Raw genomic sequence first — 69,749 nt, forward strand, 5'->3', positions numbered from 1 at the left:
CTAAAACAGAAGGGTCTAAAGGTCGTGGGGAGAAATGTTGTTGATGAAGTTGCAAACAAATTTGCTGTTACTAATGTTCTGAAGAAAGCTCGGGCTGATATGGCCTCTTCCTGTTTAAATTTAGCTCCAAAAGGGGTGCTGATCGGGTTATCCGCGAAGGTCCACGGCCGATATAGCTGTGCCTACATCCTTTGCCTTCGAAAATGGGAAGCAAATCAAAAGTCGAGTGACACTGGGGCAAGGAAGGCTAGCTACTGGATTCAAGTAAATGGATTAACCCGAATGTTAATCGCAACACTGACTCTGCCAGCCGAGATACTTATTCTCTTAACCAAACTACTTAAACCAAAGCCCAGTTATACCATTAGCCTAAACGATCGTACTCACCCACATCTTTACTCCGTTAAGCAGAACACTCTTATAGTTCATGTGTCTAACCCACACACTCGTACCCCAGCCAAGATTAAACATGAGCCTGAATTTACTCAAACTTTCGCCCTGGATGATACACCAACGGGGACTGTGATCGCCATAAGTTGGAACTGTCGAGGAGTGGAGTCGCCCTTGATAGGTCGTGTGTTAATGGAACTCAAAAAGGAGTTTTGTGCTTGTCTTTTCTTTGAGCAAAAAGACACCAGAAGTGACACAACTTGTGTACGGCGATCACTTTGGTGCCATAACTTTTTTTCGGATCACTTTGGTGCCAACTTTTTTGAAAAACGATTATTTTAGTGCCAATGCTGACGTGGCTCGCCGGAAATCCGATGTGGCGTTGACACGGCTCACCAGAAAGGTCCATGGCTCGCCGGAGAGATCAATCGGCATTAAAAACCAAAAACGATGTCATTTAGCCCGCTGACGTGTACTTTTTTAAAAAAAAATTATATTATATTAAAAAAAAAAAAAAGGTTGCAGCAACGGCGAGGGTCGCCGACCCCTAGTCGGGGCCCGGCGACCCTCGCCTCGCCCAGCGAGGGCCGGATCCGGCGAGGCGAGACCTCGCCGTCGCCTGGGTCGCGACGGCGAGGTCGGCCTCACCTTCGCTGGGCGAGGCGGACCTTGCCGTCGCCTAGGTCGCGACGGCGAGGTTGGCCTCGCCTTCGCTGGGCAAGGCGAGACCTCGCCGTCGCGACCCAGGCGACGGCGAGGTCTCGCCTTGTCCAGCAAAGGCGAGGCCAGACCTCGCCGTCGCCTGGGTTGCGATGGCAAGGTCTCGCCTCGCCGGATCCGGCCCTCGCTGGGCGAGGCGAGGGTCGCCGGGCCCCGGCCAGGGGCCAGCGACCCTCACCGACCACTGTGCCCACCACCGCCAGCCCTTCCCGGCGGTGGTGGGTTGGCAGCAGCAACGGCGGCGAGGCCTCCCTCGCCGCTGCTGCAACCTTTTTTTTTCCAATTATTATTATTTTTCTAAAAATTAAAAAATTCGAAAAAAAGCCACATAATTTCCACGTGTACAAGTCAGATCATTTTTTTTAATATAAATGCCAGGTCAGCTTTTTGGCCGGAGTCACTAAAGTGATCTATTTTCCTCCGACTTGGCACCAACGTGATCCGAAAAAAAGTTATTGCACCAAAGTGATCGCCGTACACAAGTTGTGGCACTTCTGGTGTCCTTTTGCCTTTGTTATAGAAACTGAAAACCAAAAATAGATATGGTGGAACGTGCTAGAAGGAGACTGAGATTCCCTAATAAGTGTCAAATTGAGCTGAGAGGTCTCAGCGGAGGTCTTGCGTCGTGGTGAACTTGGTTGTGCTGTCACCGTGCTAGCAATGTCTGTGGATATTATTGATACTGAAGTCACATGTGCTGAATTTGGTTGTGCTGTAAGAATGACGTAGATTTATGGAAGTAATGACTGTAATGAGAGGATGGAGAATTGGCAGCGACTGAAATCAATTGCTAGGAACAATCAGATGCCATGGATGGTAGTGGGCGACTTTAAAGGTAGAGGAAGGAATGTAGAATAATCTGGAGGCAGACAAAAAGAAGGAACCTCGCAGCCTTTCAAAATGTGTTGTTTGATACTGAATTGCAGGACCTAGGATTCACTGGGCAAAAATATGCTTGTTGTATAACAGAGAGGTAGGATGAGTAAAGGAAAGGCTTGATAGAGGGTTGATCAATAGCAGATGGAGGGAGTTATGCCCTGGAACTCGCATCATCCATGGACCAGCTGCTGGGTCAGATCATTGCCCACTTGTGATCCATACAAAACAAGAAGACATTAAAGGAAAAATGAATTTCCCATTCCAGAATATGTGGACTACTGAGGAGCATTGTGAGAGACTCATTATGGAGGCTTGGGGCACTACAGAACAGGAAGCAGACTTGATTTATGTTGAAAAATAAAATCCGAATGAGTGCAAAGAAGCCCTTATTAGTTCGAGTAAGAAACAATTTCCTAATTATAGGAGAGTGGTGGATGATTTGAGGCGGAATCTGGTTAAACTGCTAGGAGCGGAGGCAGATGATTCTGACCCTGCTCAGGAAAGAGAGCTTAAAAGACTAATAAATGAAGCACGGGGAGGAACTTTACTGAAACTAGAGAACTAGAACTGGCTGGATCGACTTTGGCGATAAGAACACTGCCTTATCTCATCCCACATCTATACAGAGAAGAGAGAGAAAAAGGTGTCTAGAGCTAAAGATAATATTGGGCAGTGGATAGAGGATGAAAGGCAGATTAAGGGGATTTTGGTAAGCTACTTTTAGTCATTCAGAAGAGATTCACCACTAAAGGGCTAAGGGAGCGGGAGGATGTTTTTCAGAAAGATCGAACCAACAATCACATCAGATATGAATCTGTCCTAACTCAACCAGTTCATGATGAGGAGGTGAGAGCAGCAAACTTTTCAACTAGTGGTCTCTCAAGGCCCCTGGACCTGATGGGTTTGCCGGCATTTTCGATCAAAAGCATTGGGATGCAGTTGGCCGTCTGGTGACAAATGTAGTCATAAACATTTCTTCGAGTCTGGTCAGCTCCCTCTGTCCTTAAACTCTACTAAAAACATCTTGATTCCAAAGGTTTTTTTCCCTGAAGATGTTTTCCGATTTCATCGTATGAGCCTGTGTAATTCTATCGACATGATCATTTCTAAAAATCCTTGTCAATAGGTTAAAGGTCCTTCTGCCCAATTTGATCTCTCCTCTCACCAAGGTGCTTTTGTGGTTGGCAGGTTGATTCAGGATAACATCACAGTATCTCATGAAATGTTTCATCATCTTAGGCACCGTTCGTTTGGCGGAAAATATTCTCCCGGAAAATATTTTCCAGGTTTTCCGGTGTTCAGGGGGCGGAAAACGTTTTATGTGGGAAAATATTTTCCTTCCCCCCCTCACAAAATAGCCTAAGTCTACGGAAAATGACTTCCGCTTTTTCAAAAGCGGAAATCATTTTCCAGAGCTTCTTCTTCTTCTTCTTCTTCACTAAGGTCGCCGGCCGCCCGCCGCGCCGCCGCCGCCGCCGGTCGCCGGCCGCGCCGCCACCGCCCGGCCGCCCGCCGCCGGTCGCCCGCCGCCACCGCCGGCCGCCGCCGATCGCGGGCCGCCGCCGCCGCCGGTTGCCGGCTGCCGCCGAACGCCGGACATTGGCCGTCGGTCGCCGGGCGCCGCCGCCCGGACGCCGGACGTTGGCCGTCGGTCGTCGCCGCCGCCGCCGCCGCCGGTCGCCGGACACCGCCGCCGGACGCCGCCGCCCGGTAGCCGGCGAAAAATATTTTCCGAAACTTTTTCATATTGGTCGCCGAACACCGGAAATTTATGTTCCGAGAAAATATTTTCCAGGAAAATGACTTCCGGGAAAATATTTTCCTCCAAACGAACGGAGCCTTAAACATAGAAAAAGACGGAAAACTAAGGAGTCTGCTCTTAAGATAGACATGAGTAAAGCATAAGATAGATTAGAACGGGATTTTCTTGGGAAACTTTCGATTTCTACTTCGAACCGTAATGTAATGTTACCTCAAATGGCGAAATTGAGGGGAATGTTAAAGCCTTTGAGGGGTATTAAGGCAGGAGGACACTGTCTCCAGTTTTGTTCCTTTTAGTGGCTGCTGTATTGCCTAACGTGCTGATCAGGAAAGCTGCTGCAGGATCTTTTACTGGGGTCCTGTTCGCTCGTTTTACGATGAGGAATATCCTTCACCGAAACTTCGATTTTCGGTTTTTATTAAGGTAAGTTCTGTGGATTGATTACTAGGAGAGTTGTGGTGAAAAATAAAGTGTAACAAAGGATTGTATGGAATGGATAGAAACCGAATGGACTGGAAATGGATCTGAGATCAACAAAGTTTTCGAGCTACGTTACAATACTCCTATGAAAGCTGTAAAGGACTTGAAAGTTAACTAAAGTTACAGGAAGCTGTAAATACAGGAAGTAAAGGTGTATAGGAAACTAAATTGCAAATAAGCTTGAGTGTTTTTGCATTGTTGTTGGTCGTGTCTCTTCCTCTTTGCTTCCTCTGAGTATTTGTATCTCCTCCTATCCTGCAACTGCTCGTCGGTTACCTCCATGTTTTCAAACTTTGAATATTTTGGCTCTTCCAATAATTGCCTTTTCTAACCACGTTTTTCCAGTTTTATTATCCGCCAAAACTTGATCTCAACCGCTAAGATGATTTCAAATCTGGACAAGTAACTTCCCATAATATGCTCGTGCTCACTATCCCCATTTCTGCTCGTAACTTCTTGCTGTCATGATTTACATGGCTGGGCTGTGATTCTTCAGTGTATTCCCGAAATGTGAACCTCCCGAATTTCGGGAAAGGGTCGCTGTCCTGAGGCATAAATATTCCAACGTCCCGAACTATAACTCTCCATATTTCGGTAAATATACATATTTTCATCAATTACCGAATTCAGGACACGATACCATTCACACTTGCTTCTAAGCATGTTTCCGAATTTGGTCCAGACGTGTTTCGGAAGATGGCTGATTTCCATTATACGCCAGATTCGGCATTAAAGCCGATTCGGCACTTATGCCGATTCTTATTTTGGTGTCAACATATGCAAAAAGATGTTCGCTTGTTTTACGACGAGGAATATCCTTCACCGAAACTTCGATTTTCGATTTTTATTAAGGTAGGTTATGTGGCTTGATTACTAGGAGAGTTGTGGTGAAAAATAAAGTGTAACAAAGAATTGTATGAAATGGATAGAAACCGAATGGACTGGAAATGGATCTGAGGTCAACAAAATTTCGAGCTACGTTACAATACTCTTATGAAAGCTGTAAAGAACTTGAAAGTTAACTAAAGCTACAGGAAGCTGTAAATACAGGAAGTAAAGGTGCATAGGAAACTAAAGTGCAGATAAGCTTGAGTGTTTTTGCATTGTTGTTGGTCGTGTCTCTTCCTCTTTGCTTCCTCTGAGTATTTGTATCTCCTCATATCCTGCAACTGCTCGTCAGTTACCTCCATGTTTTCAAACTTTGAATATTTTGGCGCTTCCAATAACTGCCTTTTCTAATCACGTTTTTCCAGTTTTATTGTCCGCCAAAACTTGATCTCAACCGCTAAGATGATTTCAAATCTGGACAAGTAACTTCCCATAATATGCTCGTGCTCACTATCCCCATTTCTGCTCGTAACTTCTTGCTGTCGTGATTTACATGGCTGGGCTGTGATTCTTCAGTGTATTCCCGAAATGTGAACCTCCCGAATTTCGGGAAAGGGTTGCTGTCCTGAGGCATAAATATTCCAACGTCCCGAACTATAACTCTCCATATTTCGGTAAATATACATATTTTCATCAATTACCGAATTCGGGACACGATACCATTCACACTTGCTTCTAAGCATGTTTCCGAATTTGGTCCAGACGTGTTTCGGAAGATGGCTGATTTCCATTATACGCCGGATTCGGCATTAAAGCCGATTCGACACTTATGCCGATTCTTATTTTGGTGTCAACGGGTCCAAAATCAGAAGGCTTTGTCCCATGCTCACCCACCTTCTGTTGGCAGGTGATGCCTTTGTTCTTCATGAAGGCAACAAGCAACAACTGTCAAATCCTATAAAGATTCACGAGAAAGCTATTGCAAAGGCATCGGGGCAGCTTTGTCAACCTTCAGAGAAGCTGTCGATACATCTTGATAACGGAATTGGTGGACAACCAACCACCAGTAAATGGCTTAATAACTTTTAAATTTTCTCTTCTCACGAAAAGTTTTTGGAGTTTCGAAAGTCCTGCACTCAAATTTTCATCGTCTCATTTTCCTCTCATATCCAAACGGAAAGTAAAGGCAGTGCATGGATGAGTAATGATCCAAGTAGTTACACTACAAGCAAAGTTGATAACTTTTCATACGATTTTGATACGATTCAACATGTTCATAAAAACGTATATTTGCAAATCTGAAAGTGAAGTAAACTGATAAAAATTTGAAAAATATGATTGTTTAGCATGTTTAAACGAGACTTTAATGCTTTGCATTGACAGGACCTGAGACGAATTGATAATTCAAAGTTAGCCCGTGAACGCAAATTGCCAATCTCAATCATTAGTGGAATTAAACAAATGTGCACTAATTTTTGGATAAGGACCTCTAAATAAATCTGAAATAGCAGTGTGTTAACGAATCGATGAGAAAATATTCAATAATTCATAAGAGTTTTAGAAACATAAAAAGAAGAGAGAGAGAGCAAGTATAGAAGGTAGAAGCCCTTGAAAATTAAAAGGAGGAGGCAGAATTTTAAGTGGGAGTTTAAGGGCCCGTTTGGTAACGTGCCAAATAGTGAAAATTTCTGTTCTTTTGTTCCCAGAAATAGTTTGGGAACAGAAATGCGTTTGGTAAATTTTTTGTTCCTTGGCACATTTTTGCAAAAATTTGTGCCGAGAAACAGTTTTGGAAGAGAAACAAGAAGTAAAAAAAAGTTGCTTCTTGTTTCTTGGCACAATTTTGAGAATCAGTTTTTTTTTCTTTTTCTTTTTTTTCTTTTCTTATTTTTGTGTTGTTCTTCCCTCGGCTGGGCCGACCGCTGGCGACCGGCGATCGGCCACAGCCCAGGGCCGGCGAGGGCGTCACGGCCCTCGCCGGCGAGGGCGAGGGCTGGACCCTCGCCGCCTGGACGAGGCGGCCTCGCCCGGATCGAGCGAGGCCGAGCCTCGCCGTCTGTCGCGACGGCGAGGTCGCCTCGCCCGAGACGGCGAGGCTCGGCCTTGCCCGGATCCGGCGAGGCCGAGCCTCGCCGTCGCGACCCACGGCAAAGCCGACCTCGCCGTGGGTCGCAGCGGCGAGGCTCGGCCTCGCCAGATCGGGCGAGGCCGAGCCTCGTCGTCTCCGGGCGAGGCCGCCGCCTCGCCCGGGGCGAGGGTCCGCCCTCGCCTCCGCCCGGCGGCCGGCGAGGTCCGTGATGCCCTCGCCGGCCCTGGGCTGTGGCCGGTCGCCGGCGACAGGCCATGGCCAAAGAAGAAAGTAGAAAGAAAAAAAAATTAAACAATTCAAAATATTATTAAAATATTATTTGGGAACAGAAATTTTGTGTAGTTACCAAACGCATTTCTATTCTTTTCTACTCTAGGAATAGAAATTTTGGACGTTTATCAAACGCCTTCAAATACTCGAAATTGTTTCGGGCACGAGAATAAAAAAATCATTTCTGTTCAGAAATAGCGCCCGGGCACAGAATGGTATTCATGCGCACCCTAAATGTTAGCATTTAGGCTCCGTTCGTTTAGCGGAAAATATTCTCTTTTTGGAAAATATTTTCCCGGAAGTCATTTTCCTGGAAAATTTTTTCCCGGAACATAATTTTCCGGTGTTTGGCGACCAATATGAAAAAGTTTCGGAAAATATTTTTCGCCGGCGGCGATCGGCTCGCGTCGACCGTCGGCCGGCGGCGCGGCGGCCGCGCGACCGGCGGCGGCGACCGGCGGCGGCGGGCGGCCGCTGCGACCGGGCGGCGGGCGACCCGGCGGCGGCGGCGGCCGGCCCTGGGACCGGCGGGCGGCGACCGCGGCGGCGGCGGGCGGCCGCGCTGACGCGGCGGCGGCGACGGCGGCGGCGGCGGCGATCGGCGGCGGGCGATCGGCGGCGGCAGCCGGGCGGGGGCGGCGGGCGATCGGCGGCGGCAGCGGAGAATATTTTCCGCCAAACGAACGGAGCCCGTATGCATTTCGGATTTTAATTTTATATCTTCCAACCATATCTATGTCAGCGAACACGTATCACCCTCTGAGTGGAACTGACTAAGCTCACGTACCCCATGTGGGCTAGTGACGTGCATGTTACGAACCACCGAATATTTTTCCCGAGTTGAGAGAAGGTCTCCTACATCTACCGAAGCTCCTCAAGCGCCATCACCGTGGGAAGAGCGTTCGCTTATCACCGAAGGTGGCGACCGGTTGGGCCGGTCCTCATATATTCAACTAGGCCAATAGAATTGCGGGATTGGGTAGCTAAAGCCCAAAAAGGAAAAAACCCACTTCCTCAAATCTGGCTTGCCCATTCCCTACAAGCCTTTTGGGATGTACTTTGTTCTGAAATCTTTTTTACGGGTTCTAAAGTTCGAACATACACGAACAAAAGCACATGGACAGGCACGGTATCGTCGTCGGCAGGACTCGGTCGCGCTCGAATCAAAGCGGCCATCCTCAGAGATCCGGCGTGCCCCGTGAGCTGCCAAGAAAAGATGAGCCGCACGCTTCCCTCCTTTTCACTCGATCGGGATTGGCTGAGTCAGTTCACGGGTCAGTAAAATTCGGCCATTCATTCATCATCATATGTCCAGACAACATGCGCGAATGCCGGAGACTGACTGTGTACTTTAAAAAAAGCTTTTTGATTAGGTTGATGGGCAAGTTCAAGAGCCAGATTCAACGAAACGAACCCTGTGGTTTTATCTCTTTTTTCAATGTGAATTCATTGAACTTGATCTCCCCGTGCATCGCGGTGTGGTTCCCGAGCGTGATGGATCTCGACTGACCCATGTGGGGGGTTTCATTAATAATAGTTTCACTTTCTTACCAACAACAGCAATAATAATAATAATAATACTAATACTGATGATGATGATGATAGTTTGATGGATACAGGTGCCCAGTTGAAGATTCCGTGGATATTCCTTCGTGGGATTTCTGGGAAAAAACCGATGAAGCATATATTGGTAATCTACATTCTAGACAGACATGGCGGATGAAGTTTTGGGCTAGGTTCAAAGTTTAGTGGTTTGCGACATATGAAAAATGACGGTCCATGAGTTATTAGATGAACTGAACAATTGAATCGGTGCGTAACGTAACAAATACCGTGCAACATCTCACTCCATAAAATAATTTTGGATGACAAAAACGAATTTTTTCGTCTTTGAGAATTAGAAATTGATACACAAAAAGTTCCTACTTTTTCGCAAGAAAGCACCCTTGTTTTTCCCCGTACTTTCACTCTTCATGTTTCGTTGAATGTCCATGCGACTCCCCCGGTAGTAGGTTTGTAGCTCCATCCATTCCATGCCCTTTTTATCTCGTCTAGACGAGGAAAAAAGTTCAAATCCAAAAAGGCTACCACGTTCATCAAACTATTTGACACTCTACATCCATCTGACTATGTAAATTTTCCTCTCCATTAAAGGAAATGAAGCTCGCATGCTTACTCTACAGTCCTACAGACTCGATTGATCCATTCTACTCGCGATGCTTCGTGCTTAAGATAACTTGGTGAACATAGTAATCGAGGAGATTTGGTGTAACGACCCTCCATCGATCTTACTTAGACGACAGATGAACCGAGAAAACTTCAGCAAGATTTTGAAAGAAGCAAAAGCACGATAGTATGTGGGCGAAAAACCACAGACGTGGCAGAGCGCGACCAGCACGCCACAGGTTACGTACACGAACGAAATGAAGACGTTTTGACAAATCGTACACCCAAGCAGCCATCAGGCCAGCCAAGAATCAACCTTGACGTGCAACACCCATGCACGCAAATAGGGAGCGGTGGAGTCGCCTGTGTATCTGTAGATGGGTCAGTTTCAGACGACAAATTTCTTCTACGGTTGATGATAAGGAAACCCTGAAAATATCCCTCCATTGTCGTTAGACTATGAAGCTCATGTTCTCAACTGAACAGCTCGCCCGTTCGTTCATCACGCATCTGGATCTAATTAAGTATAGTCGAAGTTTTCAATCCATCTTCGGTTATCACGGTGCAAAGACGAGCAGGATCAATGGTTTACAGAACTACTACCCATTAATTTTACATAGACAAAACGAATTACATAAGAACGACCATCGCTCAGCAGACAAAAAGGTTCTGCTGAACAAGGCACCACTTCTTGGTTACATGATGATGATATTAGCTAAACTAATCACAGTGAAATAAACCCCCTAAAAATCACATGGTTTTGACTCTGGGAAGACTATCCATAATCTAACAAAGGGCAAACAGCAAGAGCAGTCTCTACTGCAACTCCCAAAAATTCCATCGCAGCGACCGCTCCAGCCTTCCTGAATTTGGTCTACCAAAGACACAAGCTAACAATTGACTACACAGGAACGGAAAAACAGGGAAAAGAAAGCAATTTTTAGACATCAGATCGCGTCCCAGTCGATCTCCGACGGATATTTCTGCAAGGTCGACGTCTCCGGAAACGAAACGCACTCCCACGTGGTCTCCACGAAATCCTCGAACGTCAGATCCGACAGCGGCGACGACCCCGCCGACCCTTCGCTCTCCGGCTCGGATCCCTTTGCCTCCGTCGCCTCCGAGGCCTCCGAAGCCGAAGAAACCTCCCGAGCGGCGGCAGCTGCGGCTGCGGCTGCGGCCGCGGCGGCCGCTCGGGATCGGCCTGAGGCCGTGGGCTTCTTGGCGCCGTCGGCTTGCTTCTCGGCGAGGGTCCGGCAGATGGCCTCCAGCTTCGCGTCGACCGACGAGTGCAGCGGCTTGAACCCGCCGTCGCCGATGTCGGCCGCGGCGCAGTGCTTGAGGTGGGGGAAGTTGAGCCGGGCAAAGTCGCCCCTCAGCTTGTAGGCGGCCCTGTCGTAGGCGAGGGCGGCTTCCTCCGCCGTGTCGAAGGTGCCGAGCCAGAGCCGGGTCCTGTTCTTGGGCAACCGGATCTCGGCGACCCACTTGCCCCAGTGCCTCTGCCTCACGCCCCGGTACAGCTTCACGGCCGATTTCGCCGCCGAGCCCGAAACCTTCATGGACACGGGCTTCGGGCCCAGAAGCATGCTCGGGTGGCAGCCGTAGCCGTGGCAGGGGGGCAAGCTCGGGCTCGGGAACCGGATCTGGGCTTGGATCTGGTTGATCTGGGATGGGGTGAGGTGGTTGAGCCCGATCGGACCGGGCAGCTCGAGGCCGAGAGGGTCCGGCCGGATCGTGCAGCCATCGGTGTACGACGACGCGGGCTCAAAGGACAAGACAGAAGAAGAAGAAGAGGAGCAGTAGGAGGGGGAGGGAAGAGAAGAAGGGGTAGATGTGGAAGCATCGTAGCCGCCGATGAAAGGGCAGAGAGCTTCCATCAGCTCATCACCACCGTTGGAAGAAAACGGGTACGATGGGAGAGCCGATCTGCTGCTGCTGTAGAACTCCATGGTAGCTGCCATAACAACACACCCAGAAAATCTGCAAAAAGCTTCTTTACAACAAGAAGAAGAACAAACACGAGAGAACCAAAAGAAAAACAAGAATCTTTCCAAAAAGGGGGGGTTTGAGAGGTTTTAACAAATACACAACCTCCGTCGCTCCAAGAAACGCCTACGGGATCAACCTGGGAGGGAACAAAAAGACACCCTCTTGGCCGGATCGAAATTCTACACAAAAAAAAAAATCAAACCAAGCAAAGAAAAACCCAACAAAGGAAAAAGAAACAGGGAGCTCCTGGATCTCGATTCTGAAAACACCTGGCTTTCGTTGTAAAAAATTTCCAACTTTTTTTTTTTCTCCTCTTCCGAGTTTGCTTCTCTGAAAAAATTCCTAGAGGACAAACCGTTTTGAGAAAAAGAAAAGAAATCGCAAACTTCTGTAGAAAGACAGATGATTAACAGAAAGGGACTCGGAGAAGCGGGATGTTACAGAGGGGGGGAAGGAAAGCGTCGAAGAAGAAGACGAAGAAGACGAAGACGACGCGAGCGCACTCTTTTTTCTGCTGTTCTGTTCTGTGAATCTCTCTCAGACCTCGCACTTCGTTGATCATGGCCGCCTCGTCCCTTCCGTTATATAGACCCCTTTCGAGCATTGTTTACGATTTTTCTTCCCTCAGCCCCCTCGATGCTCTCCCCGCCTGCGAATTGACCGTTATGCCCCCCGCGGCCATCTACCGGTAATGATGATGCCCTCGCCTTTTCCACCGCTTGACCTGGCCCCCAATCGCGGGGCGACGCGTGTCCCGGTGGGGGGGCCCGTGCCGCCGGCACGTGTCCGTCGCGGGGACCGGCAGGTGTCGGTCACGAGAACTGCGGGCCGCGATCCTTCTTCGTAAGTTCCGTCTCGAGTGCGGGGAGGGTCGCGCGTTCAGATTGCGGAGTGGTTATGCTTTTGCCATCAAGGATCGCGCCCCGATATTTTCTTTTCCCAATTTTCCCACCCCCCCTTTTTGACAAATCTGCACACCACGGCCTCGCCTTTCGCCCATGTGAAATGAACAAAAACACTTTCGAGCCTCCTTTTTCTCTTTCTCTGTAGTGAAATGAATCTTTAAAATGGCGCGCGCGCGCGCGGCTCGTGACTTTGACAATTATGCATTGAATTATCATCGGATCTAATTCTACGGATCACTCTGTTTGAATTGTAGCAATGATCAAATAGCTCCTAAAACCAAACCGCACGAAAACGACGAACCCGTCAGCCATCGCCCTTTTCACCTGTGGGGGCCCGATCTCGACTCTCTTTCTTCGAAATCACACACTTGAAAAAAGGAAAAATTGGAATAAACACGGGAAACCCTAGAATCCGTGGTAAGAAGGAACATTCGGAATTGCAAAGGAAAAAACACGGGGGGGTCCAATTGCAAAATGCCTGTTATGTGTGGGGACTGAAATGAAGGTTAGAGAGGAAGTGGAGGGGGCCAACAGCAAAATTGCCCCCCTCACACCAAGCTTTGACCAGGGAGCGTTGCGCGTTGCGGGTCACAATCAACCATGCCCGTGCCAGCAGGGATGGGGGCCCCACTTCCCCCCCCACTTGCTAGCTCGAATCCAGTCAAGTACGCGTGAGGATGAAGCAAACGTAAATTTTTTCTTTAAATTTCTTTTTTTTCATTTCCATTTTTTTTTGGTGCCGCAATCGATTGTCCTATCGTCGAGAGCCGGGGTGGGAGGATTAATAATTAATCATTGGACCTAATCATGATTAGCCCTATCCTCCTCAATTGACCCTTTTTTTATCCGGCTTTTACCGCCACAAGGGGCCACGATCGAGTTGTATAGATCAGGGAGCCCAAGGACAAAATTCGGCACATTTAATTCGATTTCCCCACGATAAAAATTGGAATTTGGTTTTTATCACGCGTAGCCGAAAGGGACCACCCAAGTGGAAGAAGTGTCTAGAGAAAGAGGGAGAGAGAGAGAGAAGGGGGAGCTTAAAGGGGCCAAACCGGTGGATAGTGCACGACGTCGGAGTCATGTCATCCACTCGTTTTATTCGGCTAAATCGCCAACCCCACCCTCAACACCCACCTAATCCGGAACCTTAAAATTAACATGGGGCCATACAAAAAGAACCAAAAGCCAAAAAAAAAGGTGGGTCGTTCAAATTAAATCCGGAGGGCGTCATTAGATTAGGGGGAGGTCATGTCGATTAAAAAGGAGATAAAGGGCTAATCGCGCTTATCTGCGGCTTTTCACTTTTATCTTAATCCTCGGCCCGCGCGAAGCAGCACGGGAGGGGGGAAATTATTTGCGCGGATTCGGAGTACGTGAGCCCGTTTTATCTTAATTGTCGAATCGATTGGAACGGAACGGGCTCACGTGCGCTCGCTCGGGCCCCCAGGGGGGGTGGTTATCCGGCTGCCGAAACGTTGCTTTCGCCCCTTGTGGCTTGACGTGCGAAGCCCGGCGAGATTAACCGCGGTCGAGTTACTTTTGACCGTGGTTGGGTTTGGCTCTGTCCGGTTCCGTCGACAGCCAAGAAGTGACGTGGAGGACGGGCTTTGGATGGCGACTGCGGCGCCAGCCAGCCAAGCTGGCTCGAGCGGTTCGGCTATAAGCCGCTTTCTTTCGGAGGAGCCGTAAAGCGTCGGAACGGGATGTGTCCCCGCGCGTGTCTCCCGCCCCGCGCACGTGTGCATCGGAGTGAGCGCGGCACGATCTAACTCGTATTTTACGTTAATATAAATATATATAAGTATTTATTTATTTATTTATACATAAAATTTTCTTCGTGGCCATGTAATTTCGCTTTGGGATAACTATTATTGCTTTGGTTTCTTTTTTAGATATGTTTCGCGTCGTCACTTTCTTGTCGCCTTCCATCCGTCTTACTTTTCACTGTACCGCTTCAGATCTCGAGATAAAAAAGCGCTCGTAAATGAAAAGACTAAATTGCCCTCCCTTGGAAAAAAAAAAAACACGCTGAAAAAACAAAAATACCTTAGCCTCCGAACACGAAGCACGTTACATGCCGACCTAGATGCCCGGTTGGTCAAAGTCTACGTTTACCGCATCGGAGCCCAACCGACGGTCCAGAATGGGAAGTCAATTCGCGGGTCACGTTCAAAAACGGAGCCCAACTGGGGCCAATGCAGGATCAAACAGCTGCCTGATTCGCCGGTTCGGCAGTTGAATCGCTGCTTAAATCGGTCTGGTTCGGGTTTTGAAATATCCGAATCTGACCTAATAATCGGATCGGATCGAGGTCCGGTTTCCAATTTAAGAACATTGAGGTGAGGTGCAATTTGGCAGCAAAGGTAAAAAACTCATGATGCTCGGGAAAAGTTCAAAATGAGGGCTTCATTTTCAAACCCTCACTTATTTCAAATAAGGGTTTAAAGTGAATCTTGTATCAAATAAAGGCTTGAAGTGTCAGCACTAGTCTCAAAATGAGGGCTTGAAATGGTTATGACATTTTCAAATAAGGACCCGACCTCGCTAGTCGCCGGTCGGCTAAATTTTGATGGTCGGTCAAGGGCATTTTTCGTTTAAAGATAATTTTAAATTATTTTTTCTTTTTTCTTTTTCTCATTTCTTTTTTTTTTAAATAAGGACCAGGCCCTCGCCTATCGCCGGCCACGGGCGACGCAACCCTTGCCAAGGCGAGGGCGGTCTCAAGGGTCGGCCTTACCTATGGTCGATGAGGTTAGATCTAGGTGAGGTCAGCCCTCTCCAAGCATCGCCGATGGTCGACGGCAAACAAATAAGAAAAAAAAAACCATAAAAAGGAAAAAAAAATCAAAGAAAAGGTAAAGAACGAAAATATTATTGACCATCTGGAAAGTTAGATAATTTTTTGAAATTGACGTAACCACTTCAAAAGCTTATTTGAAACAAGATTTACTTCGTATCCTTATTTGAGAAAATAAGAATAATTCATATTTTCATTTGAGAAAATAAGAAAATTTTAGGTCCTTATCTAAAATTTTTCCCATGATGCCCATTAGTATTTTGAGATATAGAGGATGACAAGTGGTAAAGAGAGCAAAAGGTGAGGGACTCTATTTGGTATTTTTTTTCATTTAAAAAGAAAGGGGAAAACAACTTGGATGTACGAAACCCACATGCTGTCATGACTTTGGGGAGTGGGATGCATGTGGGACGAAGTACGGCTACGATTCCAAGAAACCTTTACTTTAACAATGCATTGTATTTTTTTTTTGTATATTTATAGCAGGGAAAATATCCGGGGGTCTCTAGGTTCGTGCTCTGCTACATGCATCGGGAAATGCTTGGCTCGTCTTCAATCACACTTTAGAAGCAACCCTCCTTTTCCCCTTTCCTTTAAAATTGTCCTTTTTCCGCTTATAAAGCAAATGTCTATTCGGGAATTTTCAATTTCTTTCTGCTCCCTCTTGAGAAATTAGGGTTCTTGAGTATTGTGTGCAAAGTGATTGTGTGTGATTGCGTACGCGAATGTATGATAAAAATAACATAGAACAAATGACCCCTAACGAGCAGTAGCTAAAATCTTGCCCTCACTGCACATGCTGGGACTTTAACCTTGCCGTACATCATCTGCACCCCAAGCACTCCTCTTCCCAAACTTTGGCTTGATAGTCAGTGCATAGAAATCCCATTATAGTTGCCCTTCGTTAGCTCTTCCATAGAAATTAAGTTGTCATTTTAAATTTGTTATGATGCTTACAATTTGTCTTGCATTTTGGAACTATTTACCACCGCTAGCATTGACCGTTAGAAGATGGAAAAAGCGAACATGAAATGTCACCTTTAAGTCAAGGGTTTTACTTTGACAGGAAGATACATGCGGTCTTTCTCCAATATGGCGTTGCATAATCCTGCATAAAGCTTAAGATAATATTAGATGGGGCCATTGCCAAATTTAACTTTGTCACGACATTAATAGCTTGTGATAGGCTCTTTGCCGTCTTCCTTGCTTCCACATGAAGCATGAAGATGAACAAGCACTGTACATGACATTATCCTAAAGTAAAGGGAACCTTCCTGGAAATTTCTCTGAGCCTTGATAGGTTACGTCATCTTTATTTAATACGTTGACTGCGACGATGCTCCTTGTAGGAATCGCAATTGGGCGCATTAGTGAGATTCCACTCGGACCTACTTGGTGGGATATATCATAGAAAAATTATAGACGAAACATATGAATTGCTTGTGTTGATTACAATCATAATAGAAGGTTGAAACGTTTCTTTGTTTGGCTATAAGAGAAAGTGGGCGCCCGGGGAAGAGGTATCTGTAACTTGCTCAACATCTTCGTCTTCCTCGAAATATTTATGAATTAGCACAACAGTATACATGTGCAAAATGAAACAAACGAATGAATAATGTTTCCCTTTTGTCTTTGCTAAATAATTCATAATAGAAATTTGAACGGAAAAAAGAAAAGAAAAGAGCAAGCATCGCTTTTCATAACCTAATATTGGCGGGATATAATAAACAAACATCTCATCATATTCCTTTGGTGGAGCCGAAAAATCTCTCTCGGGGCTTGCTGTTATCGGTCGAGAGAAAAACTTAGAAAGACATGTTACCTGTATGATAAGAAATAAATTCCTTTAAGTATATGATTACTTCCCGCGACATCATATCGTGATAAGCAGATTATTAAAAATAGCAGTACGATTATTTTATATGAATTTTTATACGGGATATATTTTATCGATTCATTTATCACACAATCTAGATCTATCGCCATTTATATTTATAGCTATGGTTTGAAAAAGTAATCAACTATCCGAATCAACAATCACGAAAGTGGATTTTATAAGAGAAAGGGTTCCACGATCTAGAGAGAAGGGGATGTTGGTGTTGTTTATGGAATGGGAGGGTATGAGAGAAAGGAAGGAGGTGTAATTTAGGAAGTCTTCAACAATGAAACAAAAGAGTGTTTCGACTTATAACATTAACAAAGGGGAGGACAAAGGAACGATGCTTGCCAAGCCCAAGCCCAAGACCGATAGGCCTTGGGCTCAAATCTGCTAAAAGTGGACCTCTCCAAAATGGGCCAAACATTTGGCCCAGTAGTTTTCTTGTTCTACCATTCCGGGCCCATGAATGTTGTTGAATGATGATGATGATATTAGCAATTTAGCACCGAGGGGAAGTTAGAGTAGGCGTTCCATTTCATTCAATTCCATCTCGATTTCATTCCAACGGCTCGGATTTGCGTAACAGCAGAAGGCTTTGTTTTGTGAAGCAAAATATTTATCGGGATGATCGTTTGAATCGAGTAAGAAAGTTCTAGCCGGGAAGCTGCGATGTAATTGGGCTTTTTAGCAAGAAAATGAAGATCACTAGCGATTGTCAAAATAGGACTTAGTTTTAGATTACGATACGATTGTTCCCTGTTTTCGATTACCTTTCAATCATTCACCGTCTCACTCAAACTGGAAACTCGTAGGATTGAAGAGTTTTGAGCCTTTTTTTTTCCTCTCAAAGAGGAAACTTGTGAAGGAGGGGAGGGGAGGAAGCCCACCGCGTCGACGATTGCATTGTTGTTAGATTAATCATCTGTCGAGGCAGAGATTCAGCAAGATACTGCATGATGCAGTTCTAACCTAGTACTACTAGGAGCATCATGAAAGACATCGAACGGATTACATTTGCTAGGGTATGGCGAAACAAAACAATCACCTATTCTGAATAAAATGTCTATTAAAATGTATATCTATACGAATAAGTATTGACAACAGTCGAATCTGATATGTGAAATGCTCTTGGCACAGAAACCCTACTTTTAATTTTATGTTCGAGCCATTCTCCCTCTCTATCTCCCTCGGGGTTTCCTCTCTTTCAAAAGTCGCCGTCAACCCTTTTTTATGAAGCTAACATCCCTAAGGGAGAGAGACTCCCTCCCTCTCCCTCTCCCTCTCCCTCTCCCTCTCTTCATTTTCAAGACTTTTTCGTTGATTTCGTGGACGACGTGGTCGACATTCTCCACGAAAATGGAGAGATTTGTCATGTGAGCTCTGAAGATCGAAGCGCGAGCGCCTCAAAATATCTGTTCTCTCCGGATCTGCTCGCTCGCTTCGGCTCCAGGTGCTTATTCTAGATAGTCGATAGTCAAGCGCTCCGCAAGTCTCCGAGGCTCCTCTGATGTTGCATTTGGCAGGAGGCTTATCTTGATTTTGTGATCAACTGGTATTTTTTTTTTGCAGCTTTTCTCTCTCCATTTAGAGCTAGATTTAGATTTGGGTGCTATTTTATCATATAGATTTGAGTTAAAACGTTTGCACTTTCAACCTATTGGTGTTGTTGTCTCTATATGATGATAGTGCTGGGGACGCCAAACCTAAGCGCGCACCGCTTTTAGCAAAGTCGTAGCTACTGGGGAGAGAAATCTCCACATATGCTTATCACTGATGATGATGTAAATTCAGTCACCAGTCGCTAGGGCTGCGCATGGCAACTTGCCAAATAGTGTTTGATTCTGTTTTTTTGTTCCCAGAATCAGTTTGGGAATAGAAATCCGTTTGTTTAATTTTTTGATTTCTGGGCACAAATTCTTGCAAATCTGTGCCCAGAATCAGTTTTGGAGCAGAATCAAGAATAAAAAAAAAGTAGCTTCTTGATTCTGGGAACAAAAATGAGAATCAGTTTTTTTTTTCTTCTTATTTTTCTTGGTTTTTAATATAGCTTCTAATGTCCGGCGCGAGGGCCACCCTCGCCGTATTTGGCGAGATTAAAATATTTTAATAAAAAAATATTATTAATAAAAAATATTTACCAGCCATAGCCAACGATCAGGCCATGGCGAAAAAAATAAAAAAAATATTATTAATAAAAAAAAAATTTACCGGTCATGGCCAGCAACCAGGCCATGGCGAAAAAAATAAAAAAAATATTATTTATAAAAAAATTTGACCGGCCATGACCAGCGACCAGGCCATGGCAAAAAAAAATAAAAAAAATATTTTCAATAAAAATATTTTTTTTATTAAAATATTATTAATAAAAAAATATTTATAAAAAAAATATTTTACCGGCCATGGCCACCGACCAGGCCATGGCGAAAAAAAAAGAAATTTAGTAAAATATTTTTTAAAAAAATTATTAATAAAAAAATTAATTATAAGAAAATTTTTTATCGGCCATGGCCAAAAAAAATAAAAAAATTATTTTTAATAAAAGTATTATTAATTAAAAAATATTTTACCGGCCATGGCCAAGAAGGAGGAGACGAAAAAAAGAAAAGGAAGAAATATTAAAATATTTAAAATGTTATTAAAATATTATTAATAAAAATAAATTTTATTGCGTTACCAAACGCATTTATGTTTTTTTACTATTTTAGGAATAGAAATTTTGGGCCGTTACCAAACGCCTTCAAATGCTCAGAATTAGTTCCCTGGCACAGAATAAAAAAGAATCATTTCTGACCAGAATCTGTTCCCGGGCACATAATGGTTGCCATGCGCAGCTTAGTTGTGCTTTGATGTTATGACAGATCCGTTCTCGTGAAATGAACAAGTTTCCACAGGCAGTACCAAGTTAATTCATTTTTCAGATTTACTTGCCTTGTGGGATTTGCATTTTTGTCTTGCGTTATATAACTCTCTTTTACGTGAAATAAAAATTTCCCTTCTGAACCAAAAAAAAATTTATGTTCAAGCCTAGCCGTCCTTTGGTCGGAGAAACAAATGTGCATGATGGATAGGATAAAGTATACAGAATATACCCGATCAATAGCATGGTTGTGAAAAGGGTTGGGCTATGTGAGGTACCCGAATCCCAATCAGCCTTAATATGATTTAAGCACGCTCGTAACCAAAAAGAGTTTTGACTATTCTCCATAATAAAAGGGCCCTCCCTAAATGGGCCAAGACTAATCAACATCGTATTTTCCAAGTAACATGATCAGATTCTAAATTAGCCGTGTGGGACTTACCAATGGCTGAAACTCTAATTCTTTACATCGATTGTTGCTTTTCCAGCATTAGAAATTGCATAACTCGAAGAGTGACACGAATCACGTTGAGCTGGTGGGGGCGTGCCAGACAAGGTGTTAAGATCACGGTGATTAGAGTGAAGTTCACTGGATTCCAAACCTTCAAAAGTGATTGAGATGATTAGAGTGAAGTTCACAGGATTCGAAACCTTGAGAAGTGATTGAGAAACTTTAACTTTAGGCCTATATTCCAATCTTCTCAATTAAAATATATAATACTCATGCTAGTACGAATTTCTGAACCTAATTTTGTCGCTTTACTTTCCCCTTGGGTAAATGCAAAGAATTGCTTGACAATTATGCAACCAAAAGTGGTGTTGCGAGTACTGTGTCGCGGGTGTTTCGAAAAGCGTACTGCCTTTTCGTTCCTGTAATGTTATGCATGATAAATAAGTGCTGCTTGATTTGATTCCTATATCAAGTTATTGGTTACAAATTGTGGCCGTTCTGAGGATGTTGCTGAGGTAAATTCAAGGCTAATGCTGTTTGGCCTTGCTTTGTCCTCTCCATTTATAATCCTAAGTTTGATCACTCTTTGAGACGGTGCCCAATCGTTGTGCCCTTCGGTGCCCACATCGAGTTCAACCATGGAATTTTCATTGGTCCCCTAAAATTCTAATCAACGTCGTATTTTCCAAGTCTAAGATCAGATTCTAAATTAGCCATGCGGACTTACTGACGGCTTGGAACTCTAATTCTTTACATCGATTGTTGCTTTTCCAGCATCAGATATTGCATGACTCGAAGAGTGACGTCGTAAAATTTACGAATTATTTTTTACAAGATTCGTCTACTTAATTATAATTACATGCCGCAAGATATATATATCAAGTGCATCGAAGAAGTGGGAAAGTATAGATATAGTAACATTCAATGGCACCTTTGAGGCATGATTTCCCTTTCCTATAATAAAATTTGTGAAGATTTTATGCTAAAAACGAAAACAAAAGGTCAAGAATGGAGTTCTTCTACCCCACTTGCTCTCACTGAAACTGTCCCCTTCAAAAGCCACACACTCTCCGCCGTCTCCAAGAACCCGCCATAATGAGGAACCACCGCCGGGTCCAGAGCCTCTCTCTACTCATCGCCTTCGTCTCCGTCGCCGCCCTCCTCTCCCCTCCCGCAGCCTCCGCCCAGCCGCCGCCGTTCTCGTGCGACCCATCGAGCCCCTCCGCCAAGTCCTTCCCCTTCTGCGAGGCCTCGCTCCCCATCAGCCAGCGCGCCCAGGACCTGGTCTCCAGGCTCACATTGGACGAGAAGATCTCGCAGCTGGTCAGCTCCGCCCCGGCTATCCCCCGGCTCGGCATCCCCGCCTACGAGTGGTGGTCCGAGTCACTCCACGGTGTATCCAACTCGGGCCGCGGCGTCCGCTTCAACGGCACCACCCAGTCCGCCACCAGCTTCCCCCAGGTCATCCTCACCGCCGCCTCCTTCGACGTCGACCTCTGGTACCGCATCGGCCAGGCAAGCTCGCGACCCCAAAAGACCAACAACGAAAGGTAGCGTGACCTGACCCAAACCGAATCGGTGGCAATGCAGGCGATAGGGACTGAGGCGAGGGCAGTGTATAACTCGGGGCAGGCGACGGGGATGACGTTCTGGGCGCCGAACATCAACATATTCAGAGACCCGAGGTGGGGGAGAGGGCAAGAGACGCCCGGCGAGGACCCGGTGGCCACCGGCAATTACGCGGTCGCGTATGTGCGAGGCGTCCAAGGCGATGACTTCCAAGGCGGAGGGAAGCTCCGTGAGAACCTCCAGGCATCCGCTTGCTGCAAGCACCTCACAGCCTACGATCTGGATAACTGGAAGGGCGTGAACCGGTTCGTCTTCGATGCTCGGGTCAGTCACTACTAGCACTCTGTACTCTCCCACATCTGTTTCTTCTATTCAATATCGTTTCTTCCAACGTTTGGCGGATTCCCCAAGTGTCTTGTCTTGTAGGGTTAAATACTTGATGTTTAGGATGTTATGGAAGTTTGTGTCTTGGTTTTGGATAGGTTTTGGGACAGGGTTCAAAGATTTCTCCCCCACCCGCTATAAGTTTATGGGTAAAAACCAACAAAAAAAATTTTAAACCATGCTCGCTATGATGTATTTATTTTGAACATTAAAAATCCTAAACTTGTACTTTGTGACATATTTACTACTGTCGAAGTTCTATCAATGTTTACATGGATACTCGAAAGCAAAAAGTATTAACATGATGCCCCCATGACCCACGTGGTTTAAGTGAAATAAAAACGATGTTATTTTGGTTGAAAAATCAGAACATTAAATGTACAAGTATTTTGATTTCACTAATGACTATTATTCTGGATACGTCTTGATACAAGATTATCTGGACGACAAAGTCAAACCAAATTATCGATGAAGATTTGATAGGTAATAGTCAACAAATCGGAATCATTTATCAATAGATTTTTTTTCTTCCATTTGAACTCATTTCCATAATTCGTTTGGTTGCTTTGATAGGTGCAATTGTTGTTGCTTGTCAATGATAACTCTTTATTAATACCAATCAAAAATCCAACTTTGTTTTCTATTATAAAATCATCAATTCTATTTGAAAACTGTTCATGTATAAAATATAAATTCTTTATTATGATCCATAAACAAATATCAATCTATTTCTTTGTTTTGTACTTGTTATATTATAGTCAATTGTTTCATTTTGAAATGAATCAAAATTAATAAGGAGCCAGTCAATGATACTCAAACATTTAATTGTGTTACGTAGGTATAAGTTTACGATTTTTAAAGTCACAAGAAAAAAATTAGGGTAAATGTGTCAAGTAGGCATAGTTTAAGTTTTTGATGTTAAAAAAAAACTTAAAGGTAAATGTATCATAATACGCATAATTTAGGGTTTTTTGTGGCCTTTTTCCTAAGTCTAATGCCTGTCAGAGCATGTGATTAGAGCAAAAGCAGATCCTGTGTGTCCATTAATTGGGGCTTGACTGATTGGTGGCCTTTTTATAAAGTAAAGCGCTGCACATCTGCCCTTTTATTCTAGGAAAAACAATGGTCGCTGGTAAAAAACAAGAAAAAACAATAAGTTAATTCGGCCCATACATTAGAGAATTTTATAAGATGTGCTGTGGGTCATGATTGTTATCTGAAATTAATTTTTGTAACTAGTGGGTCAAGACTCAAGATATGAAAGACGTATGAGTTCTACTATTTAGGGTGTATTTATTTCGCAGTAAATAAATGATTTGGGAAATATTTTACTAGCACCCCTTTCGCTTGATTTCACCTTGAGTTTGAGCGGATATTAAAGATAATTAGTGATTTCTATATGAAAATTTCCTATGTTAGAAATAATTATGATATTTCTGTTGATTATCCGTTTTTCTTAAGATTGGACGCATGTTGCACGTATATCTCCCTTTGATTGTGCATATTATGATCGAGATATTATCTTAGAATAGATATCTAATAAAATCTATAAATAGGCTAATGTATTCTTCATTAATAAATATTGTGAAATATACAAAAATTCCTCAAATATTTTTTCCGCATTGTTCTTAACTCTTGGTCTTAATTAACTTGCGATATTTGTGTCGGGTCGATTCAGGTGATGGCACAAGACATGGCAGATACGTTCCAACCGCCGTTTCAGAGGTGCATTCAGGACGGGAAGGCCAGTGGGATCATGTGCTCTTATAACCATGTCAACGGCATCCCCAACTGCCCAGATTACAACCTCCTCTCCAACACTGCCCGTCGACAATGGTCTTTCCACGGGTAAGTAAGTGAAGTGGCGTGTCTGGCTTTTGTCGAGAAGATGATGATGGTTTGTTGACTAATAGGAGCCGAGCTATGGTAGGTACATAACATCAGATTGCGACGCCGTTGCCATCATATACGAGAGTCAAGGATATGCCAAGACGCCAGAGGATGCCGTGGCCGATGTCCTCAAAGCCGGTATGTTAATGCATTCCTTAGCATTTTCATGAACAACCTCATGGCTAGCCTAAAATTTTCACAAGTGGTGTCTATCTGTAAAATTTTGCGCCGCCGTATAGCCTGATGGTATGTCAAATGCATCAAGTTAGGTGATGCTGTGATAATCACCTAATAATTCTACTGTCAGGAGAAAGTATCTAAAGAAACACACTCGTGAGAATGTCGATTGCCGGAGAGTAACCTAAAGAGAGATCACTTCATTAGGAAAATTACTTTTGTTATGACCCTTTCAAATCACGAGTAAGATTCTAAAATGATCTTTTCAATGGAGCATTTGTATGCCATACAAGATTTCAGGCAATGATAGTGACGGAAACATTACATTAGAAACAAGATTAATCGTTAATCAACTAAAAAAATGGTTAATCCTTTAATCTTGGTCGATGAAAATAAGAGTTGAGGATATGAATGGGACCAACACAAGCTGATGTTATTCAGATTGGTCCATCATTTCTTATACTCTAGAGGGAATGCCTTGGCCCTTTATGTTGCCATTTCTTCACCACGTTCTGTGAATCTGTCCCAAGTAGTCGAATGTACTCTTTTGATTCTTTTTTTTCTTGGTATCTTGTTCGCCGATTTTCTTATGTTTTTGGCAAATGAGATCTTTTTTAGGATTCGAGATTTGATTTTCGACGAATGGTCAAGCATTAGAATATCTCTCTTTGATTCCCGGCGAGTCGAGCCAAGGCATGGCGTTTTCTTGCAAATGCATACGATGTCTTTCAGTTTTCGTTTTCACGCATGAATTAATGACACTGAAGAATGAAGGTTCATATCACTGGACAGAAATGAAAATAGGGGCAAAAATCCTAAAGAAGAAACACAAAACAGGAGGAGACTGATCACTGATGGCCTAGGCCCTAGCAAATTCAATTATTGTATGCGCCCCACAAGCGAGATGGCCTTTTTTTTGTTTTTATGTCTTTATTGCTTTTAGAGGAAAAAAAATTAGGGAACATGTGAAAATATGTGATAGAATTCTATAACCCCTATCATTTCGACGGCGTCGACCTTCACTCATGGCCAAAACATTTAGCCAAGATCACCACTTTGCAAATTCACAATTTGCAAACAAAAGCACTGGAACAATTGATGATTGCCTTAGAAATGGCAGGATACTACACCAGTGATCACCGAATCCCCAAACACCTCACAATTTCTCGATTAGTGGTAATATGAAGAAGATCACCGAGTATGCTTTCGGTTTTGGACTAAAGAATCATGATGCATGCGAAATTTGTGAAGTTAACATCATCGAAAGGTACCGAAACCTGCAGGCATGGATGTCAACTGTGGAACCTACCTGCAGAATCATACCAAATCCGCTGTCGAGCAAACGAAAGTGACAGTATCCGAGATAGACAGAGCGCTTCACAACCTCTTCTCGGTAAGAATGAGGCTAGGACTGTTCAATGGCGACCCCAAGAAACAACCTTTCGGCAACATAGGCCCGGATCAGGTCTGCTCCCAAAAGCATCAAGATTTGGCTCTCGAGGCTGCTCGAAGCGGCATTGTGCTTCTGAAGAACAAAGAAAAGCGTCTGCCTCTCCGGAGATCGAAGTCCACGTCGGTTGCTGTAATAGGCCCCAATGCCAACAATGCCTGGAAGCTGCTCGGGAACTACGCGGGACCGCCATGCAAGTCTGTGACGCTGCTGCAGGCTCTGCAGAGTTACGTGAAGGACACGAGGTATCAGCCGGGTTGTGACGATGTAGTGTGTTCGTCACCATCGATTGCCCAGGCCGTGGAAGTAGCGAAAGCAGCAGATCACGTGGTGCTGATCATGGGGTTAGATCAAACTCAAGAGAGGGAGGACTTCGATCGTGTGGATTTGGTCCTCCCCGGCAGGCAACAAGAGTTTATCACCACCGTCGCCCAAGCTGCGAAGAAGCCGGTCATTTTGGTGCTTCTTTGTGGAGGTCCTGTTGACATAAGATTCGCCAGAGATGATCAGAACATCGGAAGTATCTTGTGGGTCGGTTATCCTGGTGAGGCTGGTGGGATGGCGTTGTCAGAAATCATCTTCGGTGAACATAATCCTGGTAAAATCCTATGATCCCTCTTTTTTTTTGGTTCTTCTACCTGAGTTTCTTGAAAAAATGAGGAGGTGGTGATTCAATTCTTTTACTTATGAAACAGGAGGGAGATTGCCAGTGACTTGGTATCCACAGGAATTCACCAGAGTGCCTATGACTGACATGAGGATGAGGCCTGAACCATCCACTGGCTATCCCGGGCGTACATACCGGTTCTACAAAGGCCAATCAGTTTACGAGTATGGATACGGGCTTAGCTACACGGAACATTCTTACAAGTTCACGTCTGTTACCAAGGAACTTTTCTACCTAAACCTATCCCCTAAATCTCAACCTGATGAAGCCTCGGATGCCTCCCCTCGGTACAGACCGGTTTCAGATTTGGGAGCAGAGTTTTGCAAGAAGAGCAAGTTTGAGGTCAGAGTCGAAGTCAAGAACCATGGCGACATGGCGAGCAAGCACCCGGTGTTGCTCTTTGTGAGGCATGCGAAGCCGAGCAGCGGGAGTCCAATGAAGCAGCTGGTGGCCTTCCAGAGTGTGGAACTGAAGGGGGGCAAAACCACGGAGGTCCAATTGGCACTGAACCCTTGTGACCACCTGAGCCGAGCCGATGCAAATGGTGTGATGATAATAGAAGAAGGGTGGCGCTTCTTGGAGGTGGGAGATCAAGAATACCCGATCACCGTGATGGCATGATATGTGAATTTGGCCAGTCGTTAATCTTGCAATTTTAAGGATTTTATTGCTTCCTACATACTTTGATTAGCGTTTCATTTGGCAAGTGTAACAAGAAAAGATTTGAATGGCAAGTTCTGCTCAATTGTACACGAATTGGATCAAAAAGGAATGAGCATAATGAATTTTCAAGTAGTTTTCCATTTATTCCTTCGCCTTGAGAACTAGTCGTGCTCCAAACTATGTTGGCAAGCCCATTTTCCCTATTTTTTTTAATCTCGAGATTCACGTATGTTGCACGTATATCTCCATTTGACTTTGATTGTGCATATTTTGATTAAAATATTATCTTAAAATAGTTATCTAATATAGTATATTCTTCATTAATATATGCATTGAAATATACAAAAATTCCACAAATCGATTTTCTGCAGGAACCCTAGTGCACGGTGCATTAGAGTTTGGTGGCGGTGTCGGCTTTTCGAAACAAGAAGTAAAAAGTCGAGAATCGAAGGTCAAAAGCGTGCGTCCTTCGTGGTCGACTTTGCTATTGGAGTCCAACAACATTCGTTCTTTGCTGTTAAAACAGTCGACTTAGAGACGCATCGCCGGCATTGTAACACGACCAGCATGGTGCTTGGCCAAACGCAAATGGGATTGCCTCTGGAAAGGAGACTCGAAACTCTATGATAATTTCCTAGGTTTGAGATTATTATTATATTTATGTTGATTATCCGTATCTCTCAAGATTCCAAGTATATCTCCCTTTGATGGTGCATATCTTGATTGAGATATTATCTTCCAAAAGATATCTAATAAAGCATATAAATAGGCTATGTATCTTTCATTAATATATATTGTGAAATATACATAAATTCCTCAAATCTATCTTCCGCATTATTCTCAACTCTTGACCTTAATTAACTTGCAATATTTGTGTCAAGTCGATTCAGGTGATAGCAGAAGACATGGCGGATACATTCCAGGTGAGAAGGCCAGTAGGATCATGTGCGCTTATAACCGGGTCAATGGCATCCCCAATTGTGCAAGCTACAACCTCATCTCCAACACTGCCAGTCGACAATGGTCTTTCCACGAGTAAATAAGTGAAATGGCATGTCCTCATTTTACTTAGATGGTTTGTTGACTAATAGGAGGTGAGCTATGGCACGTACATAACATCGGTTTGCAACGCCATCTCCATCATATACGACACTCAAGGGTATGCCAAGGGATGCCATGGCCGATGTCCTCAAAGCCGGTATGTAATGCATTGCTTAGCATTTTCATGAACAACCTCATGGCTAGACTCAAATTTACATGAGTCCTGTCTATCAGTAAAATTTTTCGCCGCCCTAAAACATAACGGTATGTCAAATGCATCAAGTTACGTAATGCTGTGTGATAATCACCTAATATTTCTCTTGTCAAGAGAAAGTATCTAAAGAAACACACTCATGAGATCTCGATTATCGGAGAGTAAATTAAAGAGAGAATTTTTTTGGTCGAATCATAAAGAGAGAGATCACTTCATTAGGAAAATTACTTTTGTTATGGCCTTTTCAAATCACGAGTAAGATTCTAAAATGATCTTTTTTACTCAACATTTGTATGCCTTACAAGATTTCGGGTAGTAATAATGATGGAAACATTACATTAGAAACAAGATTAAAGCTTTGATCAACTATAAAGAAATGGTTAATCTTTTAATCTTGGTCGATGAAATAAGAGTTGATAAGTGTTAGCTTGGGCTACCTCATTATTCAGATTGGTCCATCATCTCTTATCCTGAAGGCTCTAGGCTAGAGAAAAAATAGGCTCTTAGTGAAGTTGTGAAATGAATTGCTAGCTAAAGTTTTCTTAGTTTAGTCCTCGATAAAGAAAGTAGCTAGGCTTGTTAGACCTACCTCTCTCACTGCAATAAGAGTTCATATTGGATAATCTGATTCTAACTGCCTTATCGGAGGCCATACTTCTAGTCTATGGCCTTAGTCAGTTCCAAGACCCAGGTCGAGCCCTAAATACAATTTTTTAGATCTTGCCTTTCAATGAATACAACTCCTTCAATCCCTCTTGCTCTTTCTTCTCGGGCAGTCTTCTCTTTTTTCTTCCTAGCTTCACAGAGGTTTGTATTTTTCAGCTAGAAAGCATATGAGGATGCTGAAACCTCTTTGCGCAACTCCGTATTTTCAAATAATAATATCCTCTTTTAGGAAAGCTAGCCTCGGTTCGTTCCTTACTTTAGCACTCCAATGTAATGGGTTAGCTTTCTCACGTACTTTGCTTCTAACTATCTTAAGTGTGAAAACTTTCAATACGACTCCTCTTAGCTCTTACCCTAGCTACCAAGAGTACTTCAAGAGATTAGGATTCAATTAGCAAAGGCTTATGATTGGCTTAAGTCAAGCTAGTCTAAAGTAGATTCATGATTAGGGCAAAGGGTGGGAGTAGATGGTTCTTCCTTCCAACCATTGAATTGACGAACACATCTATTCTAACAATGTAGCTATCTTAGAAATTAGTGGATCTATCTAGAAATTTATGAAAGAAGAAGTGTATAATGGATTGCCATTGTCTCGGTCAATAATCTCGTACGCCGTATATTACGTATTCAGTTCAATTAAGAAGCCCGAAAAAGATGACCCTTATCAACCAATGCTGCCCGAGTGCTCAAAATCTTTGCTTTCCTCCCGGGTCGAGGCTGCTTGCTAATTTTATTGAGTGATCACTAGGCCAGAGGCAACCCTTTTCCTAAGGAGTCTTGTTCTATTAGGTTTACTGCTCGATCAAACTGCCATTCTCTTCGAAGGCCTTTCTGATACAGTAAGTGGGCATTCAAATAAGCCTTTCTTTGTTGAAGTGCTACAACTCGCTCATTCGGAGTAATTAAACTACCCCTTACCCCCTAATTTTGCGGTACCTTTCCTTTATCGTCGAGGGTAGCAACACTCCTCTGAATGGTCAGGTACAATCATAGCTTCATTCATTCGTTGAACCTTGGGGATAACTGTTAACATTGAGGTCAATCACCAATCATACATACGATATTACATGACGTGAGAGTGCATGGTCAATACTCACCTAAAGCTCCTACCTTCAGCTTGCAACCAATATACAACAACAACCTAACTTGCACGAGATTCAACAACCGAAGCTACCAGTAATTCCGAGGGAATGACATCCTCCTATATTAGTTAGCAGTACTGAACAAGCGAGTCATTAGTTCAGAGAAAGAGAAAGAGAAAGAAAAGAAAGCAGCTGAATGGATTCGCATTCCATTGAAGTAACATGACAAGATAACGCCGATCGATGAGACTAGGCAATTATTTGAAACCAAATTGGTTACTTCAAATCCTTATTTGGAATAATGCCCGCTTCAGACTCATTTCGGAGAAAATACACTCACTTCACACTCTTATTTAAAATTTTTCCAAACCAAACCAGTGACCACTAACATGATTCGACAAGCACGATCGTAAGTCGAAAAGCTTTTGACTTTTCTCCGTTAGAAAAGGGCCCCACTCCGAGGCATTCTTTCCCTCCTTCAATAAATTTTTTAAAGAGTTTTCTTCCCAGAAAAAGAAATGAAAAAGGACAAGAATGGAGTTCTCTTCCTTAACACCCACTGCTCAGCTCCGCTCTCACTGTCTCTCTCACTTCAGAAGCCACTCTTCACACTCCCACACTCTCTCCATTCTCCAAGAACCCAACCAAGATGAGGAACCGCCACCTTGTCCAAATCCTCTCCCTACTCATCGCCCTCGCCTCCGCCTCCGCCTCCGCCCAGCCGCCGCCGTTCTCGTGCGGCCCGTCGAGCCCCTCCGCCAAGTCCTTCCCCTTCTGCAGGGCCTCGCTGCCCATCGTCAAGCGCGCCCAGGACCTCGTCTCCAGGCTCACATTGGACGAGAAGATCTCGCAGCTGGTCAGCTCCGCCCCGGCCATCCCCCGGCTCGGCGTCCCCGCCTACGAGTGGTGGTCCGAGTCCCTCCACGGCGTCTCCAACGCCGGCCGCGGCATCCGCTTCAATGGGACCATCCAGTCCGCCACCAGCTTCCCCCAGGTCATCCTCACCGCCGCCTCCTTCGACGTCGACCTCTGGTACCGCATTGGCCAGGTAAGCTCGCGACTCCCAAAAGACCAATCGCCATTTCAAGAAACGGTGCCCCCCAAAAACAAGAAACGTGACCCGACCCGAACCGAACCGAATCGGTGGCATTGCAGGTGATAGGGACTGAGGCGAGGGCAGTGTACAACGCGGGGCAGGCGACGGGGATGACGTTCTGGGCGCCCAACATCAACGTGTTCAGAGACCCGAGGTGGGGGAGAGGGCAGGAGACGCCCGGCGAGGACCCGCTGGTCACCGGCAAGTACGCCGTCTCGTACGTGCGAGGCGTCCAGGGGGACGCCTTCCAGGGCGGAGGTAAGCTCCGTGGGAAGCTTCAGGCGTCCGCTTGCTGCAAGCACTTCACCGCCTACGATCTGGATAACTGGAAGGGCGTGAACCGGTTCGTCTTCGATGCACGGGTCAGTCACTACTGGCGCTCCGTACTCTCTCTCCCGCATCTGTTTCTCCATTCTTTATCGCTTTTTCTCCAACGTTTGGCGGAATTCCCGAGTGTCTTTGTCATGTGGGTTTAACTTAATGTTTGGTATGCTTTGGAAGTTTGTGTCTGGCTTTGGAGCGGTTCTAGGACACGGTTCAAAGATTCCTGTCCCTGCCCCATAAGTTAAAATGCCAAATTAGAGCATGTGATTAGAGCAGATGCCCATTAATTGGGGCTTGACTGATTATTGGCTTTTATAAATAGTAAAGCGCTGCACACCTGCTGTTTTATTCTAGGATAAGAGGAAATAAGATAACAATAGTCGCTGGTACAGAAAAAGAAAAAAAAAACTAAAGTGAATTCGGCCCATACATGAGTGAATTTTATAAAGTACGTTGTGGGTCATGATCGTTATCTGAATTTAATTTATGGAACTAGTGGTAGTGGGTCAAGATCTGAAAAAGGCCCGACTTCTGCTATTTACACTTCCTTAGAAAGATGTGGTCGAGGGTTTTCTTGTTCTTATTTTTTTTTTATATAATAAAGCTAGGAAGATAGGTTAACGCAATGTCTTCATGTGTTAGGTGAGTTTGCTCATTGTGAGGAAAAAAAAGGGTATATTATCATGAATAGTTTTCCATGCCATTGTTAATCTAAACGAAAATACAATGAAAACAAACAACAGTGGGATGATGTGTAGTGTATGCCTTTTCAAAGCACGAGACAGCAGCTCGCCGAAAGTAAACCTCCATTTTGTCTAAAGCTACAATGGAGTGAACTTGATTCTCCTTCCGACGCCTAAGGCATGGACCATGGAAGTCGCTTTTTAAGTTACCATTTTGACCTGATTAGGAACAGTCGTGGTTTGGGTTGATAGTTGGACTGCTGGGCCTTAATTAACTTGCGATGTTTGTGTCGGGTCGAGTAAGGTGACGGCACAAGACATGGCGGATACGTTCCAGCCGCCGTTTCAGAGGTGCATTCAGGACGGGAAGGCCAGTGGGATCATGTGCGCTTATAACCGGGTCAACGGCGTCCCCAGCTGTGCCGACTACAATCTCCTCTCCAACACTGCCCGTCGGCAATGGTCTTTCCACGGGTAAATAAGTGAAAGTGGCATGTCCTTTTTTTTTTTCACTCCATGACTTTTGTAGAGAAGATGATGATGGCTTGTTGACTAATAGGAGCTGAGATATGGCAGGTACATAACATCGGACTGCGATGCCGTCTCCATCATATATGACAATCAAGGATATGCCAAGACGCCAGAGGATGCTGTAGCCGATGTCCTCAAAGCCGGTATGTTAATCCATTCCTTAGCATTTTCATGACACAAGCTCATGGCTAGTCTCAAATTTACACGAGTCATGTATATTAGTAATATTTAGCGATGCCCTATAGCTTAACGGTATGCTAAATGCGTTGAGTTAGGTAATAATCACCTAATATTTCTCCTATCAGGAGATGGTATTTAATAAACACACTCACGAGATGTTGATTACCGGAGAGTAAACTAAAGAGAGAGATCACTTTATTAAAAAAATTACTTTTGTTATACTCTTCAAATCATGAGATTCTAAATGATCTTTTATAAGTAGCAGTTGTACGGCTTACAAGATTTTGGGTGTATAATACGAAATAGGTCATATTGTGATTGATTTTCTTCACAAACCGCGTGGTATTGTACATAATATAGCTACCCTTCATAGTGTTCTCTTTTTCTTTTTCTTGTTTTGCTGAAACTCCACATATCTGGGTAGTAATAGTGACGGAAACATTACTTTAAAAGCAAGATTAAATCATTAATCAACTTTAAAAAAATGGCGAATCCTTTGATCTTGGTAGATTAAAACAAGGATTGAGGATATGAATGGGACCACCACAAGCTGATCTTATGTTATTGTTCAGATTGGTCCATCGTCTCTTATCCTCGAGAGTCAAATGCCTTGGCCCTTTATGTTGCCTTTTCTTCAACAGGTTCTGTGAATCTGTCCCAAGTAGTCGCATGCATTCTTTTGATTTTTTTTTTCTTGGTATCTTTTTGGCATATTTTCTTTATGTTTTTCTTTTTAGCATTTGAGATTTCATTTTCGACGAATGGTCCAGCGTTAGAATATCTCTCTTTGATTTGCGAATAGTCGAGCCTTGGCATGGCATGTCCTTGGAACTTCATGCCTGCAAACAATGTTCGGCTTTGGACCATTTCAGCTGTCGGTTTCACGCATGAATTGAATGATACTGAAGAATGAAGGTTCAGATCACTCAAGACAGATGAAAAAGAGGGACGAAAAGAAACACAAAACAGGAGATCCGATCACGTTATGGCCTAGGCCCTAGCAAATTCAATTATTGTGTGCGCCCCACAAGCAAGATGGCCTTTTTCTTTACATAGGAACGGGAAAAAAGGAGAATCCCTTAAAAGTGTCTTTCCAAGTTGCGATTTTATTTTTTTTAAATGTGTCCTTTTGTCGCTTTTAGAGGAAAAAATGTGGAAATATGAAAACAATTTGTGATAGAATTTTCTGTAACTTCTATTGTTTCGACAGCATCGACCTTCACTCATGACCAAAACATTTAGCAAAGATCACAATTTGTGAATCCGCAGTTTGCAAACAACAGCACTGGATCAGTTGTTGATTGCCTTAGAATTGGCAGGATACTACACCATTGATCACCAAAATCACCAGTCACCTCACTTTTTCTCAATCAGTGGAAATAGGAAAAAATCACCAAGTATGCTTTCGGTTTTGGACGAAAGAATCGCGATGGAAGCGAAATTTGTGAAGTTAACATCATCGGATGGTTCTGAAAACCGCAGGAATGGATGTCAACTGTGGAACCTACCTGCGGAATCATACTAAATCCGCTGTCAAGCAAAAGAAAGTGTCAGTATCCGAGATAGACAGAGCGCTTCACAACCTCTTCTCGGTAAGAATGAGGCTAGGACTGTTCAATGGCGACCCCAAGAAACAACCTTTCGGCAACATAGGCCCGGATCAGGTCTGCTCCCAAAAGCATCAAGATTTGGCTCTCGAGGCTGCTCGAAGCGGCATTGTGCTTCTGAAGAACAAAGAAAAGCGTCTGCCTCTCCAGAGATCGAAGTCCACGTCGCTTTCTGTATTAGGCCCCAATGCCAACAATGCATGGAAGCTGCTCGGGAACTATGCAGGACCGCCATGCAAGTCTGTGACGCTGCTGCAGGCTCTGCAGAGTTACGTGAAGGACACGAGGTATCAGCCGGGTTGTGACGATGTAGCGTGTTCTTCGCCATCGATTGCCCAGGCCGTGGAAGTAGCGAAAGCAGCAGATCACGTGGTGCTGATCATGGGGTTAGATCAAACTCAAGAGAGGGAGGACTTCGATCGTGTGGATTTGGTCCTCCCTGGCAAGCAACAAGAGTTCATCACCACTGTCGCCCAAGCTGCGAAGAAGCCGGTCATTTTGGTGCTTCTTTGTGGAGGTCCTGTTGACATAAGATTCGCCAGGGATGATCAGAACATTGGAAGCATATTGTGGGCCGGTTATCCTGGTGAGGCTGGTGGGATGGCGTTGTCGGAAATCATCTTTGGTGAACATAATCCTGGTAAAATCCTATGATCCTTCATTTCTTGGTTCTTGTACCTGAGTTTCTTGAAATAATCAGGAGGTCGTGATTAAATTCTTCTACTTATGAAACAGGTGGGAGATTGCCAGTGACTTGGTACCCACAAGAATTCATCAGAGTGCCAATGACTGACATGAGGATGAGGCCTGAACCATCCACTGGCTATCCCGGGCGTACATACCGGTTCTACGAAGGCCAATCGGTTTACGAGTATGGATACGGGCTTAGCTACACGGAACATTCTTACAAGTTCATATCTGTTACCAAGGAACTTTTCTACCTAAACCTATCCCCTAAATCTCAACCTGATGAAGCCTCGGATGCCTCCCCTCGGTACAGACCGGTTTCAGATTTGGGAGCAGAGTTTTGCAAGAAGAGCAAGTTTGAGGTCACAGTCGAAGTCAAGAACCATGGCGACATGGCGAGCAAGCACCCGGTGTTGCTCTTTGTGAGGCATGCGAAGCCGAGCAGCGGGAGTCCGATGAAGCAGCTGGTGGCCTTCCAGAGTGTGGAACTGAAGGGGGGCGAAACCATGGAGGTCACATTGGCATTGAACCCTTGTGACCACCTGAGCCGAGCCGATGAAAATGGTGTGATGATAATAGAAGAAGGGTGGCGCTTCTTGGAGGTGGGAGATCAAGAGTACCCAATCACCGTTATGGCCTGATATGTGAATTTGGCCAGTCGTTAATCTTGCAATTTAAGGATTTTATTGCTTCCTACATAGTTCGATTAGCGTTTCAATTGGCAAGTGTAACAAGAAAAGATTCGAACGGCGACTTCTCCCTATTTGCACGTGAAAAGGATCAATAAGGAATGAGCATAATGAATTTTCAAGTAGTTTTCCATTAATTCCATCGTCTCGAGAACTGGTCGTGTGCCAAACTATGTTTGCAAGCCCAATTTGCCTATTTGTAAAGAATAAAATGTGGACGATTCACGGGAGTCATAAAAGTCTCGGATTGTCCATGTGGGAGAAATTTACCGAGAATTGAATTGCAGGGATCAATATTGAAACTTTTTCCAAATTGGAGTATCACTACGGAAAAGGGAAATGACAAGTTGAGGGGACAGATCTCTACTTAAACCTGGTAACACATCTTAGCTGGTTCAGGTCCACCCAGATCTTATGCTCGGAACGGATTGGCCAAAAGTACACGATTAAAGGGTACTAGAAATTTAGAGGCGATAAACAGCCACAATCAGAATGAGAAACTATAAATCATGTGAAAAGAAATGTTACAGAAGAGCTACAGCCATCATCATAGTCCGGAATGTTGTCAAAAACTTCACTAAGAGTCTCATTAACATCAACAGAACCAACATGGAGATATAGATGAATACATACGATTGCCTACCAAGCGAACAATGACTGACACCTACAGATTTGCCTTGTCTAAATGTGGCAATGACAAATCCAGGATCATCCCTGGCATGCCAAGACATGGGTGGAACAGTTACTTCACGAGTTCCATCCTGGTGTCGGTAATCACAAAAATCAAGACTGTGCCCACTAAAAACAATCCTGCAGTGACATGGAGGCATATAGTTGAGCTACAAATAGAGATGAATACAGCCATAATAATTACATGATAATAATAATAGATCTTACTAAAAGGGGCTAATTTTAAGAAAGCGAGATAATTCTGCTTTAGACTAATCAGATTGGCATTACAGATGTCACCCAGCCAAGGATTTTAATATGCCTTCCCAGGATTTACCTCACTTCTGAACTTCTATATTCCATAACAACCATATTCTAAGAAATATGTTCTCCAACTGTGACTATGTTTATCATCAAGTAATTAACATCATCCCTTTCTAAATGAAGAGTTTTGTATAACTAAAGTCTACTCCCTAATTGTGGGTAGATCTTGCTAAATGTCACTATACCTTGGGGTCACTTAAACTTTTTTCAATAGCATCATCAAACTTTGAATTGGTGTTACCCAAAGTCACATTGTCATGAACTTGGAAATTACTTTCTAGTTATGAACTTTTCAACCTATTTTTTGACCAAAAGCTAACATGTCTTTCTCCATGACATTTTTGCAATTGTGTAATACTGACATGGTGTCCACATGGCACCAATAATAGCATTAAGGTAAAAAGAAAGCAGGGAAAAAGGGTTAGAGTTCCAGAGGGCCACACAACTTTTGCTAACAGTGGTAGAGGCCCAGAGGGTACTTTGGTGGACAGAGGATTGTCACCGTCTACCACAGTTAGCAAAAGGGCATGACTCTGCTGCAGCAAGTGAAGGGTGACCTATGTCCTTTACGCACATTGTGACCCTCTGCAACAATGCTCTCTCTCTCTCTCCCTCTCTCTCTCTCTCTCTCTCTCTCTCTCTCTCACGTGAAATCAATTGGAAATCAGGGTAGAAACGACTGAAACTTTATAAAAGCCCAGAGCCTCGATGAACTGAGAATACTGTAAAGATTATGGCAAATAAGAAGCACAAAGAATTTTCTCTACCTTGGTCTAAGAGCTCGGAAGATGTATTCTGTTGCATTTGGAGGGATAGTGTGAGATAACTCATAGGGCCCAGTCCCATCAAGCCTCCTGACCAAAAGGAATGTCGACAAAGGGACTAAGAAATGGAACTTCCAGTAATTCAACCATAGTTATCCAAACAAGATAATAAAAGTAGAATGGTCAATCAGAATCCTAAGCATCTAGTCCATATAGTGAGCATAAACCAAGCCACTAGCATCCAAACAAGGGAAACCTGCAACACAATTATTTTCAGCTCGTCGCGCATCGCATTAGCTTATTATAACTTTTACACTTCAAGGGGTACTTCTCTTCCAAACTGTAGCGCATTTAAGCAAAGACAAATACTGTTATATTTGTTATTTTAACGGATCCTACTATCATCCTATGTTTCATTTGCAGCTTATCCTAAACATACTGTATAGCCCTGTAAGTTAATCTCCAGGAAATTACTGCACCACATCTCAAAATACTGGCCCAGAGCTTCTTTTCTATGTTTGCTTTCATTTCTTAGCAATTTGGCACATTCATGTCTTAAAAAGATTTGGGGTGTTTAACGTACAGAGAAGTTCCACATTTAACGTTATGGCAACTGTTAAATGGCTATCCGTTGCTCTACTCTCAAAAAACTAAAGTAAAAAATTTGCATCTTTTTTAGAGCAACAAAAGACAATACTTCTCAATATTATGTTCGAAAACTTGTCCGCAGCAGTACAGGATACATTTATGAGGGATAACTCCATAGGTATACTAGTTATATCACACACATGACTGAACATGTGAGAAGAAGAAGAGTCGCTTTTATAGAAATGTTAAATGAAAACTAACAACTACAATGCAATGGACATTGACTTCTTACAGCTATGATGATTAAGTAGAAATAGCAGAATTAAGTGTACCTCTGCCGCAGTACATTGACATCCACCAATGAGTTGCTATAAGCTTTCCGATGACAATGTTGCCCATCATTCCTGCTCCTTCCTGTTGGGTGTAATGGGAAGTGAAGCAAGAGAACAGGACCAGAGCCAGATGCCATAGAATTCTCTCTCCATGCAAAGTTTGGAGACATTTCCTTATCTAAACCTAAGTCATTGGTCATTTCTGTTCTTGACCCTTCCATTTCGGTCCTGAAATCTGAGCTTTCCCTCTCTATCATTTCTTCCACGCCAAATCGTAGGCCATTGTTGCCACAAAGCAATGCAACACTGTTAAGAGAGACGAAGGTAATATTCTCCATCTCAAAGGCACCACAACCAGCTGAATCTAATCCAGGGAGATGACTGGATATCCAGTCGACCAACTGAGAATCTAGTCCCGTGCATTCTCCAATATCCCTGTCACCCAAAATGACATGGAAAGGGAGGGTAATAAGGGATCCTATCAATCTATGAAATTGATGAAGTACAGGGACCCATTTGCGTCTCGTCAGCTCTGAACCTCTGGCAGAAAAATCGCCCAAGACCACCAGCATATCAGGCTTGAGAGTTTGAAATGATTTCTGTTTACATATTACAAAGCGAAAAGAAGATATAGAGTAGGAAGCAGAAAGAAATGTATAATAACAAGTTTATTAACTATTCAGTGGTCCATTACCCTATAACTGAGATTGACCATAAGCACTTATATTGACTTTCTCCTTGATTACTTCAGTATTCAAGTGCTATAATTAAAAGCTCAAAGATTTAGCAAGTCTCATTCCTCGGCTCTCTAAGAAATCTGATCATTTAAAAAAAAAAAATTGACATATTTACAGCAGAACGGAACCGGTGCTTTCATTCCGTCACCTATTTCGGGCCAACTATCAGCAAATGTGCCCAGTCATTCCACTAGTACACGAAATCCATGCACAAGAAAACATTAATGTAAGAATGCCTAATGCTCAATGAAGTCATGTTTAACCCGAGATGCAATCAAGAACAGATTATGTGGAAATCACAAAGTACCCCATGTGCAGATGCCGAAGCCGCTGCGAAAAGGTAATAGTCTTTTGCACAAAAAAAGAAAAAAAAACTAAGCAGCAGCAGCAGCAGCAGCAGGAGGCTAACAAATTGTATCAACTAGAGTAGTAACATAGCCCAAAAAGCTAACATTTTTCTGCTTCTTTCCCAGTGAAAGTTCTTTGTCCACATCGAGGGAAGATATCATCTACCAGCATTATTCACCCACGACTCCTACCCACAATCCCAATCAAAGACGACCGCAATTAAAGCGAACCAAACCCAAAAGACAAGACACAGTCCAACAACATACCTTGAAGAACTTGTTGAGGTAATAGTCTCTGAAGTAGGTGTCCACCAAACCGTGGTCGGACCCCACCAAGAGCAGGTCGGAGACGATCATCGCCTTCAGATCGCCGCGCCCCTCCGCAGCGCCGGCGTCGCGCTCGCCGCGGTCCGCGCGCGGGACGAACCTGCACGACGGGGTGGAGATCCACTCGTCGAGGAAGAAGAGGGAAGAGACCAGCAGCAGGGGGAGTGCCGACCGCCACGAGACCGGCATGATTCCGAGGGGGACCGAGTTCGAGTACGAGGAAACCGGAATCTAGGGTTTCGAGGATTCGGAGGATCCGCCATGTTTGCTGCGGTGGCCTTTCATCTGCTTCGATCACGTTAACAACGTTGGACTGTGCGTCTCGTTGCGGCTGAAAACGGTCGATGTCAACGAGGAAAAGGAGACTTCCAATTTCAGCTCCTTAACTTTTTGAATCGTCCAATCGAAATCTTGGATTCTGTATAATATTCCAATCAAATCCCTCCGGCTCTAAATTCCGATTGATTAGACCGCCCTTTATTCGTTGTGTCGAAAAAAATCTTGACATGACAAAACTTTTTGCTAACATGATTATCAGCTGATGCACGACATTAAAAAGCCACGGTCGCGTATTGAGCGATGAGATTATAAGACGGGCTCGAGCTTTCCACCTCGAAATTCTTCTCGGCTTTATGCCGATTCGAGGAGGCCACCACTCATCACCAAATGGTCATCTTATGGAGTGAGATCACATTTGTATCGTATGAGAGGCTTGGCCCATTGGCCAAAATCATTGAAGCAGCCAATAAAAATATAATTTTCACGCGGTACAATGATGTGAGCAAGAAGATTAAACGAACAAAGTAAATAACGTGCACAAAGGCGAAAGAGACTAGGGATATAAAAGCTTGCGTTAATGTATTTACAGTGGTTCAGTTCCCGGTTACTCTATTTCTTAAATCCGCTCGAGAGTTTCTTCAAATTCACTAGCACAATCCAAATATTACAAAAGGCCGATTGATCATGGAGGCCAACTCTCCGATACAAACTCAAGCCATCTTGACTGTACATCGTACACTCCTCACATAAATTAATATATGTCGAAATGGGTTAAGTAGATTATATTGGGTCATCACAAGTAGATTTTTGAGTTGTTTCACTAGTGTGACCCGGTATCCCATGGCCGCCATCTTGAATGATCAAATCTCAGGCTTATGAACAAATATATATTACCCTCAAATTTGGAAGAGTTTTGTGTAATATCCCAGAAATTTAACTCACAATCACCGTGCATTTACATTTTAGGGTTAATTGCACTAAGAACCCCAAACTAATAAGCATGTACCATATTTATCCCAAACTAATAATAGTATACTCGTGTCACATGTATCTCACACTGGTGTACTAGTTCCTCATTTACCCAAAATAATTTTTATGTCACAAAAAATCATAAACTTGTACACCCGTGCCACATTTTCGCCAAACTGATATACCTATGTCACATTACCCCTAAAAATACAAAATTTATCACAATTTGGGGCAAATGTAGCTCAAGTATATCAATTTGGGGTAAATATGGCACATGTGTATCAATTTGAGATTTTTTTTTTACACAAGAATTAATATAGGAATAAATATGGTATGAATATATCAGTTTGGGATTTTTCTTATGGTATTAACCTTGTGTCAATGTGCTGTCCATAAAAGTATACCTTTAAATATCTTGGGATAAGTGCACCAAAAGTCTTAAAACTTGTTAGGAAAGTGTAATTGAATCCTAAAACTTACAAAAAGTGCAATCAAGTCTTAAAACTTGTCAAACTAGTATAATCAAGTCATTCTGTTAACTCCGTCTAACTTGACTAATGAAAAATGCTGACGTGACTTTTTTATTATTTTCTCTATCCTATATGACGATGACATGGCTAAAACAACATCGTTCTAATCCAAATCCGATTTATTATACAAAATTTATTTAAATTAAATTAAAAAGTAAGCTAAAAGAGCATCCTCGTCACCTAGTTTCCAACTGTTTTTTTTTCTAATTTTTTTTATAAAAAATTTAGCATACTTTTAATTTAATTTAAATAAAATTTATATTAAAAATCAAATTTAGAGCCTTATCTTTTGTATTTTAGCCATATCATCGCTATGTAAGAGAGAAAATATTAAATAAAACTCATGTAAATCAACGGAAGGACTTGATTGCACCAATTTAATTATATTTAAGATATGATTATACTTTTTGCAAGTTTTAAAATTTAATTGCACTTTCATAATAAATTTTAAGACTCTTGGTACATCCTTTTTTAGCAGTACGCTTAGGGCCTGTTTGGTAACATTTCTGTTTCTCTATTTTTCTGTTATTTTATTCCCCGGAATGGAAAAAGAATAGAAATCCGTTTAGTAACGTCAGTTAGTTTTTTTATTCCCCGGAACAGAAAAGTGGTCAAATAATAGATTTGGAATAGAAATAAGAAGTAAAAAAAAATCTACTTTTTTGTTTCTAGAACAAAAAAAGAAACAATAAAGATTAAATATCACCTCTCTCTCATCAAAAAAATATTCTCATACTAAACCTAAAATCCCAAATCCTAAACTTAAAACCCTAAACCTTAACCCTCAAACCCTAAACCCCAAAATCCTAAACCTCAACCATCAAACCCTAAACCCCAAAATCTTAAACCTCAATACCCAAATCCTAAAACCCATAATACTAAAATGAAAAACCTGAAACCCTAAATTCTAAAACCCCAAACCTCGAAACCCAAATCCCTAAAACCCAAACCCAAACCCTAAACCTTCTAAACCCAAACCCAAAACCCGAAACACTAAACCCTAAACCCCAAAACTCCAAACCTGAAACCCTAAAACCTAAACTCTAAACCCCAAAACTCCAAACCCGAAACCCTAAAACCTAAACCCCAAAATCGTAATTCAAAACCCTAAATCCTAAAACGTTAAACCGCAAGATCCCGAGCCCTAAACCATAAACCCCAAACCCTATACCTTAAATCCCAAACCCGAATCCCTAAACCACTAAACCTCAAACCCTAAACCTCAAACCCTAAACCCAAACCCTAAATCCCCAAACCCGAAACTCGAAATGCTAAACCTAAAACCTAAAACCCGAAACTCTAAAACCTAAACCCCAAACCCTAAATCATAAATCCAAAACCCAGAACCCCAAACCCTAAATCTCAAAATCGAAATCCTAAAACCCTAACCCCAAATCCTAAAATCCTACACCTTAAACTGCAATTTCCTCGACTATCACTCAATATTTGATTTGTTTATAAGGAATAATTTTCTTTATGATTGTATTAAGGTCATCCAATTCGATATCATAATATATTATTATTCTATTTCTAGTCCAATTTTATCCAAACATGAATTGTTAAGTCCCATAAACTGCAATTTTCTCGATTGCTTTGTCTATAAGGAGTAATTTTCTTTATGATTATATTAAGGTCATCCAATTTTATATTATAATATATGCTTATTCTATTTCTAGTCCAATTTTATCCAAACACGAATTATTAAGTCTTCACCGATAATTTTATAATTAAATGAAAAAATTAGGAGTAGAAATTTTTAGTGTCTTACCAAATGCATTTATGTTCTTTTTCTATTTCAAGAATAAAAATTTAGTATAATTACTAAATGCGTTTTTTTGTTCATAAACTCGTTTAAAAAATAAAAATAAAAAAAATTATTTCTAAACAGAAACGTGACTAAATAAATCCTTAGCCCTTTTACATTTTCCTCCTTTGGAGATTGAAACATGTGGGTTGCTCGATTTTCGAGAAATTATTAAAAGGTTGGGGGCGATTGGTGGGTGTGGGGGTAGGGTAGGGTAGGTTTCCAATGAGATCTGCCTTTGCGCTATCCAACAAAAGCGGGTTTAAGGGTAGTTAAAAATTAAAAGCTAAAGGCTAAAGCTTTTACCTTTCCAAATGGGCGAAAAGCGCTCCTCTCGTCTCCTTATCCCAAAAGCAAGGGGACAGAATAGGAACCAAAACTTCGGCAATGAATCGTGCCCTGCACTTCATAAAAGATTTCCTTTGCTTCACGAAAAATAAGTAATTTTGAAAAATATTTTTTTTAAGATCGGTCGCTTGCATTGCTTGCGTAAACGAATGAAGGTACCAAAAGAAATTTCCGCGACGAAAATATTTGGAAATGGATTGCGTCGCCGGCTGTGAAATCTGTAATAATAATTCAGAGGAAAGAAAATGTTGGGCAAGATGTGTTTTCTTTTGACGTTTCCATGTGGACAAAGAGGAAACGCACGAGCCGATTCCTTAGATCTCAATGCTTACCCTCTCGCGCCGTGCCGCACGAGAGAGATCCGCGTAATATTCCGTCGCGAAGCGAACCAAGAAGCAGCCACCACCACCCCCCCACGACCCCCTCCTTCTCCTTCCTCCGCCTCTATCTGTACGGACTCTCTGACGTCGAAGGTTGACCCTGTCTCTCTCCCTCCGTTGCTTCTCGGTCGTCAGCAGCAGCAGCAGCTTCTGTTCTTGTGTGGATCTCCTGAAGCGTCGGTGTCACCCTTTCTCTCTCTGGAACACTTGTGGGTCGCGTTTCTTGGTTCGTTCCAGGTTGGTGAACCTCGTTTTGGGCAATCCCCATCTCGTTTTGCTCATCATTTTACACCGTGGAGTACCGTTTTTCGTTTGTTCTTTTTTTGAATTTCCGGTGGATATATCTGGGGGAGATCTGATCCGGAATTTTTCGGTTCAGTCGGTGTTATTATCGTCTTCTTTGGGATAACAAGATCCCGAGGAAGTTGGGAGCTGAAAATTCGCCGGTCGTTCGACCGTTATTTTCGGTTGTGGATGGTCCAAATCCAATTGGGTCCTGCGAGTTCCTGTCGAGAGAGATAACTGGGTCTCTGTCACATTGAATTTTCCTGTGCTGTATATAATGCTGATTGGTCCAATCATGTCGAAAGTAATTTGAGCTTGTTGATGTGCACGGAGACGAAGTACACTCGCATTTTGCTTTCCAGGAAAAAAGAAGAAGATAACGAATTGGTGTTTCAGTGGAAATGCCATCCACATCCAACTTTTGCGGAACAAAGAATTTTCGGGATTTGCTCTTGCGTGATTGGTGAAAAAAAAAATTAACTTTCATTAGGAATCACTTAATGGCTGCGGTTCACGTTTCAATGTTCTATTTTCTTGATTTGTAGAGACATTGCTTCATTGAATAGTGGGTGTTATATTACTGACCTGTAAGGTTTGGACCATGTAATTCCAGAGATGGCCTCCTCTTCTCTTCTCTTCTCTCGAACTTATCCTAGCCAGATTGACTTACTTTTTGCCCCTGAAAAAACTGATTATCTAGAGAGTTCCCGTGACGAAAGTAGAAGTCAGCTTGTGTAACAGTAAGGTTGCTCCACTATAACCTGAGGTCATGAGTCCGAACCCAGGAAAAAACCTTCTGGCAATGTTAGGCTAAGTTTAAGTGTAATCCTCTCCTCAAACCTGAAACATGGAAGCTGCACTACAATTTCCTACTTTGTGACTTCGTAAACTATTTTTTTTTTTGGTCGAAGACTTTGTAACCTCATTAGCTGTCCACACCTTGTTTTGTTGAAAAGCTTGAGTGACTTGATCAAGAACAGTAGAAGTAATGTGACTAAAAGGAAATAAGGCTAGAGTTGCATGATTGCAACAGTAATTTACCTGTCAAGGTTGTCTTGTTCGCAGTTTTCATGATAGTAGACATATATGTAGTCTACAAGCCTGATGAGCTTAGTTTTAATCTACATCAGCCTTTTGAAGTACTACATTCCAAGAAGCGAGTTAGTTTGGGTTGATTTATTTGTACATCTATAAGGCAATGTGGGGACATTACAGATTGACAGTTGCTAACGTTTCACATAATATGTGTGAGAATTGGGAAGAAGAGAAAATCAAGGAAATAAGCTGAAGGTTTTGTTAGTTGCCATATTCTCTTGTTAGTTAACAGTTTTGTGCAAATGATCTGGTGAATATCTTTCCTAGGATTTTGGACAAGCTGTTGTTTACATTCTCAAATTTCCATCTCCTCCCTATCCCCCAGACACTCAATCTAGCATACTAGGATTACGCATTCTTTCTCAGTTTTTTGGATAATTAACACTAATTTGGGATCAGAATTTCTTGAAAGTTCCTTCAATTATGTATTTTTAACTTGAGTTTTGAACAGGGTTGTACTACCTCAGTTTGTTGATTCTTAAAGTAGACATTATCACTTAATTTTCATTTTAGCAATACTAATAACGTGCAAATGCCAACAGCAAAAGTAGAGACAATTCCTTTGGTTGTGAAGGGCCAACAGCTGAATCTAGTAGCGACTTCTTTGAAGCAATGAGCTCTGAGTCTAAGAAATCCTCTTCAAATGGGAATGAGAAACTTTTAACATCGGAAGAAGAGCAGGCAAAGGTATATAGAATATAGTGCCTGAGTTGGACTGTACCTTTCTACTCCCCCTTTCTCCAATTTCGACCGATGGGTATGCAAATATCCTGTCATGGGTCCAAACTTTTCTCCTTACAATGCTTCTTGTTTTATAGATTAATGAGGTGAGGAGATTGATTGGGACAACAGCATTGCCGGAGAAGTTATCAATTTATTGTTCGGACGCATCACTTGCTAGACATTTAAGGGCTCGGAATTGGAGTGTGAAGAAAGCAACTAAGATGCTCAAAGATACCTTGAAGTGGAGATCAGAATATAAGCCTGAAGAAATTCGCTGGGTATGTTGTATCGCATTGAGTTTCCAGTTTATCCTCCAAATTATGTTTTTCAATGCCACTTTTCTGATAGGAGGTAGTTCTTAATTGCTCTTTGGTTTTTCAAACTTCTTGTGGATTCAATCGTGACCAATTATTATAAGACTGGCAGGCATAGCCAATCAGGCCTGTACTGTTGCTTTTGTTTAAGTTTAATTAGGAATAGAATATTATCTTGACCTAACTGCGTAATGTGAGTGTGTTCTTCTTATTTTGTTTCGCTTAACTGAGTAATAATTGAACATTCTCTGCTGAGCCAGTTGAGTAGAATTTGTGAATCTATATATTTCCAAGCCTTTTTGACGCAGTTCAATGTATTGAGCAGGAAGACATTGCTCATGAAGCCGAGACTGGGAAAATCTACAGATCAAATTATATAGATAAACATGGCAGGACAGTTCTGGTCATGAGGCCTAGTCGCCAGGTTCCATCATTCTTCTTCCTTTCAGGGTTGGAGTGACGTTTAAATTGATTTTTCACCTAGAAGTGGAAATCGTGCAGGAGATGTTAGGTCATGAACAAATCAATTTCTTTATGCAAGTAAATGGATTTTTGACCAGTTATCATGTGATGTATGTTGGGAAATTCCCATTATGAGGAAAGATTATTTCATAATTCATATGTTGGAATAGTTGATCTTTTCAATGAAACTGCACACTGTATGAAAAAGATAACTCCCTTGCTAATACTTGTGTGGCTTAAGGTAGAGTGAACTTGAATTGTACGCACAGTCTAACGAGAAGGCAACCTAGTTTATTGGAATACAATGCCATGCACTGCCTTAAAATTGTTTTCTTTTACTTGGTTTTAAATGCAGAACTCGAAGACAACAAAAGGACAAATTAAATACTTGGTTTATTGCATGGAAAATGCTATTTTGAATCTGCCATCCGACCAAGAGCAGATGGTCTGGCTGATAGATTTCCAGGGTTTCAATTTGTCACATATATCAGTGAAGGTGACAAAGGAGACGGCCCATGTATTACAGGATCAGTACCCGGAACGTCTTGGTGTTGCCATTCTTTATAACCCTCCTAAATTCTTCGAACCATTCTTTTCGGTATGACTATATCTCTCTCCATCCTCTCCCTTATGTCTTCTGCTATAATACTTTCACCTCAACACTTTTGCACGTACCGTTAGTACTATCATATACGTACCCTTTTTGAAAAAGCAGATTAAATGGATTAGAACTCCCTGCATGAACAGCATTTGTCACACTTGTTACTTTTTCATTTACATGAACTAAGCTAATAGGAAATTGTGATTGTTGACTAGTCTGACATGTAATATATTATGCTGGATACGGTCATTCTTAATAAGTCGGAAGCTGTAACACTATATTGTATTACCGCAGGTGGTAAAACCCTTCCTCGAGCCCAAAACTTACAATAAGGTAAAGTTTGTCTACTCGGATGACCTCAACTCGAAGAAAATAATGGAGGATCTATTTGATATGGATCAGCTTGAATCCGCATTTGGTGGCAATGATGCTACTGTTTTTGACATTGGTAAGTATGCCGAGAGGATGAGAGAAGATGACAAGAGAATGCCGTCCGCTTGGACAAGAGGGAACAGTCCGTCAGAAACCCAAGCAGCAGTGGTAACTGTTTCCGCTTCTTTAGATTCCATTGCTTTATCAGATTCTGATCCCTCAGACAACGAGAAGGCAGAAGATATGATGGGTGGAGTGGAGTCAGAGATAGCGTCCCCCATTGATGCTGTGGCATCAACAAATATAGGCGATAACCGCGCTGCAAGCGTGCATTCTTAAAAGAAAACGAGTGCAAGCTTTGATGTCATTCTAACCTTGACATGTAAGTGCGGATTTTGCACTCTGACCATTCTGGGATTCTAGTTAGGGCTTGAACTGATCTTCTGTCAATTATTTAGAATGAAGTTGCCTTGTTGCATCAAGTGACTTTCTAATATGGTGTTTCAGGTCATGTTCTCTGGTGCTTTTAATAACTTCTTGTTATTCTAGCGGCTATACATTTTATTATAGTTTGTCGCTGAAGATCCATTAAAAGGGTTCAAGAATCTGGTTCCTCAAAAGGAGACTTCTCTTCCTTTTGGTGTAGACCATTTTCTTTGTTGTGCAACACATCCCAAGTAGTTTACATTTTTCAAATCTGAGCTGTTGTCGATATTGTTGTAGGCCAATGTTGCCGTGTTATTGAAATAACTATGGGTACCTGCAAAATTTTTCTGAGTATTCTCTCTGTTGATGAATTCATTGCCATCTGCGCTGGTCTACCCAGCATTATTGATGGCTCGACTGGAGTAGTCTCATTGTTTTTTTTTTTTTTTTGATGACTCAGGGAACCCCTGCACGGCCGACAGCCGGGAGGTAAACCCTGGGGGCGACACGTGCTAGCCACCACACACGTGCACCGGTTACGTCACCCTGCGACACCCGGGATTCGAACACTCAACCTTTTGCGAGAGGAAGAGTGCGCGCTCCAGCAGCGCCACCCAGGAGTAGTCTCATTGTTGGTCTTCACGCTGTGGATATTTGTTCAAAACATGTGTGCATACGTATATTTCCATATGATAATATTATATATGGATGTACGAAGAACATCCTGAGAGTTAAAAGCAATTTAAATTTGCCACAAGCATTAAACCGCCAGTTTTTCTGCGCCGTGTTACCACGTGCAGGATTTATTAGGATAATCACGTCTTGTTAAAGCACTCCAATGTCGGTCATTGGAACATCACCTGCCTTTCGCTCTATCCCTATTTTATATCTGTGTTCAGCACCCTTTCTTGCTATCCTAATCTTCATCCTTCTTCATCCATGACATATGCATATATCCGATGCAGCTGTATCCAGTGGTTGGGCGGTTTTCTCTTTGAAATGGAATTGCTATAATTGGTGGTAAGGTTGTCGCCCTTTGACATGATGAACGTGCTCTTAAGACATGACTTTCTTCGGACCGCACGAGATGTTTTATTTGTAAGATCATTTCACGTGTCAAGCACATCCTCGGACGTGGCATTCAGGAACGAAAACTTGCCACGTCCATCCGTTTTAATGTGTAAGGTGGACACAAGCCAAATGGAACATCCAAAGTGCAGAGTCTCTTCTTGTCCCCTTTTTCCTTCCAATAGATATTGCACAAGAAGTTATGTCATCACTACACCAAACAATTCAACTATTACAATCCTGCAGACATTACAAAATATTTTGGTAAGACCTAACCAAAGAAAAATGGGAATCGCATTCTGAGATAGATAAAGAGGTATATGTAACTTTTCTACTCTTCAAACTTCAATAATATGCTACGGCAAGCCAATACTGTCCTCGTCATTATGATGCAACTCGAATGCAGCCTCTGCATATAACCAGAACAGACAGAAAGGAGTGTTCAGAGCCATGTACTAGCAAGTTAAGAAGCCAAAAGCAAGGAAGAAAATCTAAGAGGAATACCTTCTAACTGCCTGCATGCTAATGTGACATCTCATCCAATTTCTGCCTGTACTGAGCCAATCTCTGTAGCAAAATTCATGACAAAGTACTAGAGTTACTGCTCTACCTCATTCTAATAGGCTGGCGACAAAGCTTTTCCACATTTAAACATATTTTTGCAAGAACAGTTGGACATCAAGACACTAGAACAACGTATGATGGTAATAAGCAGGTTCAAAATTTTAGGGAGGGTGAAGCAGTATTTTGATCTTTTGCAACACTAGCCAGTCCCCGGTATTCAAATTATCACCAAGGCTGGGCTTCTTGTAGTTAATGAAGAATGAAGATGAATAAGAACAAGGTTGGTGCATTTGCCCTCCTGACCATACCAGAGACGAGGCCTAATGAGCAAAGCAAGTAGAAACGCGTAAGCTCTACAATACAGCTATTGGATCAGAAAAGAAAATTGCATCGACAACAGAAACTGCTCCAAAACTATTTTAAGTCTTTTTTAAAAATATATATGTTCCTTGTGAATGATTGTTGGGAAAGCAATTCTTAGCAGTATCCATTTTCATCTCTTGTCTACGAGGTAAACTTGTCTGTGAAACAACTAGCGATTTTTTCAAATGTTTACGCCTAATTATTTTGAGAAGTTCAGCACCAGATTCAGCAAAGACCAATAATCACAAGATGTAGTCACCATTTAACTAAGAAACTCATTTTCAAAGAATTGGTTTGTAAAGCAACTTTTTTCCATGGCACATTCTCCAACCGCAATATTACTGTACTGAAGCACATCAAAGGGCCTGGGAGGCGAGTTCTTCAGAGCAGTTCTCAAAGACAATCTTACATATCCAACTGGCCTCTTTCATGACCTCTCAAATATTACTTTCCCCAACTCTGTCTTGTTTAAACTGTACGATTTCCATATTGTAAATGTTATAATTTTTAAAAGTGGCTGACACGAGCAGGATGAAAACCACTTGTTCATCTGAAATTTTCTTCCAAAATCTACAGACCAGACTATTATCTCTTGCTTAAGCACAATGTAAGGCAGGAAACGGGGAAAAAGTCAACCAATACCAAGATTAAATAGTTTCATTCTGTCTATAGCTCTGGAAAATAAGCACAATCAGAATTATAGAGTGAGACTCTCAGCAGCAGCATACCCTAGTATAAGCATAGACACCAGCTTCAGTAGGTCCCACTGGACTACCTCTCCTTACAAATCTTCCCTCTTTGAAAATGTAAAGTAGTGGAATTCCAGTTGATAGCTCCAAACTTATAACCTGCTTAGAAAGAAAATTTTACTTCTGACGCAAATCAGTATGAATACAAAAGATTTGCAGGAGCAATTATATTCACCAAAAATAAAATGGCCCTTCACCTCTTGAGAAGTTAATTTGTCCAGATACATAATGATGGATCTCAGTGAATTTCCATGGGCTGCAATCATGACATTTTTTCCAATGAAAAGTTGAGGTTCAATCTGCAAGATCAAGTATCCACCATAACAGGATAATTAATGACATGGATAAGGCCTTGTAAGATTTGGAAGGTTGATTGTCAGACCAGTTATTCTGTCATTAGCGCCGCCGCCGCCACCCCCCCCCCCCCCAAAATAAAAAAGATCCAGGAAAGTCATTAAACACCTCATCGCAGAAATACGTGACAGCTCTTTGAGCGCACATTTCCAAGCTCTCCCCATTGGGTGGGGGAATGTCATAACTTCGCCGCCACTCATGAACTTGTTCCTTCCCATATCTCTCTGCTGTTTCGTGTTTATTAAGACCTTGCAACTCACCATACCTACAACATTTAGGGTTTCTGCACATAAGTGTTAAATGTAGATGCAAAAACAGAAGAAAGATCAGAGAGGGCAGAGATCTATACATTCTTTCATTCAATTGCCAAGCTGTTATAACTGGAATGGATTGCTTTTTGGTCTCTTCACTGAAAATATGACCCCATGTCCTCGCCCTCTCATTCTCATCATGCAATATGATTGGTACCTACATGCAAGCTATAAATAGATTAAAACAAAGAAGAAAATTCTCAACAGCACTAGAGTGAAACCCATTTTCTAGAACTACAACTTCAAACTTAACATAGTCTGAGTCTAAAATTGCAGAGGACCACAACTCGTGAATGTCGCTTCAGGGTTTCTCATTCATGGAAGACAATGCTCATGGAACTGAACTAAGATATCCTAAATTATGCTCCTAGCCTATCAAAATCCTAGCCGGATCTGCACGTATGAGACACCCAATAGCCTAAACTACTCGAGTATTTAATAATCATCCCAAAGAGTTAGACAGCTGACAGATGGAAAATGTATGATTATTTATTTATATTGATGAGTCTGCATGGCAAGAGAGGGCTAAGCATGTACCTTCTGTTGGCGGTGCTGAGTCATGGCAAGCATTGCAGTCATCTGTGCACGGATTAATGATGATGCATATATCATGTCAACAGGTATGTTGCTAATTCTTTTACCCGCTTGAATCGCCTCTTCCACACCCTTCTTGGTAAGTGGCACATCAACACAACCGGTAAATAGGTTCTTTTCATTCCATAGAGACTCCCCATGTCGAATTAGGATCAATGCTGCTTCATCTGATATGACAGAGAAGACAGAATCATAAGATTTCACTCTAAAAAGCTGTACAGTTTTGAAGTCATTAGAGGGCACATGACTTTGTTTAGAGTTAATTATGTTTTTGGAAAGAATAATACTAGAAACACCAAAACTGATTCATAATATTGGTTTAAAGAGCAGTGTGGCCGAATTCTATTGGGATCTTGAATTTGGCCCACTTGTTCTACAACTTTGTCACATCACTCTAGTAAATCATTTCTGTAGACCGGCCTTTGTATCTTTAGCATCTAAAATTACTTGTCTGACAGGTCTATGCATTTGAGATGAAGTGGGCTAGAAGATTTTTCTTAGCGTAATTAAGCTAAATAGAATATACTCGTGCAGTCTTTAGTTGTTCACTCAAAGAATTATCTGTAGGCAATGTGGTAGAGAGTGAATGTACATACTTGATTTCTTTAATGAGTCACTGAAGTCGTTCCTTGAAAGTGTAGAAATTGGATCAGAAACTGATGTCTGAGAAGCTAAAGCTATGACGGCACTGAGTTTCTTTCTGCTAGATTGGCAAAGACTTCTTTCCGACCTGCCAATCTCAACCTTGAAAACTTCTGAAGATAGTCTCACTGAGCTCCGCCTCAAATCCGGACAAATGCAGGGTCTGCTACTTACATAACAACGAGAAGAAGAAGAAGTTCCAAGAGATGGACTACAAACAGCAGCCATTCTGGAGTTGCAGGATGAACCGCATACCCATTAGAGCTTAGAAGACATTAAAACCAACACAAGTATCTCCTTAAGCATACATTTTCAAACATTAGTCAAGCACATGTAAAAGATCCCACTTGTAAGATCTAACAACAGGATGGATGTGCTTCATCAAAAGGAAATTAGGTAAACAAAAGATAAAATAGAGTCAACAAAGTCCTCGTCAACGTCCATCAAAGAAGACTGCCGAAATCATTCTGAATTTCAAGCATTTGTAGTAAATGCCTCATCGTCATATCAAAAGGAGCAGCCGCGGAAGCACCCAATGTATTCAAGAAACCCCGAAAAAGTAAAGTTAAAAACTTCAAGCCTGTATAAGTACAAACCAAGAAAACAAACTCACCACAGATCTTATACAGAATCAGAAGGGACCATTTTGAAGATTCTTATACAGAATACAATCAATGTCCGATCCCACTGAAAAATTTTCAACAGAATCAAACGGAACTCACCACAGATCTTTAAGGTATGATGACAAAACGAGGAGAGAGCGAGTCCTAAGATGAAGCGGCCGAATATGATTTCTTTCTACTTTCGTTTTTTATTCATTTTTCCTTATTGCACGCACAAGGGATCATTCGACGACATGCCCACTGACACAAACAACACGCAATCAACAATTCACCACCGCAACAAGAGAACGACCACCAAGTACAAAGATTTATAACCGTGCAAGAACCCAAAAGAAAGAAAGAGACGAGAACAGAAGAACAGTCACCTGGAAAAAGCGAGTTATGATGCAATCATGTGGGAGGGAAAATCGTCGCAGTTCTCGTCGTCGTCCGCGTCTCCTGAAAGCGAACAACTGACGGGGTGTGATGCATCAACCTCCTGACAAGGCTATACTCTCTCTGACTCTCTCTCTCTCTCTTCCCAGGTTGGTGGGACTTTAATATGGCGGACAAGAAATATATAACAGGTGCGAGCTGTTGCTATTTGACTCTTGGAAAATTTCTATTTTGTATTTTGGCCCCCTACGGGACAATTCAGTTTTCGTCCTCCAAATTACGTGATATTTGCAATTGGGTACTTTGGATCTCTGAATTTATGCAATTGGAGACCCCAACTTGCATGACAACGTGATAAGGTAACCGGGGGAGAGGGTCTTTCATTATCATAAGCCTAGCGAACATCGCTTCTCTTAGCCGATTCCAACCAACCCTATTGAGGCTGGCCGAAAGCATACTAGCCTTTTTTAATGTCCCAACAGCTAGGCAATCGAGAGCCCTCTTGTTTCCTTAGTTGTTTTTCCTTCCAAGAAGGAGGGATTATCTTATTAAGGTTTTACATTCCTTTAAATCTAAAGGAGAGATCTTAGGAGCCGGAACCTTTTTAGAATCTACTCAGATCCAATGAGCTGTTACTATTTGACTCTTGAAAATTTCTTTTTGTGTTTTGGCCCTATGGGACAATTCAATTTTAGTCCTCCAACTTACGTCATATTTGCAATTGGGTACTTTGGATCTCTCAATTCGTGCAATTGGAGACTCCCAACTTGCATGACAATGTGTAGCCATTTCTCGATTTGGTGACGCTCTCAATAGAAACGTTTAGGAAAATGAAATTAAATTTTTGTGGAGTAAAAAAAGATTTAATTCTTTTTGACAATAATTTAAGAAAGAATAAATCATTGAGAATTTTGTGTATTTGGGAAAATGAATTTAAGTGCTGGTGAAACAAGAACGATTTAACAACTGACACCCCACCTCGAAGCTGGATTCCCCCAAAGTAAGGATTTTTAAAGGCAAACTTCGACGGCTCGTTCTCTGAAGGTTCAACCACCGGCTATTTCGCCTGAGCCGTTCTAGATGCGTCGAGGGCGCTGGTTGAGGGCATGGCGAGCTTGGCTCCGGCGTCATCTGCTCTTCAATCAGAAGCCCTAGCTTTGCTCGCTTCTCTCTCTCTCTTCAAAGCCAAAAAGAACGATGTGGTTGTACCTGAATCCGACTGTTTAATTTTGGTTACTTCGGTTAATTGCTCAGATCAACCCCCGTTGGGAAATCAGTGCTCTTATCTTGAGGGCCAGTAAAATTATGGGCCGATTTAAGAACTTTCTCTCTGGTCCATTACTCAAGGGAGTCTAACCAAGTGGCTGATTGGATTTGTAAGGCTTATAGATTAAATAGTTTATCTCCCAATTGGATAGTCCATCTCCCAACCCCTTTGGGATTTGCTTTGTCTTGATGCCCCAAACATGGGCTTTTCTGTTTAAGCTTTTTCAATTCAATAAAGTTGTTTTCGACCAAAAAAAAAAAAAAAACAAGAACGATTTAACTTACAACAGAGGTTAATGATATTGCTCTTGAGTGATAAGAAAAAAAATGCACTCTTAATAGGTTAAATTGAAACGATTGCAACGGGATTCTTCATGTATGGAAGCTGATGAAAGATGCCATCCAACAGGGCAAATTGAAAAATGAATAAATTGTTCCGTTTCAATTGCAAAACTTATTGGGTTAATAGAAAATTTTCAAGAAAAAGAATGCATTAACTTTCACACGGCGCTAATTTCAATGCCAAATTTTTTTCAAGTGATCATTTGAGTGCTACTTACATAAACAAAAACAACCAGTTCAATGCCATCAGATTTAAGCTACCGAAATTCCTCATGCCAATATGGAGATAAACTGGTACTGTTTCACCTAATCGATACTGTTTATTAAAACATAAAATAGTCGGGTACTGTTTCACCTAACCCTATGAGTATGTTTTAGGTGTCCTACGAGTGTGTTTTATTTTATCTGGACCGTCGTCCAACAATGTACTCTCCAGCGCCTATATAAGGCCATGTAATCCTTCAGTTTGGAATAAGAGGGAAAGTTGTAAAATTTCAAACTTCTTACTTTCCATGCCTTTCTAAAAATCATTTTCTTCAAAGCCTGGCATGATCCTCTAAGAAATGCAGCTCGGCCAATTAAGCATAACATCATCCTGGTAACTCTAAGCGTCTTTATGCTCTTAATTAAATCTCCGGGTAGTTTTGCAGTTAAAAAGTAGTTCATGAAGGGCTTGAACAAGAGGTTGGCCCGTGCGGGATAGCAGACCTATTGCAAACTGACCTTGTTTTCTCTGATTCTCAGCATAGATCCCCTAATTGGTATTAGAGCCTAGTTTTATGTCTAGCTTGGTTCGTTCAATGCGCTTAACTGGTGATTGTTCAGTGTTGCGAAGATCCCCTCTCTTCATCATGGCTAATCTAGATACAACTCCAATCACTCTTACTGCTTCTCTCACTCCATCATCTTCTTCATCATCTTTAGCAGAGTTTTGTACTCCAAATGCTTCTAAGATAAACTATCTCTACGAAGTCTCTCTTAGTGATGAAACAAAGATTTCCGAAACGCAACTTCCTCTCATGAACCCATACTCAGCCTTTGCCAAACCCACTTCATCTTTTTCCCCCATCAGGTGTATAAGACATCTCATCCGTCATTCTCCGAAAGAGGTCAAAGAATATGTCCAGTCTTCCAAATTTGACCAACACCCCATTCCTGCCACTGAAAAGGAGTACTTTGTTACTCTTCAAATTCCTCATGAATTTCCAAAACAGTGGATCCAACAAGGGTATTCGCATATTCACTATGGAGCAGTCCGTCTTGCTCTCACCTTTCATGGGAGAAAAGGCTTGCTTGTTGTGGCAAGAATGTCTCTTTTGGATACTAGGTTCCTAGAATACTAACATGTTTGTATTGGCACTGTTCAAACTACCTTAAATGCTGAAACAGTCTTTGTAACCCTTTATTCAAATTTTAATATTACCCTTTCAGATCCCCAGCTACTTTCTTTCTTGAAAGTTCAACTTCAGCTTACTAAAGCACCTCAAACTACCGATTAAATTGCTGCAACTCTTCATTACCAAATGGTGTATAGAGTCCAAAATCATGCCCTAGATCTAAATTTCCAAAATGGAAGTGAAGATGCACTGTTCATATCCATGCAAAATGAACTGTACCGGTTAGGTGAAACAGTACCACCTTATCTCCATCCAGAGTTATAATCATAGTCCGAGCTATCTGAGCTGTTTGTGTTAGTGGTCTGCCCTAAGAATCAATCAAGGTTGATACTCTAATATTAGTTGTGGATTAGGTTGTGTCGGAAAACCGATCTTCACTATACTTAGGTAGTCATAATGTGTTGCTAGAGACCGCTTATGACTTGCGGGCCAAAAGAGTTTTGGGTACATTGCTAATGTTTAGTGAACCTACAGGGTCGCACACAATAGCGAACGGACTTAATATTGTCTATGCGCCTTGATCTACTTAAGAAGTAGATTTTAATTTATTCTCCTATTTAAATTATCTATGCGGTCGTACGCGTTATGAGATAACGATTAAACGTACGATTGAAGGTGGACGGTTTGGCGGGCCCAAATAGCCCGGCCCACTTCTTTTAATTCCGCTAGATAATGAGGCTGTATAAATAGATAGAGAATCGTTCTCTGTCTAGGGTTTTTCGATAGAGTATCGAAAAGCAAAAGGCGTTCAAGAAAAAGGAACTTCAAGATCTTTCGCTAGCACGTGGATCGTTGGAGAATTTCGTTCGTGTGTGTGGATACCGGTAGAGGCGCGACACTTGGGGCGCTCATCCAGACACAATCAGTTGCTGATTTATCTTCGATCTGTAAAAGGTACGTACCGAAATTCCTTTTTGATTTCAATATACACATGGATCCTGTCTAGGGTTCTATATTCTGCTGCGTTGTTTTTCGTTGATGAACCCTACAGTTTGCACATTCATGTTCTGCTATTTGTCTCTGTTCCAGAATTTGTTTAAAATTGTCTTCAGTAATGACTGGCATTTGGTTCGAGGAAGAAGATTCATATGTAGAAAAGTCTGGAAGAAATAAGTTTTGACTGGTTCTTTCAGGCATGACTGGCTGGGGCCAATTTTTTATTTGAGCGTAATAGGAACTTGTACTGGTGTCAAGTCCAACGGATAAGGGCAATGGTCCATAGTCATAGGGATCTTGGGAGAGTGGTCCACCCCATGGGTCCTGAGATGCTTGTGCTAGATCTCCTGTGTCTGACATTTCTTGATCTTGTGATAATTCGAGCTGTACTTGTGCCTAATCGTATTCTATGAGTGCTTGTCTCGTTGCAAATGAAGATCCTTCGTGATCCCATGAAACAGGTGTGGTGTAATCCCATTCTCGTTGCAAATGAAGATCCTTCGTGATCCCATGAAACAGGTGTGGTGTAATCCCATGCTTTTTATGGGATATTACGATTTTCTTGGCATAGGATCCTCTGGAGTTCCCTGTAATTATATTCAATAGAGCCAATGCGACTAGGGAACGAATTATAGACACGTGCAACTTGAAGATGTGGCTGGGGCTTGTAGGTAGTAGTACCTACTGTTGCAAGAGTATCGGAGATTGTGCCATTGTTGTGCACAAAAGTCCATGGACAATGGAGGAGTACAACAGTGTGTGTTTCTGGATTATCTTGGACTTTTTTCAATTCTTCAAGAAAGAGCCGTTTCCAATAAACAGGAGAGTAAAACCATTTGAGCATAGTTAAAAGGTTTTTCTCGTGTTCATTTAGCGCAATGTGATCAGCCATAAGCAATTTGGTTAATTTGAGAAGAAATTTTCTGGTGGGAAACTAAATAGCTATTAAGTACTTATTGGTTAGGTACCATAATAACTATTTAAGTTTTTCAGGAAAATCATTTTCTTTTTAAATTAATGGGTGAATGAAAGGGTACCTCGAGTGTAATCCAGAAACAGATGACCAAATTCAAACAAAAGCAGATTCCTCATCCTCAATTACTCAGATGGGCTAAATGGTTTTCGAAATACTCATTCGAAATCAAATATATTACAGTAAAAAAAAATGTGCTTGCAGATTTCTCTCCAGACCAAAAGCATTGGCAGAAATCAACATGTATATTCTCAAGTATTCCTTCCCTCTTCAGCTAGAAAAGTACAAAATTGAAAGATTTCGAGAATGGCCAAGCTTGGAATGTCCTCAAGAAATAGTTGAGCAAATTCAAAAGGATAAGCTCACTGAAAATTTTGACAACCTCATGTGGCAATGTCACACTAACCTTTTCAGACTACATGGAGGCTCTATTCTTAACCCTTCTGGATTACACTTGAGGTACCCTTTCATTCACCCATTAATTTGGAAAGAAAATGATTTTCCTGAAAAACTTAAATAGTTATTATGGTACCTAACCAATAAGTACTTAATGGCTATTGAGTTTCCCACTAGAAAATTTCTTCTCAAATTAACCAGATTGCTTATGGCTGATCACGTTGAGCTAAATGAACACGAGAAAAACCTTTTAACTATGCTCAAATGGTTTTACCTTCCTGTTTATTGGAAACGGCTCTTTCTTGAATAATTGAAAAAAGTCCGAGATAATCCAGAAACACACACTGTTGTACTCCTCCATTGTCCATGGACTTTTGTGCACAACAATGTCACAATCTCCGATACTCTTGCAACAGTAGGTACTACTACCTACAAGCCCCAGTCACATCTTCAAGTTGCACGTGTCTATAATTCGTTCCTTAGTCGCATTGGCTCTGTTGAATATAATTACGGGGAACTCCAGAGGATCCTATGCCAAGAAAATCGTATTATCCCAGAAGAAGCATGGGATTACACCACACCTGTTTCATGGGATCACGAAGGATCTTCATCTGCAACGAGACAAGCACTCAGAGAATACGATCAGGCACAAGTACAGCTCGGATCATCACAAGATCAAGAAATGTCAGACACAGGAGATCCAGCACGAGCATCTCAGGACCATGGGGTGGACCATTCTCTCAAGATCCCTATGACTATGGGCCATTGTCCTTATCCGTTGGACTTGACACCAGTACAAGTTCCTATTACGCTCAAATAAAAAATTGGGCCCAGCCAGTCGTGTCTGAAAGAACCAGTCAAAACTTATCTCTTCCAGACTTTTCTACATATGCATCTTCTTCCTCGAACCAAACGCCAGTCATTACTGAAGACAATTTTGAACAAGTTCTGGAACAGAGACAAATAGCAAAGCATGAATGTGCAAAACAGCTTAGACAGCTCGGACTATGATTATAACTCTAGATTGAGATAAACTGGTACTGTTTCACCTAACCGACACTGTTTATTGTAACATATAATAGCCGGGTACTGTTTCACCTAACCCTATGAGTATGTTTTAGGTGTCCTACGAGTGTGTTTTAGGTGTGTTTTGTTTTATCTGAACCATCGTCCAATAATGTACTCCCTGGCGCCTATATAAGGCCATATAATCCTTCAGTTTGGAATAAGAGGGAAAGTTATAAAATTTTAGAGTTCTTACTTTCCATGCCTCTCTAAAAATTCTTTTTTTCAATGCTTGGCATGATCCTCTAAGAAATGCAGCTCGGCCAATTAAGCATAACATCATCCTGGTAACTCTGAGCGTCTCTATGCTCTGAATTAAATCTCCGGGTAGTTTTGCAGTTAAAAGGCAGTCCCTGAATGGTTTGAACAAGAGGTTCGCCCGTGCGGGATAGTATACCTATTGCAAACTGACCTTGTTTTCTTTGATTCTCAGCATCGACTTAACTCGCCAGCAAGATTAAGTAAATGACGTTGTTTAGAAATTTTATACCAAATTAAGGAACTGGGGCAAAATTCAATGTGTTGTTGGAGAATTCTAACTCTCATTTCTCAAATTGGGGCAAAATCATATCATCAAAAATATAACATGTGGAGTCCAAGGATCCAATGCCGCCGAGATCCTCAATGCATGAAACAGATGGCGGACGCGGCAGTGGAGGAGGAGGCGGTGCTGGCAACAAGCAGTCCTAGTGGAAGAGACACTCAATGAGGTTAGCTATGGAGGAACCGATCTCCGAACAAGCGGTGGTGGTGGAGAACTGGCTGAGAATTACGACCCGGACAATGGTGGAACCGCCAAGATGGAAATCGAGTCATTTGGTGGTGTTGAAAGACATTTGGAGCGGAGGATTAGGATCCGATGAGCTTGGGATGTAGGGCTTCGATTTTACTTCAACGGAGGACGTGATTGAGCTGAGAAATTCCGCTTGATTGTATACCCATCAAGCTCATTAGCGTCTTGAAGATGATAACCAGCGTGAAGAACCCTAGAAATTGCTACGTGAAAGAGAATTTCTCTGAGAGAACTTGAGAGAGAGAGAGAGAGAGTCGCTTTTTGGTTCACGTTGGCACGTTGGATGATGAATTTTCCACATTGAACTTCATTTTTTTAAAAAAAAAATCACGTATGAATTAAAAAAGGCACGTTGGAAGAATTGTTAGAATTTGTCGTCGAAAGTATTTTAGTGATCCTTTTCCACAGACATGGCCTTCAAATGATTGCTTAAATTTTTTAGCACTAAAGCGAGCGCAATACAAAAATTATGACACTTCCAGCGTTTTTTTTCTCGAAAATTTTCATAGCACACTTCAGATTACAAATACATATTAGCTTAGTCATAATGTTCGATATTTCTATTGCAAGGTCTTTTATCGAGGGTGGGTTTGGATTTATCTGTTGGGCTTTAAGTGTAAGAGATTGTCCCCCCAAAAAATAATAATATAGTAAGAAAAGTAATTTATTTGAGGCCTAAATGTGCATCTATGAACATAAAAAATTTGCATATTCAATCCCTTCAATGAATAGAATCTTTCCAATCAAGTCTTCCCAATTCCCATTTTCCGATTCAAGCAAATTGAAACTGACATGTCTAGTGGTGCTAGCCAAAAGTCTAATGTGGAAATAATTAGTGCCAGTATGAAATAAAAGGTTGTTGAAAATTCGATTAATTATATCATAATTTGTTGTACTTGCAATTTGGTCTCCGAAAATCGGTTATCCACTATGACATCTAGCATGGATAGAAACTTCAGCATGAATTTGCCAATTGAAGAATGAAGGACTCGATAGAAAAAATTCTACGAATTTGGCAACTTGATTATATAGATAGCAAGTTCGAGGATCACGTCACATTGAAAAAAAAAATGATCAAGGACTAAAGGTGCACTTTGTCATTATAAAAATATTGTTGAGCAAATTATCTTTGAAGTCTAGTGTGACCAGGTCATTTCCAACTAAAAATTAAACCAGAAGCCCTATATTGTTTGAAGGAAAACTGTTTTCGGGAAATTGTTCCGATTTTCCGATATATGGATAGTGGAAAACTAATCAATTTACGGAAAACGTTTTCTATGAATTAAAAACAACAAGTTTAGATTTGATGAAAATGACTTTCCAAGAAGAAATCACTTTTTCTAAACCATCAAACAAATGAAAACTAATCGTTTTCCTTGAAAATGATTTTCATGAAAAAATATTTTCATTTATCATAAAGTATTCGATGAAACAAGGGTACCCTTAGATTATAGAAACCTCATTTTCATGGAAAAATACTTTCCTTTAATCATAAAGTTTTCAGTGAAACAAACGCACCATTAGATTATATAAGCCTTCTGTTAGAGCAATTAAGTCCTAAACGTTTGCTAACCGTGCAGTTAAGTCCTTAATCTATGTGAAAATCACAATTTAAGTCTGTCTTGATTGCGTCAATGAAAGTATTCCGGAGCTGATTGTATCATGTACATAAAGTTCAGCACTTTGTCATTTTCTACTCATCAATTCATGCTTTGCAGCTATCTTGTTAGATCGACGCTCAAACATTAAATTCAAAAGAAAACTAAGAAAAATGGGAAGTTTGTTGCCGTGTACATTGGTTCTTTATTTATGGAATAAATGTATGCCTCTCTTTATGAGTATTAGATCTGAATGATACTGTTGTTCCCCTGAGGAATTTGTAGTAACTATTTGAAGAATGCTGAGGCGTTGAACATTTAAAGAATTTCCAAGCTCCACCTTGAGCGGTGAGATGGTGGCTTTGAACAAGCTTTCATTTTTCTATTAATGCTTGAAATTTACCTCCTTAAAATTACGAGACAGCAAAGTTATTTTTTATTCGAGTGATGATGTCACGTGTCATCAGGAAAAATTTTCCCAAAAATCCTAAATCTATTATACGGCGGTCTATTAAGTCTTAAATTTTTAGATTTTACTAATTTAGTCCTAAACTTTTTGACGATTTACGAATGCAATCTTTCAGCCAGTTTTGACAGATAATCATTGACGTGAACATCTGCTATGCTACTTGATATGACCGACGCTAACGTGGATGGTTATTACACTTTTAAAAAAAAATCTGAATTTTTCTTTTTTTCCTTCATTGGAATTTTGGCGGTAGGGCCCCGGTGACGGCCGGTGGCCCTTGCCAAGCCCTCGCCTAGATTCAAGCAAGGGCCATGACGTCCTCACTAGCCAACAGGGGAGGGTTGGGATGCCCTTGCATATGGCTGGTGAGTCGCGGGGGCCTTGGCAACTCTGTCGGTCATAAATCCGATGAAGGAAAAAAGAAAAAGAAAAAATTTAGAAAATTTGAAAAAATTGCAAAAATCATTCGCATCAGTGACGAGGGTACCACGTAAGATGGCTGTCTCTGACTGTACAGTCGGCAGCAATTTCTAGCTAATATTGATCAAAAGGACTATATTGACAAATTGTCCAAAGGTTTAGGACTAAATTGGCAAATCGTCGAAATATTTATGACAAAATTGAAAAGTTTAGGACTAAGTTAGCCGCTGTACAATATGTTTAAGAATTTTTAGACAATTATCCCCATCTCATCATCTCAAAAGAGTAACTTCAGTAAATTTATCATCCTTGAGATATTTATATCCGAAAACTTATTCACAATGTATATAAATGATCAAACTTGAATCCTCTCATGGGTCCTTCAACGAGTAATACTCCAAATGCAGTACTAATGCTCTTTTTAAAAACAATCATTTGAAATAATTAGTTAATAAAAAATAATTTCATTTTCGTCAATAATTTATGTATAAATATTTTCGTAAACGGTGAAATTATTTTTCCTTCATTCATTTTTATAAGTAATATAAGCGATCATTTTTACAATAATGTATTTTAAATCGTTCATTTTTCGTGAAACAAACGGAATCTAAAATAAAGAAATATAAAGCGGACATTAGTGCAAAGAAAATTTTCTCAATTCAATAGTGTATTAGACCGCTTGCGTATTGTGTAAAAAGTTCTTTATATATAGTCGGTGTTTTCTATACTGACTCTCAAAATAAACATGTATGAAGAAACACTTTACACTTCTCATATTAGCAATCAAAAGAGTGTCGATTCACCTCATTGATAATAAGGGAATCATCAATGTTAAGTATGATCCGGTACCACTTAAATACGCAATTATAATGTGTTTTATATACATACATCCTCTCTCCATCTATTGATTCAAGCTTTTTTCGATTGGACATTCTAATAAGCTAAATCAATTGAATTATGTAAATAAGCTAAATCAATTGAATTATTGCGTCTTCCATTTATGAATTTATTGATGTAAAAACGATATGAATCCTCTTCCTTTATCTCTCTTGCGGGCAAGTATGCGATTGTTTCACGTATTTGGAACTCAAAGGAGAGCAATATACAATCCACAAACTTTTATATCTCTAATAGAAAATCAAACCAACTCTACCTTAAATATTGTAAAAGTATTCAGAAAAATCCATGTATGCGACTTAGGTTGATTACTCTGGTTCATTGTTTATAATTGTTATTTTACACAAATAATTGTATCATTTAATTCACAACATCTTTCGAATTTTTAGAATTTAAATATCTCTCATCCACGTTATGCGAATTGTTATTTGAATTTTTTCAATTGAGTCCATTCGATCAATTTTGGCTAGAATTCACTGATATGGATAATTTTTAATAATTTTTTAATAAATTATTGAATTTTTTATTTTTATTTTCTTTTTACTTCTTTAATTTATTTTTATCATGACCGAGGAGCGACCGCCGACCCTTGCCGGCCACTGGGCGAGGCCAGCCTGCGAGGCTGCCTTTGCTTGTGCCCGGCAAGGGTAGGGTATCACACGGTTGCTGCCACGATGGCCTCACCCAGATCTGGGCGAGATCGGGTGAGGGCCCTACAGCCCTCGCCGGCATCGCCTAGTGGCCGTCAAGGGACATAATGGGAAAGGTGCAAAAAGTTTCTTTAGCCAGGTTTATTTAAGAGTAAATTACAACATGCATTGGTGTTCAAAAATATTATACTCAAGTGGCTTTTACTCATTTGAGAGAGAGGATAATTATAATTCTCTAATCAATGTTGGATAAGACCACTTGTGTGCTCTATTTTTTCTTATTTTAATACCCCTAGGGACCGCATTCGAAAGTATTCATGTTTGATAATTTATGTTAATGTTGAATAAGTTTTGGGATATAGATCACTGAAAGATGATAAATTAATCGAATTTACTCTTTTGAGATCATGACACGCCACATCATCGCTAGAATAAATATAACTTTGTTGTCTCCTAATTTTGAGGAGGTAAATACTAATGTTCACTGTTGTAATAAGATGAATATAATCCCATATGAAGCTTAATTTTTCTTTAAATTGCAAGACAAAGCAAAACAAAAAGGTGCGAAATTGCTGAATCTACCGTAGCTAAACAATGTGTTTCCTTTGTTTTTGATTTGGTCTTGAACAAATGATAGTAATTCAACATAATTTTTCTAGTGTATATTAAAGTAGAACATATTGAGAATTGTAAAAGAAATGGGCAATATGGGAATTGTATACTATTCTAGAGCATTCCTGGGTAGCTAGGAGATGGGAGAGATATAATATTTACCGTTAGATTGAGAAGAGATCTATGGTTATAATCGAAAAGGTATTTGTATATATAGGGGTCTTCTCTCCTTATTTGTATTAAGTAATTGAATTCCAACTTCTTTAGTGAGTTTGGTGAGTAAGGTTGATTTAGGAAAAAATTTCTAAGGCCGCAAATGTAGGCTTTTCTGTTACCTAACATATTTCGAATTTCAAATCAATTTAAATGACATGTTTGGCACAACATTTATCTACCAAAACACCAAATTTACAATAAGCAAAAGCAACCATATATAAGCATATTTGCATAAACATGTTACAAAGCAATGAAAATGACAACTTCCAAGAACTGAAAATCTAAAGTCAAGCTGTAATGAAAAAGACATAAATCGTGCAAAGGCTAATAATAACTGCAAAGCAAGCATTGAGGGAATACAATATGGAATTTAAATTTGTCGGTTGGTGCCAGAGCTTGACTAAGCCCTCCTTTGGCGACTGGGAATGAGGGAATATGATATGGAATTTAAATTTGTCGGTTGGTGCCGGAGCTTGACTAAGCCCTCCTTTGGCGACTGGGAAAGATGGAGTAGGACTCTTCGATTTTGGCAGTGATGAGACCGGTGATTTGGGCGATGGAACGGGTGTCTTGCTAGCGGTGTCAGAGCTGGAGTGGGAGCTTTTGTGGGCGACGGCACCATCATTTTTGGAGATGGTTTTGGCGACTTAGCTGCATTATTAAGTTCTTAATATAGCTTTGCCAAATAAAATGCCTGGATGGCCGTACTTAATTCTACCAATTTTTCCCAAAAAAGTGCAAGGCCATATTAGTATCAATGAAAAAGGCATAAACCCTAAGAATATCGAAAAGAAAAAAGAAACACATTTACTGCCACAAAATTTCGAGACAGAAAAATGAGAAACTCCGCAATCAGAAGGCAGTTCAACGGCTTTCATTATGTTCAGTTTGATGCCCATTTGAGGGGCATCTTTTATGGCCTGACAGCTACAATTGGCATATGCTTTTAACACCGACTTAAAGCCCGAGAACAACTAGAATTTAATATGAACGACAATGACGAACACGAAGCGCCAATGCCAAAATTTCGCAACTCGAGTTCAGTTGGAATTTAGATTTTTGAAATCTAGATTTTATCACATTTAAGATGAAATCTTCCAAGAATATAGCGTAGAAATATTTTTGTTAATTTTTTTGATATGCGTAATGTATAATTTAATCAAATTTAGAATGCACGTGGTTAAATCTTTCCAACTCGACCCTCTATTATATTACACAATCTTATATCATAACGAAAGATAAATTAATTATCAAAGTCATGACAAATATTTGCATGTACATCTATCTATCCATTTATATATTTAATGTATCGTAGATAACAGAAGACTTTCCTATTTATTAGGAAAAAAGTCGATTAATTGCAACTTTATAAAAAATGTTTATTCATAGGAAAGAGATATATCCACTACAATATCTCCTATACTTCAGATTTTGCTGTTTAGATTATCATCTTCTAAAATCTCAACAAGTTAATTCAAAATTCTATTTATCAACAATAAACGAAATCTAACCATATCACTCATCTGTCAAGTTTCGTTTTTTATTTTAGAGAAAATATTGATGAAAACTACAAAAACAAAAACTTTGTGGATTTACTGTTTGTATAAAGAAAATGGTATGTTATGTTGCACAAATTTGATTATAAATGATTATTTAATGAAATAATTGCTTAATATATAGAAAAAGCCAATGTCAACTCGATACGAGCATCACATGCATATTTTCTAGCAACCAATGTGACAAATACTTTTGAAAAAACTTTGAATGATATATATCACCTAATTTAGAGTTAACAATAATATTAGGATGGACTTTTTAGAAAGCTAAAATTATTTTCTAAACTCAAATCTAAATATTTATGAATAATATATCATCTTCAATAAAGGTGTGGCATGAATTTTCCAAAAGCAACTTGTGTAAATGATATTTATAAAATTGTAACAAATTTGTGTGTACAGAAAGAATTTTATAAATTACGATGCAATATATGGGGGAAATTATCCAAAAAGTCCTAAATCTATTACAGTTCTGCCAATATAGTCATAAACCTTTCAATTTTGCCAATTAAGTCATAAGTCTTTTGAAAATTTGCCAATTGAGTTCATCTGACGTCCACGTTAGTGAATCAGATGGGCTCAATTGGCAAATTTTCAAAAGGTTTGTGACTCAATTGACAAAATTGAAAGGTTTATAACTCAATTGGCAAAATTAAAATATTTATGACTCAATTGACAAAACTATAATAGGTTTGGGACTTTTTGGACAATTTTCTCCAGATGTTGCATAGTAATTTATTAAATTCTTTTTTGTACACACAAATTTGTTATTATTTTATAAATATCATTTACACAATGTTGCTTTTGGAAAATTCATACCACACCTTTTATGGAAGATGATATGTTATTCATAAATATTTAGATTTGAGTTTATAAATTAATTTTAGCTTTTGAAAAAGTTCACCTTAGTAGTATTGTTAACTCTACAAATTAAGTGATAAATATCATTCAAATTTTTTCCAAAAGTATTTGTCACAATGGTCGCTAGAAAATACGCATGCGAGGCTCGTATCGAGTTGGCTTTTACTATATATTAAGAAATTATATCATTAAATAATCATTTATAATCAAATTTGTGCAACATCACCTTCTATTTTCATTACACAAACAGTAGATCCATGAAGTTTTTGTTTTTGTAGTTTTTATCAATAATTTTCTTTAAAATAAAAGACGAAACTTGTCGGATGATTGATATTGTTGGATTTTTGTTGCTGTTGATAAATAGAATTATGAATTGATTTGTTGAGATTTTAGAGAATGATAATCTAAATAGAAAAAAATTGAAGTATAGGAGATATTATAATGGATATATCTTTTTTCTATGAATAAATATTTTTAATACAGTTGCAATTAATCGACTTTTTTTACTGATAAATAGGAAGTCTTCTATTATCTACGATACTTTAGATATATAAATGGACAGATAAATGTACATGCAGATATTTGTCTCGACTTTGATAATTCATTTATCTTTCGTTATGATATAAAATTGTGTTATATAATAGAGTGTCGTATTGGGAAGATTTAAGAGTTTCATATGCATTTTAAATTTGATTAAATTATACATTAAGCATACCAAAAAAATAACAAAAACATTTCTATGCTATATTCTTGGAAGATTTCATCCTAATTGTGATAAAATCCAGATTTCGCAAATCTAAATTCCAACTGAAGTTAAGTTGCGAAATCCCTTCTCAAATTCCTCTATAAAGGGAGTACTCTGTAGCTCTACTCCCTCTTTCGTTGAGTGAGAAGATGGCGAGAGTTTGTTACCTCATT

General features: G+C 41.1%; 7 protein-coding genes and 1 long non-coding RNA gene across 12 annotated transcripts in view; 5 read left to right on the forward strand and 3 right to left on the reverse strand.

The window, feature by feature from the left end:
• The first annotated feature begins 4,710 nt into the window (after positions 1–4,710).
• Positions 4,711–5,019, forward strand: LOC130138112 (uncharacterized). Its single transcript, XR_008816525.1, has 2 exons — positions 4,711–4,825; positions 4,914–5,019. It is a non-coding gene; the product is annotated as an uncharacterized LOC130138112 (long non-coding RNA).
• Positions 5,020–10,171: 5,152 nt separating this feature from the next.
• Positions 10,172–12,037, reverse strand: LOC115676397 (ethylene-responsive transcription factor RAP2-4-like). The gene has a single exon (XM_030599298.2). The coding sequence runs from the start codon at positions 11,543–11,545 to the stop codon at positions 10,532–10,534; it is 1,014 nt and encodes a 337-aa protein (XP_030455158.1). The 5' UTR covers positions 11,546–12,037; the 3' UTR covers positions 10,172–10,531.
• Positions 12,038–21,545: 9,508 nt separating this feature from the next.
• LOC115676461 (probable beta-D-xylosidase 7) lies at positions 21,546–27,394 on the forward strand. Its single transcript, XM_056311253.1, has 6 exons — positions 21,546–21,980; positions 22,056–22,358; positions 24,097–24,266; positions 24,349–24,446; positions 25,769–26,533; positions 26,631–27,394. Exons 1-6 carry the CDS (start codon positions 21,561–21,563, stop codon positions 27,221–27,223), a joined length of 2,349 nt encoding a protein of 782 aa, XP_056167228.1. The 5' UTR covers positions 21,546–21,560; the 3' UTR covers positions 27,224–27,394.
• Positions 27,395–30,795: 3,401 nt separating this feature from the next.
• On the forward strand, positions 30,796–36,202 carry LOC115665772 (probable beta-D-xylosidase 7). Its single transcript, XM_030587611.2, has 6 exons — positions 30,796–31,316; positions 31,424–31,726; positions 32,676–32,845; positions 32,948–33,045; positions 34,565–35,329; positions 35,425–36,202. Exons 1-6 carry the CDS (start codon positions 30,918–30,920, stop codon positions 36,015–36,017), a joined length of 2,328 nt encoding a protein of 775 aa, XP_030443471.2. The 5' UTR covers positions 30,796–30,917; the 3' UTR covers positions 36,018–36,202.
• A 339-nt stretch (positions 36,203–36,541) lies between these two features.
• LOC115676522 (uncharacterized) lies at positions 36,542–40,538 on the reverse strand. Its single transcript, XM_030599476.2, has 4 exons — positions 40,094–40,538; positions 38,743–39,341; positions 37,826–37,912; positions 36,542–36,875 (listed from the first exon to the last, which is right to left on the reverse strand). Exons 1-4 carry the CDS (start codon positions 40,340–40,342, stop codon positions 36,590–36,592), a joined length of 1,221 nt encoding a protein of 406 aa, XP_030455336.1. The 5' UTR covers positions 40,343–40,538; the 3' UTR covers positions 36,542–36,589.
• Positions 40,539–44,400: 3,862 nt separating this feature from the next.
• Positions 44,401–48,886, forward strand: LOC115676410 (uncharacterized). The gene is made up of 6 exons (XM_030599317.2): positions 44,401–44,700; positions 46,386–46,530; positions 46,662–46,844; positions 47,206–47,304; positions 47,698–47,940; positions 48,238–48,886. The coding sequence occupies exons 2-6, from the start codon at positions 46,456–46,458 to the stop codon at positions 48,652–48,654; spliced, it is 1,017 nt and encodes a 338-aa protein (XP_030455177.1). The 5' UTR covers positions 44,401–44,700; positions 46,386–46,455; the 3' UTR covers positions 48,655–48,886.
• Positions 48,887–49,415: 529 nt separating this feature from the next.
• LOC115676409 (2,3-bisphosphoglycerate-dependent phosphoglycerate mutase 1-like) lies at positions 49,416–55,587 on the reverse strand. Of its 5 annotated transcripts, none has more exons than XM_030599316.2 (10): positions 55,363–55,580; positions 54,375–54,543; positions 53,341–53,615; positions 52,688–52,911; positions 52,189–52,307; positions 51,948–52,104; positions 51,683–51,784; positions 51,465–51,584; positions 50,314–50,376; positions 49,416–49,984 (listed from the first exon to the last, which is right to left on the reverse strand). In XM_030599316.2, the coding sequence occupies exons 3-9, from the start codon at positions 53,612–53,614 to the stop codon at positions 50,332–50,334; spliced, it is 1,041 nt and encodes a 346-aa protein (XP_030455176.1). In that variant the 5' UTR covers position 53,615; positions 54,375–54,543; positions 55,363–55,580; the 3' UTR covers positions 49,416–49,984; positions 50,314–50,331. The 5 variants fall into 5 exon arrangements, with proteins under 5 accessions (XP_030455176.1, XP_056167171.1, XP_056167170.1 ...); XM_056311196.1 differs by having other exon boundaries at positions 49,416–50,049; XM_056311195.1 differs by having other exon boundaries at positions 49,934–50,216.
• A 14,138-nt stretch (positions 55,588–69,725) lies between these two features.
• Positions 69,726–69,749, forward strand: part of LOC130138212 (non-specific lipid transfer protein GPI-anchored 31-like) — a 918-nt gene continuing 894 nt past the window's right edge. The window contains exon 1 of the mRNA XM_056311623.1: positions 69,726–69,749. This exon is cut by the window's right edge and continues 334 nt beyond it. Coding sequence (XP_056167598.1) covers positions 69,726–69,749 — 24 coding nt within the window.

This window comes from Syzygium oleosum, unplaced genomic scaffold (genome assembly GCF_021117445.2).
Source record: "Syzygium oleosum isolate NSW1041296 unplaced genomic scaffold, Sole_v2.1 Sole_v2.05, whole genome shotgun sequence".
In the NCBI taxonomy this organism is placed as follows: domain Eukaryota; kingdom Viridiplantae; phylum Streptophyta; class Magnoliopsida; order Myrtales; family Myrtaceae; genus Syzygium; species Syzygium oleosum.

Bases quoted from the DNA above. Each gene is read 5' to 3' on its own strand.
- LOC115676397 (XM_030599298.2), bottom strand. From the start codon at position 11,545: ATGGCAGCTACCATGGAGTTCTACAGCAGCAGCAGATCGGCTCTCCCA.
- LOC115676461 (XM_056311253.1), top strand. From the start codon at position 21,561: ATGAGGAACCACCGCCGGGTCCAGAGCCTCTCTCTACTCATCGCCTTC. The intron at 21,981-22,055 runs GCAAGCTCGCGA...GTGGCAATGCAG, and splicing joins TCTGGTACCGCATCGGCCAG to GCGATAGGGACTGAGGCGAG. The intron at 26,534-26,630 runs GTAAAATCCTAT...CTTATGAAACAG, and splicing joins CTTCGGTGAACATAATCCTG to GAGGGAGATTGCCAGTGACT.
- LOC115665772 (XM_030587611.2), top strand. From the start codon at position 30,918: ATGAGGAACCGCCACCTTGTCCAAATCCTCTCCCTACTCATCGCCCTC. The intron at 33,046-34,564 runs GTATGTTAATCC...TGAAAACCGCAG, and splicing joins AGCCGATGTCCTCAAAGCCG to GAATGGATGTCAACTGTGGA. The intron at 35,330-35,424 runs GTAAAATCCTAT...CTTATGAAACAG, and splicing joins CTTTGGTGAACATAATCCTG to GTGGGAGATTGCCAGTGACT.
- LOC115676522 (XM_030599476.2), bottom strand. From the start codon at position 40,342: ATGCCGGTCTCGTGGCGGTCGGCACTCCCCCTGCTGCTGGTCTCTTCC. The intron at 37,913-38,742 runs GTACACTTAATT...CCTTTTGGTCAG, and splicing joins GTCAATGTACTGCGGCAGAG to GAGGCTTGATGGGACTGGGC. The intron at 36,876-37,825 runs GTAGAGAAAATT...ATGTCACTGCAG, and splicing joins TTCCGAGCTCTTAGACCAAG to GATTGTTTTTAGTGGGCACA.
- LOC115676410 (XM_030599317.2), top strand. From the start codon at position 46,456: ATGAGCTCTGAGTCTAAGAAATCCTCTTCAAATGGGAATGAGAAACTT. The intron at 46,531-46,661 runs GTATATAGAATA...CTTGTTTTATAG, and splicing joins CGGAAGAAGAGCAGGCAAAG to ATTAATGAGGTGAGGAGATT. The intron at 47,941-48,237 runs GTATGACTATAT...GTATTACCGCAG, and splicing joins TCTTCGAACCATTCTTTTCG to GTGGTAAAACCCTTCCTCGA.
- LOC115676409 (XM_056311194.1), bottom strand. From the start codon at position 53,614: ATGGCTGCTGTTTGTAGTCCATCTCTTGGAACTTCTTCTTCTTCTCGT. The intron at 51,785-51,947 runs GTGTTTAATGAC...TTGATCTTGCAG, and splicing joins TCACGTATTTCTGCGATGAG to ATTGAACCTCAACTTTTCAT. The intron at 51,585-51,682 runs GTGAAGGGCCAT...CTTTCTAAGCAG, and splicing joins ACAAATTAACTTCTCAAGAG to GTTATAAGTTTGGAGCTATC.